The sequence below is a fragment of the Oncorhynchus clarkii genome, chromosome 17 (genome assembly GCF_045791955.1).
Source record: "Oncorhynchus clarkii lewisi isolate Uvic-CL-2024 chromosome 17, UVic_Ocla_1.0, whole genome shotgun sequence".
Taxonomy (NCBI): domain Eukaryota; kingdom Metazoa; phylum Chordata; class Actinopteri; order Salmoniformes; family Salmonidae; genus Oncorhynchus; species Oncorhynchus clarkii.
This window is the reverse complement of record NC_092163.1, coordinates 22,533,908-22,605,531: the sequence shown is the minus strand read 5'-3', so window position 1 is coordinate 22,605,531 and position 71,624 is coordinate 22,533,908. Positions and strand designations below refer to the sequence as shown.

The window sequence follows — 71,624 nt, the reverse complement described above, 5'->3', positions numbered from 1 at the left end:
CAGTTCATATCTCATGCACTGGGATGACACACATGTCAGATCAAATCAAATTGTATTTGTCACATGCGCCAAACACAACAGGTGTTGATCTTACCGTGAAATGCTTACTTACATGCCCTTAACCAACAATGCAGTGCAAGAAAGAGTTAAGAAAATATTTACTAAATAAACTACAGTAAAAAATAATACAAACTAACACAATAAAATAACAATAACAAGGCTATATACCGGGTGTACCGGTACCGAGTCAATGTGTGTTTGGACCATGATAGTTCGTTGGTGATGTGGACACCAAGGACCTTGAAACTCGACTTACTCAGCTAAATCTTTATTTTCCTTGAAAATGTGTACACTAAAACCTACCTGACTGTTTTTGCAGAGAGATATACACTACCGTTCAAAAGTTTGGGGTCACTTAGAAATGTCCTTGTTTTTGAAAGAAAAGCACATTTTTTGTCCATTAAAATAACATCAATTTGATCAGAAATACAGTGTAGACATTGTTGATGTTGTTAATGACAATTTATTTATTTTACCTTTATTTAACTAGGCAAGTCAGTTAAGAACGAATTCTTATTTTCAATGACGGCCTAGGAACAGTGGGTTAACTGCCTGTTCAGGGGCAGAACGACAGATTTGTACCTTGTCAGCTCGGGGTTTGAACTTGCAACCTTCCGGTTACTAGTCCGGTTACTAGTCCAACACTCTAACCACTAGGCTACCCTGTCGCCCCTATTGTAGCTGGAAACGGATTTCTTTTATGGAATATCTAGAGAGGCCCATTATCAGTAACCATCACTCCTGTGTTCCAATGGCACATTGTGTTAGGTAATTGATCATTAGAAAACCCTTTTACAATTATGTTAGCACAGTGTCGTGGAGAATCGTTTCAAAATATAACACTTACAAGAACTTGTGAGTTCAATATAGGCTTTTAATACAAACATATCAGAAGCCTAGATGGTCCGCGGAACACACACTTTCCCAGAGCACTGGCTCTGTATTTATACACACACAGCATATGAGTCAATTCCACACGTTAATGAAGTTACTTCCCTCAGGTCATCTGCCACCATTATCTTTCAATCCAGGCTTCCTGCTTGTTCATGCCCAATAATGCCTGTATCCGCTCTTGATTAGATTACAATGGTGGCAGGACCCTTTCATGTCCTAAGAATGATACAGTGGGGCAAAAAAGGACGCATGGTGTGAAATCTCTTCAGATTACCTCAACAAATTGACAACTAGAATGCCACAATTATTATTTCAATTAAAAATCATTATTTATAACCTTGTCAATCTCTTGACTATATTTCATATTCATTTTGCTACTCATTTCATGTATGTTTTCATGGAAACAAGGACATTTCTAAGTGACCCCAAACTTTGGAACGGTAGTGTACGTGTTTTTGCCATTGTATTTACACAATTGAACATCCAAATCATGAAATAATCTCTTGGATTCATTGCATATTTTGTTATTGAAGTCTTTATCATACCAGACAGTTATGTTAGGGTGAGTCAGACATGCAAATGACCATTTCCTCTTTTACTGGCCAGCTCGGTGTAGTAGGCATATTATTGCACATCAGATAATGAGGGTTGGGAATAGGGTTGCACATTTTGGGGAATATTCAGAGGTGGAAACATTCTGTGGGAATTAATGGGAATATGTGGGAATTAATGGAACTATTTGCAAATGAATATTAATACCATTTAAATGTAGATGTTTTTTGCATTGGATATACTGTATATATTTTTAAAATTAAACATGTATAGAAACAGGTGAATTAACACTCCTCAGTTAGCAGGCTCAAGCAAGCAAAAAACCCACATGGTAGTAAAAACTAACCAGCAGAAATTTTAACAAGTTAGAAATGATTTAAACCCACTTTGCTGTATGCTATTATTTGCTAGTTAACAAAAAATAATGTATGTCATATAAAATATATTCACCCCACCCAGTATTGTAATCAAATCTTACCAGAAAGCATGTAGTCCTTGGCTCAGACAGTGTAATAGTGTGGGCTCAATAGCATCTCATTAGTGTGTAAGATCTTGAGAGTCAGCTGTGCATGTGATGGAAGAATGCACTGTGCATGCAGAGGGTTGCAATTCCATTAAATTGGGGATAGTTTAACCAAAATATGCCACAAGACCTAGAAATTATTTGTGTATCCCACCAAAAAAAAGGTTTACTGTTATAAGCTAACATTTTTGATGAATGTAAGCAAAATTCTCCAAATTCCCAGTCTTAACTTCCCATGGAAAATGTCTGACCCTTTGCAACCCTAGTTGGGAATGCTTTCCCTGGAACTTGACAGTGAATCTGACCTTTTAGCCGGTATGCCATTTAATCAAGAAGATGCAGCAGACAGGTAAGTCAGCACTTGCCCGAAGATGCTGTGGAGTTGGGAGAGCAGTTAGAGAGGAAACTGATTGGTCTGCAGCATAAACTGAGGAGGCAGGTGCTGTCTAACCAATGAAGTAATCCACTAAATTGTTCCACATTTCTTAACTGTTTTGAATGATTTAATGTTTCAAAGACATACAGTGCCTAAAGAAAGTCTCTTGAACTTTTACATTTTGTGTCAGTGCCCCAGAGTTTCATTCATCCCCCCACACGTATCTACACACCACACTCCACACTTTTAAGGAGAATTTGTTTTTATTCTGAAAAAAAAATGATATATAAAAAATACAAAACTGAAGTATCATAATTGGATAAGTCTCCACCCCCCTGAGTTAATACTTGGTCTGTTGGGATGGGTCTCTACCAACTTTTCACACCTGGAGTTGGCGATATTCATCCATTCTTCTTCACAAAACTGTTCAAGCTCTGTCAAGTTCCTTGGGGAGTGTTGATTGGATTTAAGTCGGGACTCTGACTGGGACATTTGCCTTTTTATTCCTTAGCCACACCACTGTAGCTTTGGCTGTGTGCTTCAGGTCATTGTCATGCTGATAGGTGAACTTCCATCCCAGTATCAGTTTTCTTGCAGAGGGCAGCAGGTTTTCCTCGAAGGCTTTTCTGTGCATTGCTCCATTTATTTTCCCTTCTATCCTGGGGTCTTATTTATAAATGTTGTGTCCATTTTAAAGTAATTAAATATCACTTTCTTTAAAGACTGCACTCACAAAAACATTGATTTATAAACTCGACGCACATCATACATACGCACGTTTCAGACCTGTCGTAACACAGTGCGCGCATGAATGAACATTATGACTCCGCCTGAATAATGACCACCATTCACCTTTTATGGTGAAAATAACGCCCTTATTTGCTGTATACTTTGGAAGTATTGTAATTAGGCCAACACGGGATCTAAAGTAAATAGCAATTGCGAACTTGATCGAATGTCTTTCGAGGTTGTAATGATGTGCGCTGAGAGTCGGGAAGCAAGTTCAGGGAGTGAGTGTTTTAATAAATAAACGGAACATAATACAAAACAAGAAACTCGAACAGCACACAGACATGAAACTGAAAAGATAACGCCTGGGGAAGGAACAAAAGGGAGTGACATATATGGAAGGTAACGTAAGTGATGGAGTCCAGGTGAGTCTGATAACGCGCATAACGATGGTGACAGGTGTGCACCATAACGAGCAGCCTGGTGACCTAGAGGCCGGAGAGGGAGCACAGGTGACAGAGGTGCTGAAACAATATTTTCTATTGCAGTGACATTTGCTGTATCTGAAAGACAAACACGATTGCAAATTGTTGTGGACCTGTAAACCTATCGTTTGAATTCAATATTTTTTTGCATTAACTTTTTCCCGAAACTAAATATGCTGCAATACCCTCAAATTCTGAAACATTGTCTGCTAATTTTTTTTCTTCTTCTATACATTAGGCCTACTTACAGTGGTAGCCTGTGCACTTCCATGCAAAATATCAACTGTCTGTTCACCTGGTAAATTATACTGTATGTTATAAGGCTACTTTTGCCTTCCTGCAATGCTATACTACACTAGAAACTGTGTAGCCTACATCAAGTTCAGTTTTTATTAATGCCAACTTTTGCGTGAACTGGTGCACACGTTTTAGGGCATATTTTGTGCTTACACAACATTTATGAATGAGGCCCCTGATGAGTGCCACAGTCCTTGACGGTGAGAAACATGGTGGCTGCCACCACCATGCTTCCCAGTAGGGACCGTATTGTTTGGGTGATGTGCCATGTTGGATTTGGGCCAAAATTACGCGTTGCATTTAGGCCAAAAAGTTTAGTTGGGATATAATGAGGTAATGGCTTCTTTCTTGCCACCCTATCATACATGCCAGATTTGTGGAGCAGAGGAGGCTGGTCGGAGGAGCTATAGGAGGACATGCTCATTGTAATGTCTGGAATGGAATAAATGGAAACTGAGTCAAACATGTTTGATACCGTTACATGTATTCCTTTCCAGGCATTACAATGAGCCTGTCCTCCTATATCTCCCCCCACCAGCCTCCACTATTGTGGAGTGCTTGGGATATTGTTGTCACATGCACACTTTGACCAGTCTTGGCGATAAAAGCCTGTAGCTCTTTCAAAGTTGTCATTGGACTCTTGGTAGCCTCTGATCAGTCTCCTACTTGCTCGGTCTTACAGTATTGAGGGATGGCCTGATCTGGGGAATTAACCTAAAGGGAGTGCCGGATAAAGCGGGAGGTAATGAGTGAGGTAATGGAGTCCAGGTGTGCCTCATGATGCGCAGGTGCGCGTAACAATAGTTGCCAGGTCCGGCAAGGTCGAACACCAGAGGGGAAGAGCGGGAATAGGCGTGACAGTAAACCCCCACCCCCGACGCACGGCTCCAGCCGCAGGAAAACGTCTGCCAGAGGGACGGCCCCAAGGACAGAGAGCGGGCCTGTCCGGGTAGCGAAGATGGATATCACGGATGATGTTGGGATCCAGAATGTCCCCCACCGGAACCCAACACCGCGCCTCTTGGCCATACTGGAGCCGACCCCCACAACGTTGGGTGTCTAGTGGGGATCTGATGACATAGGGGACGGAGGGGTGTCATGGGACAGCATCAGTCAGGGGACCAGGAACCACCAGCCTGAGAATAGAGACATGAAAAGAAGGTGAGATACGGTAGTCACTGGGAAGCTGTAACCTATACGTCACCTCGTTGACCCTCCGGAGAAGCTTGAACAGCCCCACAAATCGGGGGCTTGACTTCTTGCAGGGCAGGCGAAGTTGGAGGTTCCTGGTAGAGAGCCAGACACAATCCCCAGGATGGAACACGGGAGTCTGCTGTGGCAGTCTGCCTGCTACTTCTGACAGTGGACGGTGCGCTGAAGTCTCACTTGAGCGTTGCTCCACACTTCTTCTGCGCGCCTGAACCACTCATCCACCGCAGGAGCTTCGGTCTGTCCCGGGGTCCATGGAGCCAAGGCTGTCTGAAAACCAAAATCACACTGGAAGGGAGTCAGCCCAGTGGAAGAGTGACATAACGAATTATGGGCGTACTCCACCCATGGAAGAATTCGGGCCCACTCTCCCTGCTGGCACTGGCGGTGACTCCTCAGTAACCTCCCCAGCTCCTGGTTCATCCTCTCCACCTGCCCGTTAGACTGAGGCCTATACCCGGAAGTGAGGCTGACCATAACCCCGAGCTTCTCCATAAAGGCCCTCCATACCTGTGAGGTGAATTGGAGGCCATCGTCGGAGACGATGTCCTCCGGAAGGCCATAATACCGGAAGACCTGCTGGAATAGTGCCTCAGTGACCTGGAGAGAAGTAGGGAGATCAGAGAGAGGGATGAAACAACAGGATTTGGAAATTCTATCCACAACCACTAAAATGGTGGTGAAACCGTCAGAGGATGGGAGATCAGTGACAAAGTCAATGGATAGATGAGACCAAGAATTCTGAGGCACGTGTTGGGGAACAATCAGAATTAGTTAGGTAACATTCATAAATAAGATGTTTTATTTACATAATAATGCTTATGTGAGATATGTCATTAGGATGTCTTCTTTTGGATAATACTGTTGGCAGTTTGCAGTTATCCCTTCTCTGCTAGGGCTTAGTCACTAGGGGCCCAGAGAGGGGAGAGGTCAGGCTTGTCTTCATATGGGAATGTGTCTGTACCTATTGTATGTCCTCTCTGAGGTTGCCCTTATCTTGATTTAGTATATGACCTAAGAGGCTCACTGTCTTAGTGAACTTGTCCAGGAGGGGGTGTATTTGAGATGGGAGTATCTAGAATTGACAATTGATATATGCCATTGGATGAGGTAATGTTTTGGTCCTAAGTGGTACCAAGAACGAGATAAGAACTTCGTTTAGGAGACCAAACTGAACAATAATTTATAGCTAATGCTATCTAGCTATGGGATACTCCTCTTTCATGTAAAAAAATATTTGTGTAATGTTCCTAAGATCTGTTATTTGTCATGTGAGTTGAGATGGGTGTGTCTTGGCTATAAATGAACTGTTTTGTAAGCACTCTCAGAGAATTCATTTATAGACACTGAATTGATCTGAGAGTCACAGGGCTATGGTGAAGCTCATATAATTAAATATGGACTTTATAATATAACTGACTTGTGTGTGGTTTGTTCTCTCATGATTTGGTAATACAGGAAATTTCCACAACACACGGAAAGGAGTTTCCCTGCTGGAGCGTGCCGGGGGGATTCGGTTTGATCACATATTGTACAAGAGTTGACGTATCGAATAACGTCCTGCGCCAAGGTAGGCCACCAATAGTTCTCGGAGATAGATTGAGTAGTATGAGAAATAACTGCATGTCCAACGACGACAGCTGTGTGTGCCCAGGTCAGCAGCCGATCCATTATGCCCGTAGGAACATAGATGTGCTCAGGAGGACAGGTAGTTGATGCAGGCTTCCTCTCCAGAGCCTGGCAAACGTCCACATCTACATCCCAGACCACAGGGGCTACAACTCGAGAGGAAGGGGGCATTCATTACAGGACCCTCTCCCGAATCATGGAGATGGGACAGGGCATCGGTTTTGTTGTTCTTTGAACCTGGGCGATAGGTCAGTGTGAAGTCAAATCTTGTAAATAAAAGGGCCCACATTGCTTGGTGTGGATTCAGCTTCCTCGCTGTTTGTATGTACTCCAGGTTCCGATGGTCAATGAGGATAACGAATGGGTCCTTGGCGCCCTCCAGCCAGTCTCCACTCCTCTAATGCAAACTTCACAGCCAGGAGCTCTCAATCACCGATGTCGTAATTCCTCTCTGCAGGGGACAGTTTCTTAGAGTAATACGCACAAGGATACAATTTTTGTGGATTACCTTGTCGTTGAGACAGAACTGCCCCCACGCCCACCTCTGAAGCATCCCCCTCCACCACAAGGGTATCGTGGGATCTGGATGTTTGAGCAATGGGGCGGAGGTGAAACATCCCTTCAGTAGGTGGAAGGCCTCGTCAGCTGCTGGTCTCCACACCAACCTATGGGGACTACCCTTGAGGGGAGAGGAGTGGCGATGGTGCTAAAGTTCCTGATGAAACAGCCTCCTCGCGCAGTCCTCTTCTGAATAGCGTACGGGTATGTTAAAGACGTTGAACACTGCGAAGAACCTCTTCCATAGCCATCCCCAGTTGCGCCAGCTGGTCATGGTGTTGACGAAGTAGGTATCCCTGTTCACTGACAGTTGCCAGGACCGGTGGTTAGTAAACTGCCGATGTTGAACGCCGGAGGGGAGGAGAGGGAGTAGACGTGACACCTTGGTTCTCATGGTTGAGTGTTTGCTTTGCAATTCACTACACAGGAACTGCTGAATTGATCCTGAAATCATGTGAAATCACTGCAATTTAACACAGGTGGAGGCCAATTAACTTGGTGTGTGATTTTGAAGGTGACTGGTTACACCTGAGCTAATTTAGGATTGCTATTACAAAGGGGTGGACACTTATCCAACCAAGCTATTTCAGTTAGAATTTTTTTTTATTTCCTTCAGTTGGAAGTTGTGGGGTAGGATGTGTAGATCAGTGGAGGCTCCTCAGAGGAGTTAGGGGAGTACCATCCTCAGTGAATTTCATAAAAAATAGTGAAACATTAAGTTATTATTTTTAGATAAAACTAAATATATTCACATCACTAAATAAATAATAGATGAAAACACACTGTTTTGCAATGAAGGTCTACAGAAGCTTCAACAGCATTCTCTGGAGTAGCACCATGGTGTAGCTGGAGGACAGCTAGTTTCCATCCTCCTCTGGGTACATTGCAATGTTCCCTACATTTTTCAGCACTGAGCAAATTTCAGGTCTGCTGAGCACAACAAATTCTGTGCAACTTTGAGCGTGCGTTTACTGTGAACACTTAGGCTGTACCCACTTTAAGTTACAGTTTCAGACAGTGGTTAAGTAGGCTACTGTGGCTATTTGATCATAATGTAGACCTACCAGAGCGGCGTCTCAATAAAAAAATATGTTTTAAGATGGAAACAGCTGTTCTATCCTTCAGCCTACAGTAGCAGCCAATGTGTGATGTTCAATGTAGGCCTATATTCTATGAAACTTTAAAAAAAAAACATGCAGGTCTTGACATTAACCTGTGTATCAATTTTTTCTTCAGACAAGGAGGTGACTGAGAATGTTGTTGTTTGATGCAAGAAAGCACTTTACTAAATAAACTGCATTATTATACCCATGCCATTATTACAGAGAATCAGACAAATTATGGATATGAACAAATGTGCACATGGCTACATGCAGCTCTCACTTTGATCTGAAAACAAGCTAATCTACTCACGACCACTCATGCTGTAAACACAGTCCAGTTCAAAGTGAATGGCACAGATCCATATATGGCAATGGTCTATTTATATATAGGCCCAATGCAGCTCTGATTGGTAATGCCGCACCAGTTTGTAGAGTATGGGCTGAGTCATGTGTGTCAATAGAATCCTACTCCGATGCATTCTGCCTACAAGAAAATATCTTTCAAAGTTAGTTTTGCATACAAAGTCTTGAATAGTTTGTTGTGTTTCGGTATGTTGCATTGAAAGTAGCTAATATTACGTTGATTCAATCACAATTCCCACAGTAACGGGAAACGTTGATAGAAAGTTGAGTGAACTTGTGCTTAACTGCGCATGGATGATATTTGGTATATTGACTTCAATACAAAACCCAGGAGGCTCATGGTTCTCACCCGCTTCCATATACTTAAAAAGTAATTATGACAACTTACGGAGGACGTCCTCCAACATATCAGAGCTCTTGTTGTCCACCCAATCAAATAATTCATCTAGTACTGAAAGCATAAGCTACAGATAGCTAGCACTGCAGTGTATAAATGTGGTGAGTAGTTGACACAAAGAGAAAGACAATAGTTAAATTAATGTTTTTAATGAAGGAGAAGCAAGAGAGAGAGCTTGCTATATATGTTTTACTTTCACTTATTTAGCCAACAAATGCAGCTAGCTAAACTCCGCAAAAAAAGAAACGTCCCTTTTTCAGTACCCTGTCTTTCAAAGATAATTCGTAAAATTCAAAATAACTTCACAGATCTTCATTGTAAAGGGTTTAAACACTGTTTCCCATGCTTGTTCAATGACCCATAAACAATTAATGAACATGCGCCTGTGGAACAGTCGTTAAGACACTAACAGCTTACAGACGGTAGGCAATTAAGTTCACAGTTATGAAAACGTAATACATTAAAGAGGCCTTTCTACCGATTCTGAAAACCACCAAAAGAAAGATGCCCAGGGTCCCTGCTCATCTGCGTGAACGTGCCTTAGGCATGCTGCAAAGAGGCTTGAGGACTGCAGATGGGGCCAGGGCAATGAATTGCAATGTCTGTACTGTGAGACGCCTAAGACAGCGCTACAGGACGGACAGCTGATCGTCCTCGCAGTGGCAGACCACATGTAAAAACACCTGCACAGGATCGGTACATCCGAACATCACACCTGCGGGACAGGTACAGGATGGCAACAACAACTGCACGAGTTACACCAGGAATGCACAATCCCTCCATCAGTGCAATGGGCTGAGAGAGGCTGGACTGAGGGCTTGTAGACCTGTAGTAAGGCAGGTCCTCACCAGACTTCTTCTGTAACTTCTAAAATGCTTGCTGTACACTGTACTGCATTATTGCAGCTAGCTGGTTTACTAATGCGTTAGTTCTAGTAGCTATGTTGACTATGACATTAGCTGAAATGGTGAAAACTATGTGGGCTGTGTGTAGCAGTTAGCGGTTATGGTATGAAGGTTTGGAACGTTTTTTTTGCTTTGTCACAGACAGCTTTTGTGTTGTGCACTTAAGTCCACAAGCGAAGGGAGAAGGTGAGAGGAGGATAGCGCGTAAATGTGAGAAGGAATTATACAACAAGCAAAGTGATCATGCTGTTTGTATGGGGCTGCTATGAAAGTGAACTGTGTTTGCAGGTGATCGGGTGTATTCATTCCACCGATTCTGTTGATAAATGTTTCTTAAATGGAAGCGAACGAAATGGGGATAAACTTACCTGAATTTGTCCAATAGAAACTTTTGTTTGCAACTGTTTGGACTAGTGAGGCGAGCCTATTAGACGAGCTAAATGCCCTTTTATGCTCGCTTTCAAGGCAAGCAACACTGAAGCACGCATGAGAGCACCAACCGTTCCGGATGACTGTGGGATCACGCTCTCGGTAGCCATGTGAGCAAGACCTTTAAACAGGTCAACATTCACAATTAATCAAATGGCCACCTGGATTTTTTTAATTGACACGCCCCTCCTTTTGTTTTTACACTTCTGCTACTCGCTGTTCATTATCAATGCATAGTCACTCTACCCCTATCTACACGTACAAAATAACTCAACTAACCTCTACCCCCTGTATACTTGTATAGCCTCATTTTTGTGGTACTTTGTCCTTCTTGAACTGCATTGTTGGTTAAGGGTTTGTGAGTAAGCATTTCACAGTAAGATCTACACCGGTTGTATTCAGAACATGTGACAAATACCATTTGATTTGATGATTACACCCGAGTTCAGCTAGATGAAGCCAAGAGTGTGCAATGCGATATTGATTGTGTCACGGTCACCTTGATTACTAAAACATTTCATTCGTAGGCTAGGTTGTAGCAACCTCATGATGGGCATAGGGAAAATAAGAATTTAGTATTTCATTAGCAGTGGTGGGAAAAGTACACAATTGTCATACTTGAGTAAAAGTAAAGATACCTTTTGTTATGAACACAATGGGAGACAGAGAGCTGGTTTCAAGCCCAAGCAGGTGTTTATTTGTAAAGGACCACAGGAGGAGGCAGGTAGCTGGGTCCAGGGGCAGGCAGAAGGTCGTACACAGGGGGTCCAACAAGGCAACAGTACAGGCAGGGAAAAAGCTACTAACGTTGTCCGGGAGATCAGGCAATAAGTGGATAACAGGAAATCCTATAGGCTAAAGTACAGGCAGGAAAATAGGCGTCGTTAGTGAGGCAGGCAAAAACTATCATACACGGGAGGATTAAATTACAGGAAACCCACCGCTCCAACTAGAAGTGAGTCACAAAACAAACAATACCTCACAATAATGGGGTGCAAGGAACTGACCTAAATAATGTGTGAACAAGTGATCAGAATTCAGGTGATTGGAATCTGGAGCGTTAGCTGCGTTCAGGGGATCTATGTGTTTGAGAGTGTGAGCTGGAAAGTGGGCTGGAAAGTGATAACGAAAGACACAATACAGAACATTCATAGACAATATCAGCTCAAGGTCAGAACTACATAAATACAGGCATGTCTGGTGGGGTAAAGCTTGTGTGTCAGTGCTGTGTTGACTATGTAAACAAATTTGAATTTTCAGCACATTAATGTTTCTTATAAAAATAAGAGTTGCAGTCAGTCTCTCCTCAACTCTTAGCCGAGAGAGACTGGCGTGCATAGTATTTATACTAGCCCTCCGGTTACAGTAAAAAGCCAGACGTGCCTCTGTTCTGGGCCAGCTGCGGCTTAACTATGTATTTCTTTGCAGCATTTGAGCGTGCAGGAATTGCTTTTTTTTTTAAAGTGTGGTGTCATAAAAGCAGAGCGTCTCTTTACTATGGACAGACCTCTCCCCATCTTTACAACCATTGAATCTACATGTTTTGACCATGACAGTTTACAATCTAAGGTAAAAACACCAAGTCATTGAATCTTCTCAACTTGTTCAACAGCTACATTTTTAATGCAGGCTTTAAGGCAACAAAACATTTGAAAGGTTGTGTAGAATTTCTATAGACACTGTAAGATGAGTGGCTTGTATTTGCAAGTTTCATAAACATATTTTTTATATATATTTTTACTTTTAACGTTCTTATATATTTTTTGTATTTTTACAAAGCAAACGTATTTGAAGTCACAAGTTGTCTAGTGACGTTGCAGAAGCACGGATCACGTGGTCCACCGGGCATCAGCTGATGACTTCCTTGTTGCCGTTCTGCTTGTCGTCAGAGAAGAGCAATTGCAGAAGTGCTCCCTTTCTTCCAAGAACGGACGCGGTGTTGTCCTTGGTCTTGTTTATGTCAAATTGTGGATTAAGAAGGTACTTTGACACGTTTAATAACTCACTTTAATATAGAACGTACAGATGTTTTATTATACTAATGCTCTTGCTAGCTAGCCAGCAAGCTAACTTTCAGTGATCTAACTACCAGACTGTCGTGCCATTGCGGTAAACCTCCTTTTAGCTAGCTACAGTAACGTTAGAGTATCCTGAAATGATGTAACGTTATGTAGTTTTAGGCTACGTTTTTCGATATCAACGTACTCGATAATCCAGTCAGTCCCTGCGGAACTATAATGATTGGGCGTCAGTAAAGTTGCAGTTTCTATTTTTTGGGGGGGGGGGGGGGGGGTCAAATAACATCGCAAATTAATTTTGTCTGGATTAATTTGTAAAATTTTGCAGCTGTGTCCCACTACTCTGCCGTCGCTAACATTCCATCCATGAGTACCTCGGACAGTGAAGAGGACTCCTACAATGAGAGGACAGCTCTGGTTGCATCCGAGATACCTTCTGTGCCATCTTACCAACAAGACCCTGACCAACCCCAGCCTGCAGACATGGAGCCCAGGGTAGGTGTCCTCTGCACTGTTGGGCAAGTGCCCTTCCCAGAGCAGGGACACCTTAGAGCCATTGAATTGATTCATCTTAATTGGTCTTTGTGATTCCTTGTATCCCATCTCCACACCTCATTTGCAAATGTATTGGAGGAGATGGTCCAAGGTCCCTCCCTGTACCCTCCCCAACGCATTTTGAGAAGTCGGCAAGGGGAGAGGATGCAAGGAATTTAGGATGACTTGAGAATGAGCCTTTGAATCAAATGTCCGCAAATCTTAGATAGTGGTGATTGTGATGAATATATATACTGTGGGTATCACAGCCGCTACATGCTATTTTCTGTTGAAACCTTCATAGTGCAATAATAACACTATTATTCATACCATGTACTATTTCTATGTAATAAGCAATGCTAGAAAGTGCTCCATTACCTTGCAGCGCCGCACAGTGGCCCCAGAGCCTGCAGCTGAACCCCCCAGCCTGGACAGGAGTGCCGTGGAGCGGGAGCCCGTAGACCTGGAGGAAGAGGAGGAGCTCCCCCTCAAGTACGGCGCCAAGCATGTCATCATGCTGTTCGTCCCCGTCACCCTTTGCATGGTGGTCGTCGTAGCCACCATCAAGTCGGTCAGCTTCTACACTGAGAAGAACGGACAGCAGCTGTAAGTGTTTTGTTCCCCCTTCCGTTTAGTAGCCTAGCTTAGGTTATGTTCTGAGGTATAAAACGGACGGAAGCGGGGAGGGGCTGCTACCTGGACCTGTCCAATAAGAATTGCACATTTTTGTGTTCCATTTCAAAGCGTTTTCTGTTGTGTGCGCTAATGAACACGACCCAGTGTAATATGAGAAGAGATGCTTCTTTGCGTGATAATATGAGATGAGCTGCTTCTTTGCGTGATAATATGAGATGAGCTGCTTCTTTGTGTGATAATATGAGATGAGCTGCTTCTTTGCGTGATAATATGACATGAGCTGCTTCTTTGCGTGATAATATGACATGAGCTGCTTTCTATGCAGGACATTATGAGAAGAGGTGGTTCTCGCATATCTTTGACAGAACCTTAAGGGAACCTTTCCTGTGATTTGAGACTGACATGCTTAGAACTTAGTAGACACTAAAGTCTTTATAGCTTGAGTATGTTACATGACAGGTTTTCCCACACTGTAGTAGAAGCTAAATCTATATCTATCTATCTCGCTGGAACTAAGGCTAAATTAGGGTTGGCCAACCCTCCCTCTGGTCATGGGGAGCTACTGGGTGTGCAGGCTTTTGCTCCAGCCCTACTATAACAGCCTGAAATACAGAACCTGATTTTGTAGAATATGGTGTGTTCGAGTATGGCTGCAGCAAAATCCTGCAGGAGGGTAGCTAGCCAGTGATCTGAGAAGGAGGGTTGGCCACTCATGAGATAAATATTAGGTGTAGATAATATTAGGTTTAGAGTGAATTTGCTCCTAGATGCTGATCCAAGGTCAGTTCTGCATTTCTCCCACTAAAAGTTAAGGTTAGGATTGGGGGAGGGGAAGCTAATCGTAGATCTGTACCTAGGGGGAAACTACACCATGGAAGATAGCATTTGCGTCAGGCCGATTTTCATGATTGTTGATTTGACTCTGGCCCTGTTAGGATCTATACGCCGTTCACAGAGGACACAGACACAGTGGGCGAGCGGCTGCTCAACTCAGTGCTCAACACCATCATCATGATCAGCGTCATCGTGGTCATGACCATCTTCTTGGTTGTGCTCTACAAGTACCGCTGCTACAAGGTGAGACAGACCAAGAGTGTATTCAGTAATGTGAAACATTCTGAACATTGCAGATAGAATACCAGGGAATTGTGTCCGCTCTATTCATTCTGTCTGACAGGTAATCATATCTGTTGTTTTACAACCTACATTTCTATCTAAACGTTCTGTAATGTTACATCCTCCTGAACAGGCCTCAAGCTTGGAGTGCTATAATCTAATGCTCTGTGTCGTCCTAGTTCATTCACGGATGGCTCATCCTGTCCTCGCTGATGATGCTCTTCTGGTTCAGCTTCATGTACCTGGGGTGAGTGTACATCCCTGGAAATGTTTGTAGTCAGCCGCATGGTATCATGTTGCCTGGCTGTTGTGGTTGTTTCAAGGAGAGAGCGGGACAGGAAGGCTGTCTCATAATATATAGGCTCTTTATATGGGCTTAGTTCATGGCTCTGGTCAAAGGTAGTGCACTATATAGGGAATAGGCTGTCACTTGTTTTACACCCCAACGCACCATATGCATTTGGGACAGTAGACTGGAAGTGCTTCTCTGCACTATGGTTATTCTGGGCTAGTTAAATTGTGTGTGTGTGTGTGTGTGGCCACACAATGCTTGCGTTATCCGGGTGTTATTGATACACACAGAAAGGGGAACTGATACTGCTGCTTCGTTGGAAGCAGAACTTGTTAATTAGAACCTAACAATACATATTTTCAGAGTTAAAAACTTGACGGACACTATGAAAGCTCAAACCAAGTATATTCTTCCCAGAGGGCCAATACAGCTGCATCGGACAAAGACATGTTTAGAATAATTGTGATATATGAACCCCACTTTGGGTGGAGTCTCCTCCTTTTCGCTAAACTTAGTTTCCTGTCTAGCAATAAAGATACAAAGTGATACTGGTAATAAACTTTTCTTTCTCCCTTAATGTGACCTGATCTGACCCCGACCCCCTTCATCACTAATCCAGGGCTCTCTCCCCTTGTCAATTCTGCCACGTGATCGTTTTTCCTGCACTCAGCACATTCCAAGCTTAATTGCACACACATATACCTTCCTCCTACAGATAACCATTCACTTCTGGTGTTGACCCTCTAAATCTAAGCACTCAATTTCAATAGAATACCTGATAATTAACCCTATCCCAAGTTTATGAGATAGTACCCAGAATCCATCAGTATTTTGATGCTACTTTTCTCTGTGATTATTGACAATTTTCCAAAAAATATTGCCTTAAAGCAATTTCTACCACGCTAGTGTATTAAGTACCTTTGTTGGCTCTAACTTCTCCCCCCTCAGCTTTTGTTATTTAAAGAACTGTCCGACTGATCTGAAAGATCACCTTAGTCCCTGGGCCAGAGATTTAACTTAAACAGAATGCCACTGTCTTCACTTATAGTACCAGTCAAAAGTTTGGAAACACCTACTCATTCCAGGGTTTTTCTTTATTTGTACTATTTCTACATTTTGAATAATAGTGAAAACATCAAAACTATGATATAACACACATACAGTCATGTAGTAACCAAAAAAGTGTTACAAAAATCAAATATGTTATATTTCAGATTCTTCAAAGTAGCCACCCTTTGCCTTGACAACAGCTTTGCACACTCTTGGCATTCTCTCAACCTGTAATGCATTTAAATTAGGTGTGCTTTGTTAAGTTCATTTGTGGATTTTTTCCCCCTTCTTGATGCATTTGAGCCATTTAGATGTGTTGTGACAAGATAAGGGTGGCATACAGAAGATAGCCCTATTTGGTAAAATACCAAGTCTATATTATGGCAAGAACAGCTCAAATAAGCAAAGAGACAGTCCATCATTACTTTAAGACATGAAGGTCAGTCAAGCCGGAAAATGTCAAGAACTTTGAACGTTTCTTCAAGTGCAGTCGCAAAAACCAGCTAGCGCTATGATAAAACTGGCTCTCATGAGGGCCACCACAGGTAAGGAAGACCCAGAGTTACCTCTGCTGAAGATGATAAGTTCATTAGAGTTACCAGCATCAAATTGCAGCCCAAATAAATGCTTCAGAGTTCAAGTAACACACATCTCAACATCAACTGTTCAGAGGAGATTTCTTGAATCAGGCCTTCATGGTCAAATTGCTTCAAAGAAACCACTACTAAAGGACACCACTAATAAGAAGAAGACTTGCTTGAGCCAAGAAACATGAGCAATGGACATTAGACCGGTGGAAATCTGTCCAGATTTGATATTTTTGGTTCCAACTGCTGTGTGTCTTTGTGAGAAGCAGAGTAGGTGAACGGATGATCTCCGCATGTGTATTTCCCACGTAAAGCATGGAGAAGGAAGTGCTATGGTGTGGGGGTGCTTTGCTGGTGACACTGTCTGTGATTTATTTAGAATGCAAGGCACACTTAACCAGCATGGCTACCACAGCATTCTGCAGTGATACGCCATCCCATCTGGTTTGGGCTTAGTGGGACTATCATTCATTTTTCAACAGGACAATGACCCAACACACCTCCAGGCTGTGTAAGGGCTATTTGACCAAGAAGGAGAGTGATGTATCAGATGACATGGCCTCCACAATCACCCAACCTCAACCCAATTGAGATGGTTTGGGATGAGTTGGACCGCAGAGTGATGGAAAAGCAGCCAACAAGTGCTCTACATATGTGGGAACTCCTTCAAGACTGTTGGAAAAGCATTCCTCATGAAGTTGGTTGAGAGAATGCCAAAAGTGTGCAAAGGGTGGATACTAAGAATCTAAAACACAAAGGATATATTTTTATTTGTGTAACACTTTTTTTTGGTTACTACTTGATTCCATATGTGTTATATCATAGTTTTGTCTTCACAATGTAGAAGATAGTAAAAAATTAAGATAAAACTTTGAGTAGGTGTGTTCTAAACTTTGGACTGGTACTTTACATCCAAAGCAGCATTCTAATTACTCAGTTCACACTCTGGATCTCATCATCTCAACAGTTTAATGTGAATTCCTCATCCTAAAAGATAGGACAGATGAAAGGAAGGGTATTCATCTGTCCTACTCGGATCACTATGGATGAAGGATATGAGGTGAGGAAAGGAAGGAAAGGAAGCCACTACTGATCATTAAGATACATCCCTTGTCTGTAAAGCGGTTTGAGGTTTGAATGCACTTTAAAATAAGTTTGATTTGACAGGTCTCTCTCCTCCTATCCAGGGAGGTATTTAAAACCTACAACTTGGCCATGGATTACCCAACAGTAGCCATGATCATCTGGAACTTTGGGGTGGTAGGAATGATCTGTATACACTGGAAGGGGCCTCTGCAGCTGCAGCAGGCCTACCTCATCGCCATCTCGGCCCTCATGGCCCTGGTGTTCATCAAGTACCTGCCCGAGTGGTCCGCCTGGGTCATCCTGGGAGCCATCTCCGTCTACGGTGAGTAGGAGGGCTCAGAGTACATATTGCTGTTGGTTTATACTGTCTGGCATCGTCCGGAAACAACCCCTAGCAATTTAGTCTCTAGTCTAGACACTGAGGTGATTTGAAACGATTGGATAGATATAAGGGCCTTGAATAGATAATAATTTCCACTTAGCATTTCCCTAGACAAGGTGGAGGTTCCAACTTTTGTCTAGAAATGTAGAAGATTTGAAAGTATTGGTGGTGCAAGGTCCTTGGATGGGTATACATTCCAACTAGCCTATCCCAGTGTAAGGTGAATGTACTATCCTATTCCGTATACCTATCTAATCCTTTCAGATATTTGTGAATAGCCAAGAGGGGTAGAGACTACAGGTTGTTTCTGGATGGGCCCTTTGATTTAATGGTATAGGTGTTAAATTGACGCTTCTTTTTAACTGTGATGGTAGACCTTTTATCATGCTGCTGTACAGACCTCGACTATTAGCTGAGCACCATCTATCAAAAGGCGTGCAATTTCATCATGTATAAATGTTGCAATCGTTCTTCTAGTAGTTCAGTGTTTTTTTTTTTTTTGCTCATTCAGAAATTCCTGTGTCATGCTACTGTCCTTTGTTTGCAGATTTGGTTGCGGTCTTGTGCCCTAAAGGTCCTCTCAGGATGCTTGTAGAGACCGCACAGGAGCGTAACGAGCCCATCTTCCCTGCTCTCATATATTCATGTAAGTACAAGGTTTTGTACACTGGGGCACACCGTAGCAAACTGTTTTGCAACAGAAAGTGTATCTTGTTAAACAAGTTCAGGGTGTGTATTCTCTTCAAACGGAACAAAGAGACCAACCTGATTTGTCCAATAAATTCATTTCATTTTTTGTTGCAAACCTGTTTTGCTACCATAAGAGCGTTTTCTTCATTTTTACAATTCTATTACATTTTTTTAATGTTGGTCGCTTATATTTGTCCTATTATTTTTTGTTGTTGTATTTTTTGAATCACTCTATTCCCCCTGAGACACCCTCGAGAGTGTGGTCACGGCCATTATCATTTGGAGTAATTTAGGGTTACGCGCTTTGCTTAAGGGCACACGACCCAACTCTGAAGGAATAGGCATCATGCAAAGCAGTGGCTCCTTGTCTTGGTGCACGGGGGGCCCTTTATGTGTATTTGTTTTAGTTCAATTCAGATTTGACCAAAATGTCTGATCGGTTTCTTTGAGTTGGTTCTCGAGCCTTTGGTATGGTTCGTAATTTCCTTCCATAAGGATGCCTTTCGACCAAAATGATGAGTCTTGCAGAATTGCTCAAGTTTACTAATAGGACTTTAATTTATGTTTAGCTGCCATGATATGGATGGTTGGGATGGCCAACCCAGCAAGACATGCAGAGCCCACAAATCAAGATACAGGTACGTTTTGTCTAATTTCTGCTTATAACCCTTTGGCTTTAACAATGCTCAGTTTGTTCCTAGTCTCAACTATATATATACAGTGCCTTGCAAAGTATTCACCCCCCTTGGTGTTTTTCCTATTTTGTTTCATTTACAACATGTAATTTAATTTTTTATTTGGATTTCATGTAATGGACATACACAAAATAGTCCAAATTGGTGAAGTGAAATGAAAAAAAAAAACCTTGGACGAAGGCTGAATGTCATGCGTCCTCCAATACACAACCCAACCAGCCGTACTGCTTCTTAACACAGCGCGCATCCAACCCGGAAGCCAGCCACACCAATGTGTCGGAGGCTACACCGTGCACCTGGCAACCTTGGCTAGCGCGCACTGCGCCCGGCCCGCCACAGGAGTCGCTGGTGCGCGATGAGACAAGGAGATCCCTACCGACCAAACATCTCCAATCCAAAGTTAAATCTAGAATTGGCTTCCTATTTCGCAACAAAGCATCCTTCACTAATGCTGCCAAACATACCCTTGTAAAACTGACCATCCTACCAATCCTCGACTTTGGCGATGTCATTTACAAAATAGCCTCCAATACCCTACTCAACAAATTGGATGCAGTCTATCACAGTGCAATCCATTTTGTCACCAAAGCCCCATATACTACCCACCATTGCGACCTGTACGCTCTCGTTGGCTGGCCCTCGCTTCATACTCGTCGCCAAACCCACTGGCTCCATGTCATCTACAAGACCCGGCTAGGTAAAGTCCCCCCTTATCTCAGCTCGCTGGTCACCATTGCATCTCCCACCTGTAGCACACGCTCCAGCAGGTATATCTCTCTAGTCACCCCCAAAACCAATTCTTTCTTTGGCCGCCTCTCCTTCCAGTTCTCTGCTGCCAATGACTGGAACGAACTACAAAAATCTCTGAAACTGGAAACACTTATCTCCCTCACTAGCTTTAAGCACCAACTGTCAGAGCAGCTCACAGATTACTGCACCTGTACATAGCCCACCTATAATTTAGCCCAAACAACTACCTCTTTCCCTACTGTATTTAATTAATTAATTTATTTTGCTCCTTTGCACCCCCATTATTTTTATTTCTACTTTGCACATTCTCCCATTGCAAATCTACCATTCCAGTGTTTTACTTGCTATATTGTATCTACTTTGCCACCATGGCCTTTTTGCCTTTACCTCCCTTATCTCACCTCATTTGCTCACATCGTATATAGACTTGTTTATACTGTATTATTGACTGTATGTTTGTTTTACTCCATGTGTAACTCTGTGTCGTTGTATGTGTCGAACTGCTTTGCTTTATCTTGGCCAGGTCGCAATTGTAAATGAGAACTTGTTCTCAACTTGCCTACCTGGTTAAATAAAGGTGAAATAAAATAAATAAAAAAAATACCACTGAGGAAGGAGATGTGTTCTGTCTCCTAGAGATGAATGTACTTTGGTGCGAAAAGTGCAAATCAATCCCAGAACAACAGCAAAGGACCTTGTGAAGATGCTGGAGGAAACGGGTACAAAAGTATCTATATCCACTGTAAAACGAGTCCTATATCGACATAACCTGAAAGGCCGCTCAGCAAGGAAGAAGCCACTGCTCCAAAACCACCATTTAAAATAAGTCAGACTACGGTTTGCAACTGCACATGGGGACGAAGGTTGTACTTTTTGGAGACATGTCCTCTGGTCTGATGAAACAAAAATAAAACTTTTTGGTCATAATGTCTATCATTATGTTTGGAGGAAAAAGGGGGAGGCTTGCAAGCCGAAGAACACCATCCCAATCGTGAAGCACTGGTGTGGCAGCATGTTGTGGGGGTGCTTTGCTGCAGGAGGGACTGGTGCACTTCACAAAATAGATGGCATCATAAGGGGGGGAAATGATGTGGATATATTGAAGCAACATCTTAAGACAGTCAGGAAGTTAAAGCTTGGTCGCAAATGGGTCTTCCAAATGGGCGATGACCCCAAGCATACTTCCAAAGGACAACAAAGTCGAGGTATTGGAGTGGCCATCACAAAGCCCTGACCTCAATCCTATAGAACATTTGTGGGCAGAACTGAAAGAGCGTTTGTGAGAAAGGAGGCCTACAAACCTGACTCAGTTACACCAGTTCTGTCAGGAGGAATGGGCCAAATTTCACCCAACTTATTGTGGGAAGCTTGTGGCAGGCTACCGGGAACATTTGACCCAAGTAAAAGCTGAAATAAATCATTCTCTCTACTATTATTCTGACATTTCACATTCTTAAATTAAAGTGGTGATCCTAACTGACCTAAGACAGGACACCCTCATGATGGCAAAGACACGGAGAAATGCATATGATGCAGCTTTCAAGTTGAAGGCGATCGATCTGGCTGTTGGAAAAGGAAATAGAGCTGCTGCACGGGAGCTTGGCCTTAATGAGTCGATGATAAGACGTTGGAAACAGCAGCGTGAGGAACTGACTGTGCAAAAAGACAACAAAAGCTTTTAGAGGGAAGAAAAGCAGATGGCCCAAAGTATTTGCAGCCACTCGACATCAGTGTAAATCGTGCATTTAAGGTGGCGCTCCGTGTTCAGTGGGAGGCTTGGATGACAAGTGGGGAGAAATCCTTCACTAAAACGGGCCACATGCGAAGAGCAACTTATGCTCAAGTCTGCCAGTGGGTCCTGACAGCGTGGAGCATTGTCAAAAAATCCACTATCATCAACGGGTTTCGAAAGGCTGGACTGCTGTGTGTTGAAGGGGCAGCATGAGCTCAGCCGGATGAAAGTGACGAGAGCGACAATGAAAACGATCCAACATCGGATTAAGCAATTCTGAGGCTATTCAACTCCGACACCGAAGGAGATGACTTCAGTGGTTTCAGTGCACAGGAGGAGGAAGATAATGACTTTCTTGGTAGGCTACTGTTTAATTTTTGTTACAAGCCATGTTTCGTTAAAGCCTATTTATTTTTGTTACAAGCCGTGTTTTGTTTAAAGGCTGTGTAAAGTTCATTTGTTTCAGTGTACCGGTAGGCACCTGCGGCTTATTTATGTACAAAATACATCTTTTTTTTTTATAATTCAGTGGGTGCGGTTTATATTCAGGTGCGCTTAATAGTCCAGAAATTACTGTATGTATGTATGTATGTATGTATGTATGTATGTATGTACAGTTGAAGTCAGAAGTTTACATACACCTTAGCTAAATACATTTAAACTAAGTTTTTCACAATTCCTGATTTTCTTTTGATTTTCCCATGATGTCAAGCAAAGAGGCGCTGAGTTTGAAGGTAGGCCTTGAAATACATCTACATGTACACCTCCAATTGACTCAAATTATGTCAATTAGCCTATCAGAAGCTTCTAAAGCCAATTACATAATTTTCTGGAATTTTCCAAGCTGTTTAAAGGCACAGTTAACTTAGTGTATGTAAACTTCTGACCCACTAGATACAGTGAAATAATCTGTCTGAACAATTGAACAATTGTTGGAAAAATTCCTTGTGTCATGCACAAAGTAGATGTCCTAACCGACTTGCCAAAACTATAGTTGAATTAACAAGAAATTTGGGGAGTGGTTGAAAAACAAGTTTTAATGACTCCAACCTAAGTGTATGTAAACTTCCGACTTCAACTGTGTGTGTGTGTGTGTGTGTGTGGTTTCAACAGTTTCACATTCATGTTTTTTGGAGGAGTGCACTTATAGATTTGAATGCAGAACAGATTTGAATGATTGACTTAAAATAAATAAACTTTTGCCATTTAAGGTTCCTCAGATGAGGAGGCACATCGGAGTGAGGGCAGCGCCCTGGCGAGGGACTGGGTGGAGCCAGAGACTCAAGTGTCCTCAGGGATGAACAGGTCCTACTCAACCGAGGACGACCTAGACGAGGAAGACCGTGAGTACTTTCTGAATCCTAAATCAACCACTAGCCCCTACCCCTTAGGCACAGGATCTGAAAGGATCGGATAGGTGTAAGCAATGATGGTGAACATTACACCAAACCTATCAAAATGCAGCCATTTGCCATTTCTAGCCAATCCTTTCAGATCTCCACAAATGTATAGGGGCTATGGTTCTAGGTGTTGATTGGGGATTGGACAAACATCTCCCATGGCAAAAAAAAAAATGTCCTCAATTATTTTTAGAATTTTGTAATAAATGTGGTTTCTTATGGACATGCTGTCTTGTGGTATAATCTGCAGGAGGAGTCAAGCTGGGACTGGGGGACTTCATCTTCTACAGTGTGCTGGTGGGGAAGGCTGCCGCCACCGGAGGAGACTGGAACACCACGCTGGCCTGCTTTGTGGCCATTCTCATAGTGAGTGTTGCAGTCAGAAAAACAAAGTGTTGGAAAAGAAAGTAAAAGAGCTTTTTTTACATGGCACATAATGCAAACGTTTAAGTTCCTTGCTCAGAACATATGAAAGCTGGTAGTTCCTTTTAACATGAGTCTTCAATATTCCCAGGTAAGAAGTTGTAGGTTGTAGTTATTATAGGACTATTTCTCTCTATACCATTTGTATTTCATATACCTTTGACTACTGGATGTTCTTATAGGCACTTTAGTATTGCCTGTGTTACAGTATAGCTTCCGTCCCTCTCCTCGCCCCTACCTGGGCTCGAACCAAGAACACATCGACAACAGCCACCCTCGAAGCATTGTTACCCATCACTCCACAAAAGGGGAACAACTACTTCAAAGTCTCAGAGCGAGTGACGTCACCGATTGAAATGCTATTCGTGCACACCCCGCTAACTAGCTAGCCATTTCACATCAGTTACGCTAGCCTAATCTCGGGAGTTGATAGGCTTGAAGTCATAAACAGCTCAATGCTTGAAGCACAGCGAAGAGCTGCTGGCAAACGCACAAAGGTGCTGTTTGAATGAATGCTTACGAGCCTGTTGCTGCCTACCACCGCTCAGTCAGACTGCTCTATCAAATCATAGACTTAATTATAACATAATAACACACAGAATTACGAGCCTTAGGTCATTAATATGGTCAAATCCGGAAACTATCATTTCGAAAACAAAAGGTTTATTCTTTCAGTGAAATACGGAACCTTTCTGTTTTTTATCTAACGGGTGGCATCCCTAAGTCAAAATATTGCTGTTACATTGTACAACCTTCAATGTTATGTCATAATTATGTACAATTCTGGCAAATTAATTACGGTCTTTGTTAGGAATAAATGGTCTTCACACAGTTCGCAACGAGCCAGGCGGCCCAAACTGCTGCATATACCCTGACTGCTTGCATGGAACGCAAGAGAAGTGACACAATTTCCCTAATTAAAATAAATTCATGTTAGCAGGCAATATTAACTAAATATGCAGGTTTAAAAATATATACTTGTGTTTTGATTTTAAAGAAAGGCATTAATGTTTATGGTTAGGTGCACATTGGTGCAACAACAGGGCTTTTTTCGCGAATGCGCTTGTTAAATCATCACCAGTTTGGCGAAGTTGGCTGTGATTCGATGAGAAATTAACAGGCACCGCATCAATTATATGCAACGCAGGACACGCTAGATAAACTAATAATATCATCAACCATGTGTAGTTAACTAGTAATTGTTGCCTCCCGGGTGGCGCTGTACTGCAGCGCCAGCTGTGCCATCAGAGTCCTGGGTTCGCGCCCAGGCTCTGTCGTAACCGGCCGCGACCGGGAGGTCCGTGGGGCGACGCACAATTGGCCTAGCGTCGCCCGGGTTAGGGAGGGCTTGGTCGGTAGGGGTGTCCTTGTCGTGGAGTGCAATGTAAGGCAGGTGGTTAGAGCGTTGGACTAGTAACCGGAAGGTTGCTATAAATCGAATCCCCGAGCTGATAGATTTTTAACTTGTCGTTCTGCCTCTGAACAAGGCAGTTAACCCACTAGGCCGTCATTGAAAATAAGAATGTGTTCTTAACTGACTTGCCTAGTTAAATTTAGGGTTAGGGTTCAATTTAAATAAATCGGCCACAATCGGTGTCCAAAAATGCCGATTACCGATTGTTATGAAAACTTGAAATCGGCCCTAATTAATCGGTCGACCTCTAGGGTGTACTGTATTATTATGCATACTGGATGGATTGGTTACCTTATATTATTCTACACTCCAAGCGTTCTATCCCATGAGTCTGGGAGTGAACGTATAGGCCTAGGTGATGCTGTTGGTTCATTGATTGTGCAGGGTGGCTTAAAGAGTTAGTCTACAATTATAGTGAATAACTTTTATAAATGTTTTCCAATTGTATTTATGTATGTTTAACTGTTCAGTTGCATGTCTGAACGAATGTTCATGATAAGCAGACTCATAGTAAACTAGAAAGATAGTTCCAGCAGAAACTTTGGAATGGGTGTTGATTGCTAGCCTATTTAGTGTGGTGGCTAAGCTGAGATAGCCCAGAAAATTGCATGAAGTGGCCCATTTATGGATTTGAAATGTTCTTTAATGAGTCCCTGTGTCTTACAGGGACTCTGCCTCACTCTTCTGCTGCTGGCCATATTCAAGAAGGCCCTCCCAGCTCTCCCTATCTCCATCACCTTCGGCCTGGTCTTCTACTTCTCTACAGACAACCTGGTCCGCCCCTTTATGGACAACCTCGCTGCTCACCAGTTCTACATCTGACTTCCCATCTGGGGGTCAATGGAACGCACAACAATTTTTTCCCCACGCCTGTTCTCGTGTTTTCCACCAATGGTAGTCTGTAAGCAAGGATTTGATTGGGGGGGGACTATAATGCTTTTTAATCAGATTGTGTATATTTTGCTAACAGGTCACCACAAATGAGGGTAAAATACATCTAGGATTGTTTCATGTGGTAGATGTACAGTAATACATTGATACCACACGGGTGTATCGGTCTGTCTCAGTTCTTATTTTACAGATATAGGATGGCGTCAAGTTGTTTCTTCTCATTAGATAGGTCAATGTCGATAAAATGCAGGTCAGAAACAGGACATTGTGAATTATCAGGAGAAATCACGTGTTATTACGCACTATGGATCAATTTGAATTAGGCATTTATGTTCCACTCAACCAACTTTGGGTTATTTTGAGGATAACTTGGCACTCCAACTTCAATAGAGCACAAGTGAAGTGGTAACTTGAACAGTCAAAACATACTGCAGTGATCCATTCATATCAATTCCCCCTCAAACATCTGCACAAGGCTACTGGTTTTTAAAGGGGCAGTGCAGTCTGAAACTTGATTTTCCATTTTTTTATTATATTTTCATTTTGAGTTAAAAATAACACTCATTGTGAAAATGATAATGCTGCCTTTCTTAGTGTAAGAGTTAAAAAATATATATTAAAAAAAGATTAAAATGTACACCTGGAATTTCAGCCTGTTCAGGTGGGATGGAGTTTTTGGCCCACAGCATGACATCACAATCTAATCTGATTATTCTGACCAATGACCCCGTTCACAAAAATGGTTCGTTCCTACAGACAGTGAATCCTGTGGCTTGCTATATAAAGCAGGCAGACAGGCATTGAGGTCACTGAGGGTATTTGGTGTTATTTTCATTAAATAAACAGTCATTTATTAGACACAGTGATTTTAAAATTACATTAAGACTGCATGGGAGCTTTAGTGTCTTGAGAAAGCAGAAACCCAAAAAGTCAAATATATTTTAGGGCTTCACTTCGAGTGTAGTTTTTACTTGATAAATTAAATGAGGTATCAAGATTGCCCTTCTGTAAATAAGTGAATTAAATAAATAGAACAAGCTTAGATTAAAATGAGTTTTGTTTGAGGCACTCTGTTTTTCAACAATTGATTCAATCTTGTATGACTCATAGGAAATTATTTAACTTGACATTTTTTATTTTCTAATAGTTAAAAAAAAAATCCAAATGGAAGTCAAAGCGTACTCCAGTTTGCTAATTGCTGCTGAGTTGCCATGTATTGTGAAGAAGGGTGCCAAATGGTGTAGGGTGATGTTGCCCATAGATGCTGATCTTGGATCAGTTTTGCATTTCCCCACTAATGATTAAGTTTAGGATTGGGGAGAGAGGATGATGCTAGATCTGTACTTAGGGGAAACATTATCCCGGAGTGCTCAAACAAACATGAAGCATGCTGGTCCTAATTAGCCTGAAATCCAAACTGATGTTTTCTGTTTATCAGTTTGTATTGCAGTCTAGGTTCTAACTGCTCACTGAAGACAAACTTTGGTGGTAGTGTGGAAAAAGTAAAATACTGGTCTGCTGTTTGGAGTGCATTTACATGCAATGAGTGTGTAGTCTTTATATTGAAAATATATATTTTATAGAATGTAATAATGGTGTAACATTTTATTTATCTTAATACACTTAAATGATGTTCTGAATGGATTTTCTTTTTTTGTTGTACTTTTTTTCATTGTGGTGTGCAATAAAGTGGTACATCTGCTAAATTAATTCCAAGAGCAGAAATCTAACAATGGATGAAAGGGTGATTCTAAAATTACAGTTCAGGGTTATTTAGCACCAACTTCCCTGACATTTGTCCTAAAAGAGTACCATATTTCCCTGCAACACCATCTTTATTCTGGTTTAAAAAAAACTGCAAACATGACAGAAACAACCATTTCCTTGATTTTAAATAGATGGGCTCAAAGTGCACATTTCCATCCGTCTGGAGCTTAATTTCGATCTTCAAACTGTGATTTGTTCTTGAGAAGGAAGGCTGCTAAGAATTCAATAGGATTTGCAGGTCTGAAAGAGAAGACAAAATGGACAAAAGCATATTTTCAACAAAGTCTGGTCGCTTGAAAGTTACTTGAAACCCAAATGTGCTTCCCTTTTCATAGTACTGCCTGTTCTATACATTTTTTCCAAATAAATTTCCAAGCATGTCAAGCAGAAATGTGGAAAAAAAAATCAGAGCCCCTGCACAGACATTTTCAACATACCTTTCCTTGGCCAGCACAGATAAGCCTTGAAGAAGAATGGGCACCACTGTCTGATCCAAATATGCCCTCGTGGGGAGCGACTGCAGATCCACCTTCTGTTTGGAGACCTTCTCTGTGTTGGCTTTCTCGTTTTCCACTATTCTCTACATAATGAGGTGGTGAAAGAGGAAGCAGAGATACAGAAATATCAACAGTTACCGCTACTCACGCCACTATCCATGCATGTAAGCGTCTTTAAAAAAGTGTACTCGGAATTGCAATCTCATGCAATGTAGCCTAAACAATTTGTACCAAAATGTATAGGCTTCACACATTAGTGCATGCTATGTTCGAGAGCTATGCATACATTGCTTATTCAGTAGACAATCAAGGTTACCATAACTAACATAATGCAGTGTGATGTTTGAGTCTTTGAAATGGACCCCGTTTCATGGACATGCTTTTCTGAAAAGCACAATAATCGTATAGATTGTCATACCTGGATGTTGTCCGTCAGTCCATATTCAGAATGGGGGTTTTCAGCTGTCTAAAAAGGAGCAGAAATATGTATTTATTTAAAATGTGTCTATCAAACACGCCATTTCAATGAAGAGAACCGCTTAAAATCCCTAACTACATCTGTATTAAGACTTACTGGAGTGTGCACCTCCATAGATTGGTCTGCGTCCGTGTGATCTGAGAGAAACATACATTAACGTCAGCTACCTACATTCTAGGCAATAGGAAGAGGAGTCAGTTAACGTAAAAGTCTTCAGAATCATTCAGAGACAGATCAGCAACAATATCAAAATTTCAACAACCGCAAGGACGGTGGTCCTGTCATCGTTTAACTAGAACGTAAAATAAACACACTTACTCCAGATTAAATTCAGGTAGATAACGACATAGGAGTACCATCCATTCCTACAAGCCAAAGAAGGTACCCTACAGGCAGGCTAGCTACAGTAATATCGAATGAATATATGAATTCTAGTGGCGGGTAAACTAACGTTACTTTAGCTCGTTGGCTAGTTAACGTTATGTTAGCAACGACCTTCCACCGTGAACCAAGGACTGTTACCGACAGAACAGACTGGATTAAACAAATTGTTGGGGTATACGAAAATATTTCAAGCTAAATGTATCGCTGCAACTGTAATAGAACGTACAAAAGTGCCGATAAACGAACAACATTTCACTTACCGTCCGCCATGTTTGTTGTTAGTATTTACGCAATGTGCGTGGTTTCTACGTAAAATCTTGTTTGCAGTTACGTACTGTCTATGATAGGACAAGACTGAGCGTGCCCCTCCTCTCTTACCCTTTTGTTCGTTTGGTAACCGCCCCGTCCAATTTTATCAACATTTGGACCACCATGTCGGAGAATATGTGGCAACTGTAGACGCTGCAAAGGTTGAGAGGCAACCCAAGCAAAAGGCAAGACCGTTATGTTATGGATACGATAGCGAGCCATCGGGTGAATGAGTTCTCCGGGAGGAAGAGGCAGCAGAAAGAAGCGAGGCCCTGCAGGGTCCCCGCCCGACGGAGGGGCCACCTGCGACCAGGTGTCACTACATAAACGAAATTTGTATTACTTCTCATACCCACTGCTGGCGTTGTTTGCAGTGCTCCGTGTCCTCGTATTGCATTTTGGCGAACTCTTCGCCTGGCTGTGCGAGCGGATGTCTCGTGCTATGGCTGCGAGACCCAAACAACGGGCAGCAGACGAGCATGCGAACAAGGTGTGCGAGCAGGACATCGGCGAGCAGATCCGAAACCACCACAAACAAGCATTCGAATACATCTCAGTGGCTCTGAGAATTGACGAGGATGACAAAGGTATGTTTTCAGTGTAGTGTGACTGCTATTTGCAGCAGCACCACTGACTGTTGTGTAGCTGGGTTTAACAGCAGTTGTCAAGTTAACAACTGTTATAAACCCATGTGTGGATAATGCAAACAAAGATACTACTGTCAATACAAATTGAAACAAAACCGGTTACATTTAACTAGGCCTATTGATTCAAACTCAGGCTCTGTACCCAAACAGCAACGCAATGGAGCATGTAAAAATATTGCTGTATTCTAAATGCTAACGAGGAAGTAAAGAAAGAGAGAGGTCAGTTGACTTACTGGTTCAAGTTGTGATTTTCTGCATGATAAAAGGTGTGGTGCAGAAGTGTTGATCCTATGATATCTTGTGTATTTATGGGCCTTTCCGTAGAAACCGCCACATAGTTTTTATGTCATCATGCAGACAGAGAGAACAGTTGTTCTGTCAATGACATTGTCTGCAATCACATAGCGATATTAGCTTATTGGACTACAGATACATATCTGTCCATTATACCACCACACTATTACTACAATAGCTTACTGTTGAGGCGGTTGACGTATGCAGACTGTTCAATATGGCTTGGAGAATATGCCTGCCTACTCAACCTAGGTCTCAGACTGGCATGCCATGTGGCAGGCCCAGGGGCGAAAGGGGGCAATATATTAGCGGCTGAATATATGGGTGTTTTCTGTTAAGAGAATGTGTTTCTTGTTAAAAGGCTGAATAGCACTAAAGGGAATAAGCAAACGCGCTATGTGTAATCCTGGGATTAAGTGTATTTGTTGGTATAATTCTATAATGGTCTATAGTTATCTGTACTTAATCCTATAATGGCCATTAGTAATATTATAGTCCGATAATGGCATGTAGCAATCTTATAATTGCCTATAATAATCTGTATTTATTATTTTTTGGTAAATAATGTATAGGCTCCGCCACCAATAAAATTGATCCAAGGAAGGGGAAACCCCGCATAGAGGAAATAACAGATTTTGAAACAATGGTGGAGTAAAGCCGAGGTGATATGGTTATTAGCATAAAGTGGGGGGACTATGAAACTTGTATAAGCATGAAACTGTATAAAAAGAGTGGACTGAGACTGAGTCCGGCAGTTGCTCCATGGACCAACTCGGCTTGTTACTTTGTAATAAAGTCTATTTGAATTCACAAGTTCCAGTATCTGAGCGATATTGTTGAACCAATATTTCCACGACAAGTGCGAGGGACACCCACCAGTAGACACAGCCCACTATTCGCTGCTTTATTTTTTGATCGTGGTGATCTAGTCTAACTCTGCATAATTTAAGGTGCCAATGAATGTTTTACCGTTTGTTAAAAAAAGGAAAATAACAAAGATGGGCTAGCCTGCATAAATTAAGGTGCCAATGAATGTGGATATGCTAAAACCAGCAAATAAATAGGCTTGGTCCTCCTTTGTGCCACCATCTTTTGGAAATCAGGATGGTTTATATTCCCAATATACTGTCACACACACACACACACACACACACACACACACACACACAGTAGGATATACAGTACAGCATGAGGTCTACTGCATATCTGCATGTGCCTTGCTCCAATCTGTGTGATCCCAGGGGATCAATAGACATGTGCTGGGATGATGTGAGCTGACATTAATTGTTATCGTCAGCAGGGTGGAAAATGCCATCCGATTCTCTCGCCTCTCCCGAGTTGGCCATGTCATCATGCATGGGCGAACTGAATGAATTGAGTTCCTCCTTGACTGTTTACAATGTTCCGATGTACTGTAACTGGGGTGCAATCCTTAGTCCAAACAGTTGGAAAAGGGAAGGTTTTGCAACTAAAGCAAAAGTTTCTATTGGACAAATTCAGGTAGGTCCCTCCCCGTTTCATTCTGCTTGCTTGCGTTTAAGAAACGCTTCCACTCAATACACAGGCGCCGGAGCACATAGGGGAACAGGCTACAGTCAGTGGGGCCTCTTGCTATGTTTTGAAAGTCCTAGGCTATACATTCATCAAGTTGGTGAATTTGGTTAGTTAGACCCGTGATTTCAATGCACACACCCAAAATGTATTGATTATGTTTCTCCCAGACTCCTAGGTCTGTTATAAGCTAACCTCGTCCCCAAGCTATTTTGCACAGCAGCGTCTTGAGTAGATAGGTAAGCCAAACGCTTACTTTGCTGAAGGCAGACATCTGATCATCTGTTTTAGCATAGTAGTTGGAGTAAAGCAGAGATGCTTGACACCAGACTAATCTTCCAGCTTCATCCACATCTTCACTGCCAATGTTCAATTTACCTACTGAACTGGCTGGAGGGATGTGCCAAGGGGCTTACTGTACTCTACCACTGTACTGTACCTGCTCAGGTTTAGCCTAGTGCACACAGTCACACCAGTCCCAAACCATTTCATACATTCAAGGGTTGACTGTATATTGTATATTTCTACCACTCAGTGTTTTTTCGAGTAGGCATATATTGTAGTGTAGGAAGCCTCTTGTGCTCTTTTTCAACCAGGCTCCTCCCATATCAGACATCCAGTTTCTCTGTGGAGCACCATTGTGATGGCATGGGGAGAGAAAATGGTTTTGGCCTCACGGAACAAAGGGCCTGATTCAACGAGGGCCTTGGACTCTTTTGTGAGGCTTTTGTACGCTTAGCTCTCCCTCTGGGAGTGTGGAGAATGCCATCACTTTGAACATGAGTCCCCCAGTATGCCGCACTGTTGGCCCACATCTTTTGAAACAAACAACTGTGTTATTGAAATCTGGGTTTGTTGGGTTGTCTCACTGAAAGATGGGGCATTCCCAGTCCCTCCTGTCTAGGTCTAAATGCCCTACTTTTAATTTTTTTTTTAATCATGGCTGGACATTCGCTTATATATGGAAATAGATCTGGATTTTTTTTCATATCTTATCATAAGACCTTTTCAATGAAGGCCAAGCCAATATCACATCTGTCTATTTATTTGCAATTAAAGGCTCTGGCCTATGTCATGCCCCTAAATAACATAAACCTGTAGAGATGAGTGGTGGTTTGAATAGAAAGTGAAGTCCATCTTATTTATTTATATGTTGAAATGGAGGGCCGGAGTGGCAGCTATCATTGTCTTGTAAATGGCTAGAGAGGATACAGTGACAGTTTTCATATTGATAAGATCCTAATAGAAGTAACGCATATGCCACAGCAGGGTCTTGTTCCTCAGGGCATGCAACGGAAAAACTGAACTGAAATCAGTGATTCTTATTCGACAATTCCTCCCTGTTTTTCAGTTTAGTGCCAAATGACCACAACTCGGCTGAACCCAATAGAATTTTAGGGCCTGTCTGCCTGCCTTTGGGACTAGGGAGCCCCGGTCTCAATAATACTCATAATCACTCATAAGGAGAGGATATGCTGTATATTCCCACCACTATGAAAATCAGTCTTATGACTTGACACTGCTCCACGCCAGAGGGGTTTAAGAGTCTGGGTCAGTCATGTGAAATGATACATTATAGTTCACGTCATTATGGTTTGATCCATGAGTCTCTGTACTTTTTGTTTGAGGTCATGATTAACTGTCTGTCATGCCATGCCAAATGTTTGTTTTTGCTATTCTTCCAATGCCTCTTGAGATGCTATACCTTTAGGCAACACAAAGCGTGTACAATATGTAGGCTAAAACATGTAGGCTTAATGCATGTAAAATATGTAGGCTAAAACATGTAGGCCTAATGCATGTAAAATATGTAGGCCTAATGCATGTAAAATATGTAGGCTAAAACATGTAGGCCTAAAGCATGTAAAATATGTATTGTAGACTAAAGGATGCTTACCCTACTGCAAAATTATTAAATATCTCATCCTTTTACATCAGCTCTTATTTGACTGTGAGCAATGATTTTGTATGTACTCTAACCTCAAAATGCTTTTTTTTCTGTGCCTGTCTGACTGTCCCGACCTTGTGGTTTGTGTGTTACTAGTGCACAAGGAACAGGCAGTCCAGTGGTACAAACGCGGAATCGCAGAGCTCGAGAGGGGCATCGCGATCGAGGTAGCTGAAAACGGTGAGTTGACTGTGCATACTTTGCTGTATTTAGTATTTCCAAGGGCCTATAGTCGTGGCCAACAGTTTTGAGAATGACACAAATATTAATTTTCACAAAGTTTGCAGCCTCAGTTTGTATGATGGCAATTTGCATATACTGCAGAATGTTATGAAGAGTGATCAGATGAATTGCAATTAATTGTAAAGTCCCTCTTTGCCATGCAAATGAACTTAATCCCCCCCCAAGAAATGTCCACTGCATTTCAGCCCTGCCACAAAAGGACCAGTTGACGCCATGTCAGTGATTCTCTCGTTAACACAGGTGTGAGTGTTGACAAGGACAAGGCTGGAGATCACTCTGTCATGCTGATTGAGTTTGAATAACAGGCTGGAAGCTTCAAAATGAGGGTGGTGCTTGGAATCATTGTTCTTCCTCTGTCAACCATGGTTACCTGCAAGGAAGCATGTGCCGTCATCATTGCTTTGCACAAAAAGGGCTTCACAGGCAAGGATATTGCTGCCAGTAAGATTGCACCTAAATCAACCATTTATCGGATCATCAAGAACTTCAAGGAGAGCGGTTCAATTGTTGGAAGAAGGCTTCAGGGCGCCCAAGAAAGTCCAGCAAGCGCCAGAACCGTCTCCTAACGTTGATTCAGATGCGGGATCGGGGTACCACCAGCACAGAGCTTGCTCAGAAATGGCAGCAGGCAGGTGTGAGTGCATCTGCATGCACAGTGAGGTGAAGACTTTTGGAGGATGGTCTGGTGTCAAGGAGGGTAGCAAAGAAGCCACTTCTCGCCAGGAAAAACATCAGGGACAGACTGATATTCTGCAAAAGGTACAGGGATTGGACTACTGAGGACTGGGGTAAAGCCATTTTCTCTGATGAATACCGTTTCCGATTATTTGGGGCATCTGGAAAAAAGCTTGACCGGAGAAGACAAAGTGAGCGCTATCATCAGTCCTGTGTCATGCCAACAGTAAAGCATCCTGAGACCATTCATGTGTGGGGTTGCTTCTCAGCCAAGAGAGTGGGCTCACTCACAATTTTGCCTAAGAACACAGCCATGAATAAATAATGGTACCACCACATCCTCCGAGAGCAACTTCTCCCAACCATCCAGGAACAGTTTGGTGACGAACAATGCCTTTTCCAGCATGATGGAGCACCTTGCCATAAGGCAAAAGTGATAACTAAGTGGCTCGGGGAACAAAACATCGATATTTTGGGTCCATGGCCAGGAAACTCCCCAGATCTTAATCCCATTGAGAACTTGTGGTCAATCCTCAAGAGGCGGGTGGACAAACAAAAACCCACAAATTCTGACAAACTCCAAGCATTGATTATGCAATAATGGGCTGCTCAGAAGTTAATTGACAGCATGCCAGGGCGGATTGCAGAGGTCTTTAAAAAAAAGTGCATCTGCAAATATTGACTCTTTGCATCAACTTCATGTAATTGTCAATAAAAGCCTTTGACACTTATAAAATGCTTGTAATTATACTTCAGTATTCCATAGTAACATCTGACCAAAATATCTAAAGACACTGAAGCAGGAAATTAATATTTGTGGAAATTAATATTTGTGTCATTCTCAAAACTTTTGGCCACGACTGTATAGTGCAGATTTCCTTACCATCTCTGGTCCCGGAGAGCTAGTGATATGCAGGGTTTTAATTTAGCCTATCGTTAACACACATGGTTCAGCTAACCGTGGTCCTGATTGAGGACTATGCTCAGCTGATTATTGTAATCACCTAGTGTGTAGCTGCTGGCCTGGAACAAAAACCTGCATACCCAGTAGCTCTAAGCAGAGTTGGAGAACTCTGCTATAGCAAAAAAAACATATACAGGAGTGTAAAACGGCTATTTTACTAATAGATTTGTTTTTATTCTCTCTTCTCTTCCAGGCGAGAAATATGAACGTGATAAACGTCTACAGGCCAAGATGATCACCAATCTGATCATGGCAAAGGATCGCCTGGAGCTTTTAGGTGAGAATCAAACATTTGGACACATTTTTTAAATATCTTGCCTTCCTTGTGCACCTTGATACCGCATGGCAGCTTCTGAACGGCTGCATTCATATTGAATGCGTGGCAGGACAATGTTTGATTGTGTGACATTTGTTGCTTTTCATGCTAGCTTAGATACAGTATAGCTTTATATGGAGTTAGCTTTATATGGACTGATTTCAGTGCCAACAGATTGTATTTGAATTCCATGATTTTGAATTTGTATAACGATATTGAATTTGAATGTAATATTTATAAATTTGTAATGCACAAATTAAATAATTTAATTCATAAATTGAACTTGTATTTTCAGGATTTGAAACTGAAATAAATGAATAGTGCATTCAGTTTTAAAATGTCAATTTAATTGAATATTCAAATTCAATATTGAAATCAAATCAAATTTTAATTGTCACTTGCTTTGTAAACAGGTGTGGACTAACATTGAAATGCTTACTTACAGGCCCTTCCCAACAATGCAGAATACAGAATACAAAAAAATGAAAATAGTACAATGGGGAATAAATACGCAATGATAGTTTGGCTATATCCACGGGATACCAGTTCCAAGTGGATGTGCAGGGGTACGAGGAAATTGAAGTAGATACTGCATGTACATATAGGTAGGGGTAAAGTGATTAGGCAACAGGATAGATAAGACTGTAGCGTGTGTGTGTGCGTGTGTGTGTGTACGTGTTATGTGTGTGTGTTGTCGTGTAAGTAGTGTGGTTAGAGTCCAGTGTGTGTGCATAGAGTGAAAAATAGTTAGTGCAAAAAGGATCAATGAAGATATTCTGGGTAGCTATTTGCTTAACTATTTAGCAGTCTTATGGCATTGGGGTGTAGAAGCTGTTCAGGAGCCTTTTGGTCCCAGATTTAGCGTTCTGGTACCACTTGTTGTGCGGTAGCAGAGAGAACAGTCTATGACTTGGGTGGCTGGAGTCTTTGACAATTTTTAGGGCCTTCATTTGACACCGCCTGGTATAGAGGTCCTGGGTGGCAGGGAGTTTGACCCCAGTGAAGTACTGGGCTGTACGTACTACCCTCTCTGCGCCTTGCCGTCGGATGCCGATGCAGCCAATCAAGATGCCCTCTATTTGAGGATCTGAGGGTCCATGACAAATCTTTTCAGCCTCCTGATGGGGAAGAGGTGTTGTCGTGCCCTTTTCACAACTGTGTTGGTGTGTTTGGACCATGATAGGTCCTTAGCGATGTGTACACTGAGAAACTTGCAGCTCACGACCCGCTCCGCTACAGCCTCGTCGATGTGAATGGTGGCGTGTTTGACCCTCTGTTTTCTGTAGTCCACGATAAACGTCTTTGTTTTGCCCACATTGAGGGAGAGGTTGTTGTCCTAGCACCACACTGCCAGGTCTCTGACCTCCTCCCTAAAAGCTGTCTCGTTGTTGGTGATCAGGCCCACCACCGTTGTCACATCACACTTCTACATTAATAAGGATGCTACCATGATTACAGATAATCCTGAATGAATCATGAATATTGATGAGTGAGAAAGTTAGAGGCACAAATATCATACCCCTAAGGCATGATAACCTCTCACCATTACAATAACATGTGAGGTTAGCATTATTGGGGGCGGTACGATATTTATGCCTCTAACTTTCTCGCTCATCATTATTCACGGGAGCATCCACATTAATATAGATATGTTTAGAAACATATTCTATTATTATTTACAATTCAATTGACTCCAAAATGACATCCAGAAGAAAATATCTTACAGCCCAAAAGCTAGAGCAAAATTCATAGGAAGAAAATAAACATTTATTTGACCTTTTATTTAACTAGGCAAGTCAGTTAAGAACAAATTCTTATTTACAATGACAGTTACAATTACTCCGTCCAAACCCTGGACAACGCTGGGCCAATTGTGCGCCGCTCTATGGGACTCCCAATCACTGCCTGATGTGATGCAGCCTGGATTCGAACCAGGGAAAACAGTGACGACTCTTGCAGTGAGATGCAGTGCCTTAGACCACTGCGCCACTCAGGAGCCTAACATGCCACATTGGCTTTAGAAACCACCAGAAGCTTCTATTTACCACAGAGAGTGTTTGATTCTGTCTGTTCTCCTGTACCATTCCTGGCTGGCAAAGTACCATGATGCTGTCCCTGGTTTTGAATCAGAATTTAGAGGGCTAAATATTATTTTTGAATCTGAATGCATCTGAGACGTTGAATATATGAAACTTTGATCAACTTGAAATTATAGTTTAACTCTGTACACAAGACAATGAATGCAATATTTACCACATTGAAACTGAATGCATAAATATTGAATATTCAATTAAATTGAAATATAATTTTAAAGCCAAATGAAATTATTCATTCAATTTGTTGATTACAAATTCAAAATGATTTAAGTGAAATTAAATATCCAAATACAAAAAAAAAATTATGGAATTCAAATACAATTGCTGTTGGCATTGAAATCGCTCCATAGCTTTGTATCTCTTGGAGAAAAAACATGTAAAGCCTGTATACACTGAGTGTACAAAACATTTCCATGACATAGACTGACCAGGGGAATCCAGTGAATGCTATGATCCCCTATTGATGTCATCTCTTAAATCTACTTCAGTCAATTTAGATGAAGGGAGAAGACAGGTTAAAGAAGGATTCTTTTCAGAGAAACATGGATTGTCTATGTGTGCCCTTCAGAGGGTGAAAGGGCAAGACAAAATATTTAAGTGTCTTTGAACACGGTATGGTAATAGGGGCCAGGCGCACTGGTGTAAGTGTGTCAAGAACTGCCACGCTGCAGTGTTTTCCACGCTCAACAGTTTCCCGTGTGCATTGAGAATGGTCCACCAGGGCCTCCCGAGTGGCGCAGTGGTCTAAGGCTGTGCCTCGGGCTCTGTCGCAGCCGGCCACAACCAGGAGACCCATGGGGCGGCGAAACAATTGGCTCAGCGTCGTCCGGGTTAGGGGAGGGTTTGGCCGGCAGGGATGTGCTTGTCCCATCGCGCACTAGCGACTCCTGTGGCGGGCCAGATGCAGTGCACGCTGACACAGTTGCCAGGTGTACAGTGTTTCCTCCGATACATTGGTGCGGCTGGCTTCCGGGTTCAGTGGGCATTGTGTCAAGAATTAGTGCGGCTTGGTTGGGTTGTGTTTCGGAGGATGCACGGCTCTCGACCTTCGCCTCTCCCGAGTCCGTACGGGAGTTGTGGTAATGAGACAAGACTGTAACTACCAATTGGATGCCACAAAATTGGGGAGAAAAAGGGGGCGAAAAGAATTGTCCACCAACCAGGGGACATCCAACCAACTTGACACAGCTGTGGGAAGCATTGGAGTCAACATGGGCCAGAATCCCTGCGGTATGCTTTTTACACCTTGTAGTCCATGCCCTGACGAGTTCAGGCTGTTCTGAGGGCAAAAGGGGATGCAACTCAATATTAAGAAGGTGTTCCTAATGTTTTGTACACAGTGTAAATTCACATACATACATACTTTTTGTATTGACATCACATGACTTCCAAACTCCAATGTACTTTATGCACCAAAAGGGATTAGGCCCTAAATACTCCAGTGCCTTTTTATTAAACCTGTAATGGACACCCCAAAACATGTTTTAATTCTTTAAGTTATAGAATTTGTAAACTATGGTAAAAATCCACTCAGCGGTCCCCCAAAGCTGTTTCAGAAGCTTCTCGTCATTCCACAGCTGGCTACAACATTATCCTGAATCATGTTCATTCGGCACAAAACCTAACATAACAAACCTAGACTTGTCCAATAAGAAATGCTAATTTTCCTTTTGCGTTGCAGAACATTTAAAACATTTTCCTAATGAACACGACCATACTCTTGTTGTTTGATTCGTCCTGGTTGGAAATGGCTGTTATGTTTGGCTTTGCTGCCTCGACACTGAAATGTTGACAATCCTCTCAGCCCTACCCCATATGCCTCATTCTTGGATGTGGCATGACAACTTAACTTAGGCACCATCCCAAAACATTGCTGTTCGTCCCCCATTCAAAGAATCTTGGCGTATTTTATTTGTTTATTTCAAATATAATTTCCTTTTCTTCTCCCTTTCCCTCCCTTCTCCGATTCTCCTATTCCCTTTCCCAATTTCATTTGGTTTTTGTTATTGTCATTCCTGTTGTGTAGAAAAGCTGCGTTCAGGGCCAGCTCAGAGAGACATCTATGCAGAGAGCTCAAACCAGTCATACCATAACGGTTATCTACACTCAGGTGGGTGCTACCGGGAATCTGCTTTCAGGTGTCATGACTGGTTTTTTATGAGTGTTTTCAAGGGTGTCATTGTTCCTGATTATTCAGGATTTCCAGTTTTTCTGCCTTTATTCTCTTCATGAACTCAGCAAAAAAAGAGATGGCCCTTTTTCAAGACCCTGTCTTTCAAAGATAATCCATAAAAATCTAAATATCTTCATTGTAAAGGGTTTAAACACTTTCCCATGCTTTTTCATTGAACCATAAACAACTAATGAACACGCACCTGTGGAATGGTCATTAAGACACTAATAGCTTACAGACGGTAGGCAATTAAGGACACAGTTATGAAAACTTAGGACACTAAAGAGGCCTTTCTACAGACTTTGGAAAAGCACCAAAAGAAAGATGCCCAGGGTCCCAGCTCTTCTGCGTGAACGTGCCTTAGGCATGCTGCAAGGAGGCATGAGGACTGCAGATGTGGCCTGGGCAATAAATTGCAATGTCCATACTGTGAGACGCCTAAGACAGCGCTACAGGGAGACAGGACGGACAGCTGATCGTCCTCGCAGTGGCAGACCATGTGTATCAACACCTGCACAGGATCGGTACATCCGAACATCACACCTGCGGGACAGGTACAAGATGGCAAAAACAACTGCCTGAGTTACACCAGGAACACACAATCCATCCATCAGTGCTCAGACTGTCCGCAATAGGCTGAGAGAGGCAGGTCCTCACCAGACATCACCGGCAATAACGTTGCCTATGGGCACAAACCCGCTGGACCAGACAGGACTGGCAAAAAGTGCTCTTCACTGACGAGTCTCACCAGGGGTGATGGTCGGATTTGCGTTTATCGTCGAAGGAATGAGCATCACACCCAGGCCTGTACTCTGGAGCGGGATCGATTTGGTCCTTCATGGTCTGGGGCGGTGTGTCACAGCATCATCGGACTGAGCTTGTTGTCATTGCAGGCAATCTCAACGCTGTGCGTTACAGGGAAGACATCCTCCTCCCTCATGTGGTACCCTTCCTGCAGGCTCATCCTGTCATGACCCTCCAGCATGACAATGCCACCAGCCGTACTGCTCGTTCTGTGCGTGATTTCCTGCAAGACAGGAATGTCAGTGTTCTGCCATGGCAAACGAAGAGCCCGGATCTTAATCCCATTGAGAACGTCTGGGACCTGTTGGATCGGAGGGTGAGGGCTAGGGCCATTCCCCCCCAGAAATGTCTGGGAACTTGCAGGTGCCTTGGTGGAAGAGTTGGGTAACATCTCACAGCACAAACTGGCAAATCTGGTTCAGTCCATGAGGAGGAGATGCACTGCAGTTCTTAATGCAGATGGTAGCCACACCAGATACTGACTGTTACTTTTGATTTTGATCCCCCCTTTGTTCAGGGACACATTATTCCATTTCTGTTAGTCACATGTCTGTGCAACTTGTTCAATTTATGTCTCAGTTGTTGAATCTTATGTTAATACAAATATTTACACATGTTAAGATTGCTGAAAATAAACGCAGTTGACCGTGAGAGGACATTTCTTTTTATGCTGAGTTTACATCATTGAAATTGATCTACCTCCAAACCAATATCCTACTTTTCCTGACTTTTCCTGTTTTTTCTTATTTCTTCTTATTTCGTCTTTCACGCAGTCTTAGACTAAATCAGGCCTCCATTGATGGGACATTAGCTCACGCATAGCTTAATTAAATGTCCTAACCTACCATACTGATAAATAAATCGCTAATATATCTTGATGGTTCTAACAGTCTCCTTGCTCTTGGCAGTAAGTGGAGCCGTACCCAAAAAGAGGGACTCCCTGACTACTCACTCCAGTCACTCCCTCCCACGACCAAAGCATACGCCAAAAAAAACCTTGCCGACAGGCCACGGGGGCCTCCAGCGCTCCCCCAGCTTCATTGGGCCCTCCAGCAGTCACACACAGCACAGACTGGTCCCCCAGTCCAACAGAAACAAGGTGATACCCAGATCGTCTTTCCTCAACTAACTCCACATCGAGTAGGAATGCTGATCTAGGATCAGTTCCTCCCTCTCCATGTAATCTTATTCATTATGATCTAAATTGAATAACTGATTCTAGACTAGCACTATAGCCATGGACTATAAAGAAGAACATGATACTAAAAGAACATCTCCAGTTTATATCCATTTTTATTGAAAGGAAGACAAAATTGACAAACCTAAGAAAAGAGGAGAATTTCCAATCATCATCACAAGAGATTAGCTTGTTGAAAATCGTAACCAAATCTGAAGTTATGGTTATTTTTGTTATAGAGTAAAACGGGCAACCGGCAAAACTGTAAACCCACCACCACTCCCACGTCCATGTCCCCACTGAAGAAGAGGGATATGAAGAACTTGAAGAATGTGGACAGCAAGCTTGCCAACCTCATCCTCAGCGAGATCATAGACAGGTGAGAGACAATGATTTGGAGTGTCTTGTGTATTATTGACTGGACATAAAGCATGTGCTTTGCAAGGTGCCTCAGTTTGGAACGCAATAGACGTTGACTGCTTGATGTGGGTGATGTTCAGTAGGGCGCAAAGATGTAACACTTTTTTAGAATGTTTTGATCCAGCCTGCCTGTTTCAGTTTGTCTTTGCTGTTGAATTAACACAACCCAAGCAGAGTTGAGTATGTCTATATTTCTGTATGGGAATCAGCATTCAGACCAGTCTCGTGTGTGTGTGTGTGTGTTCCAGTGGCTCATCTGTGAGGTTTGAGGACGTTGCTGGCCAGGAGCTGGCTAAGCAGGCCCTACAGGAAATAGTCATCCTGCCTGCACTAAGACCAGAGGTGAGATTAGAGAGGAACAGCAACTCACTGGACCATGGAGTGTACAGTCATGGCCAAAAGTTTTGAGAATGACACATATTCATTTCCACAAGGTTTGCTGCTTCAGTGTGTTTAGATATTTTTGTCAGATGTTACTATGGAATACTGAAGTATAATTACAAGCATTTCATAAGTGTCAAAGGCCTTTATTGACAATTACATGAAGTTCATGCAAAGAGTCAATATTAGCATTGTTGACCCTTCTTTTTCAAGACCTCTGCAATCTGCCCTGGCATGCTGTCAATTAACCTCTGGGCCACATCCTGACTGATGGCAGCCCATTCTTGCATAATCATTGCTTTGAGTTTGTCAGAATTTGTGGGTTTTTGTTTGTCCACCCGAATTGACCACAATTTCTCAATGGGATTAAGGTCTGGGGAGTTTTCTGGCCATGGACCCAAAATATCAATGTTTTGTTCCCCAAGCCACTTAGTTATCACCTATGCCTTATGGCAAGGTGCTCCATCATGCTGGAAAAGGCATTGTTTGTCACCAAACTGTTCCTGGATGGTTGGGAGAAGTTGCTCTCAGATGATGTATTGGTACCATCTTTATTCATGGCTGTGTTCTTAGGTTCTTTTGGCTGAGAAGCAACCCCACACATGAATGGTCTCAGGATGCTTTACTGTTGGCATGACACAGGACTGATGATAGTGCTCAAATTGTCTTCTCCGGACAAGCTTTTTTCCAGATGCCCCAAACAATCGGAAAGGGGATTCATCAGAGAAAGTGACTTTACCCCAGTCCTCATCAGTCCAATCCCTGTACATTTAGCAGAATATCAGTTTGTCCCTGATGTTTTTCCTGGAGAGAAGTGGCTTCTTTGCTGCCCTTCTTGACACCAGGCCATCCTCCAAAAGTCTTCGCCTCACTGTGCGTGCAGATGCACTCACACCTGCCTGCTGTCATTCCTGAGCAAGCTCTGTACTGGTGGTGCCGCGATCCTACAGCTGAATCAATTTTAGGAGACGGTCGCTTGCTGGACTTTCTTGGGCACCCTGAAGCCTTCTTCACAACAATTGCACCGCTCTTCTTGAAGTTCTTGATGATCCGATAAATGATTGATTTAGGTGCAACCTTACTGGCAGCAATATCCTTGCCTGTGACGCAATGATGATGACACATGTTTCCTTGCAGGTAACCATGGTTGACAGAGGAAGAACAATGATTCCAAGCACCACCCTCCTTTTTGAAGCTTCCAGTCTGTTATTCGAACTCAATCAGCATGACAGAGTGATCTCCAGCCTTGTCCTCGTCAACACGAAGCGTCTCAGAGTATGAGTGCTGATCTAGGATCGGTTTCGCCTTTTCAATCATAATGAATAAGGGGGAGGGGGCGTGGATACGAGTAAATGTGTTCAAGCTTTATAGGAGAGCCTATTTTGCTGTTCAACTGGGATTTTCTTTATTTTGGCGCACCGGTGCACCTAAAAAAATAATCAGGCAGCTAATAATTGTTGTAATGGTTAGGCTTCGCTGTACCACTGTTTCCATGTGCCATTGAGAAAAAAGCTTTTGGTTGCACCATTACTACAAACGTTGTGATCATATTACTGGTGCTACGTTTTTTCATCTATTGCACATTGGCGCTGCAGCTGGATGCACCTCCTTTGGCGAGGCCGTATTTTACATTCATAGACCATGTCGCGAGCCATTCTTAAACGATTCGCGGGCGATTAACACCATGTTCAGTCATGTTACGACAACAGTGGTATGCCTGATCACCAACAACGATGAGGTGAGAGCCCTGGCAGAGTGGTGCCAGGAAATATTGATGGGGTCGCAGTGGAAAGAGTCAGTATGCAGCATCACTGACAACCTGAAATGGTCCCTTCACACAGACGGCGTGGTGAAGAATGCGCAACAGCGCTAATTCTTCTTGGCCCCTAGGGTCCTCACAAACTTCTAGAGATGGACCATTGAGAGCATCTTGTCGGGCTGTATCACTGCCTGGTACGGCAATTGCACTATCCACTGGGCTCTCCAGAGGGTGGTGCGATGAGCCCAATGCATCACCGGGGCCCTGCTGCCTGGCCTCCAGGACATCTACAGCACCTGGTGTCACAGAAAGGCCAAAAAGATCAAGGACCTCAGCCACCCGAGCCACAGCCTGTTTACCTCACTACCATCTAGAAAGCCGGAGACCGTACAGGTGTATCAAAGCTGGGGCAGAGAGACTGAAAAACAGCTTCTATCTCCAGGCCATCAGACTGTTAAACAGTCACCACTAGCTGGCTTCTGCCCAGTACCCTGCTCTGAACCTTAGCCACTGTTCTAGCCGGCTAGTACTCGGCTAGTTCTACCACCTAGTACTCTGCTCTGCTCCTTAGTGACTGCTGTCCTACTGTATGTACATAGTCATTGAACACTGGTCATTTTAGTAATGTTTACGTACTGTTTTACCCACTTTACACTGTATGTATTTCTCTGTAAACAAATTAACAACAGACTTTCAGCATGCTTATAGAGAAGGGCACTCAACATGTACTGCACTGACACAAATGACGATTGGTTGAAAGAAATTGAGAATAAGAAGATTGTGGGAGCTGTACTGTTAGATTTCAGTGCAGCCTTTGATATTATTGGTCATAACCTGTTGAAAAAACGTATGTGTTATGGCTTTTCAACCTCTGCCATATCGTAGATTCAGAGCTATATACAGCTCTGGAAAAAATTAAGAGACCACTGCAAAATTGACTATTTATGTGTTTGGGTAAATTAAATGTTTTGTTTTATTCTATAAACTACTGACAACATTTCTCCCAAATTCCAAATAAAAATATTGTAATTTAGAGCATTTATTTGCAGAAAATTACAACTGGTCAAAATAACAAAAAAGATGCAGTGTTGACAGACCTTGAATAATGCAAAGAAAATAAGTTAATATTCATTTTTAAACAACACAATACTATAGTTTTAAGTCCACCAATATTTGGTGGAATAACCCTGATTTCCAATCACAGCTTTCATGCGTCTTGGCATTAAACACAGCATGTGTGCGGCACCTTCTGCTCTTCATTGTAATCAGAGGGCTGATATAAATACCATACATGCCAGTCTCTCTTGGCTAAGAGTTGAGGAGAGACTGACTGCATCACTTCTTCTTTTTATAAGAAACATTTAATGTGTTGAAAATCCCAAATATTTTCCATAGTCAATGTACACACAGCTCTGACACACACATTTATGCCACCAGGGGTCTTTTCCCCAAATCCAGAACAAATTCAAGAACGTGTACAGTATTATATAGAGCCCTTTATTGCATGGAACTTCCATCATTTATTGGTCAAATAAACAGCAAATCTGGTTTCAAAATGTATGTAGTTCTCTCCTTGAGCTGTTTTGTCTATTGATGTTCTGTATTATGTCATTCTGTATTATGTTTCATGTTTGTGTGGACCCCAGGAAGAGTAGCTTCTGCTTTTGCAACAGCTATTGGGGATCCTAATAAAATACCAAATATAGTAAATGTTAAATCAGTAATTTATTGATTCCGATAGGCTATGTATTGCTCTGTAATTTTGAACTTCAGAATTATGAAACAAGTGCTGAGTAGATGTTGCTTTTTCAAGTTGTTTACAGGCTTGAGGGCTCCAGCACGAGGCCTTCTGCTCTTCGGTCCTCCTGGCAACGGAAAGACGATGCTGGTGAGTGTGGTGCAGTAACATTTGGTATTGGCAAGAGACCCAATGAGAAATGATTAGTAGAGTGGGTCTTGGTTGGGCTCACAAAGACCACGAGTGACCATGAAATAGCTTAACCATTGTCATAGAAAACGCACAAAATGATACATTTGCAAAATCTTTATAATACAAGACTAATATAATACTTAGAATATAGACAGTGGATCGAGTCCTTTCACTGGGTTAGCTGGTTTTGAAATCCTCTAACTGCAAGATGCTTTGTCCAAGAGTAGAATTGGCCTAAATGTGTAAGTACCTATTTATTTATTTTACATGGTGGTACTTTGACAGTGACTATTGAGTACTATGACTGATAGGCAAAATCCCAGGGAATTGATATTGTGTTTTTCTTTCATACAAAATTGCCTTATCCATCATGAATGTAGTTTTAGCATCTCCCAAAATGTGTCTGACCTGCATTAAAACAAAAGGTGATTCTATACAGCAGGAATATGGATACGCTGTTATCAAATTTAAAACAAAGTGAACCGACGAAAACAAATGAATTTAAGGATTATAGAGCATATATTTCCAAATATTTAAAAATAAGTATAATGTTCTGCATTTTACATTTTAGCTCGTTTTTTTAAACTGATAGGCTAAAGCAGTGGCCATGGAGTCCAACGCCACATTCTTCAACATAAGTGCAGCCAGCTTGACCTCGAAATATGTGAGTACATTATTAGCGTAAAGATCTCTTTACACTTTAATTTGTTACATTTTACATGTCTTTGCACGTTAGTTACTTCGCAGATGCTCTTATCCAATTCAACTTAGTCAGTGCATTCAACTGAGTTTTTTTAGTAGGAAAAAAAAACAACATATCAGTCATTTCAAGTAGACCCTTGTAGAAAAAGAGTAAACTCACTATTCAGAGTTCACTCGCTATTCTTTTGGTCTTTCCCTGTAGGTGGGGGAGGGAGAGAAGCTGGTGCGAGCTCTGTTTGCCGTCGCCAGAGAACTGCAACCCTCGATCATCTTCATAGGTAACGTTTGACTTAGTTAGATAGAAGAATACATAACTGCAATGAACTGCTCAAGAAAGCACGTAATGATAATGATGTTTCATTACCAGGAATCTAATAATAAGCACAGATATTGGCAAGACTTTGCTATTTAATAACTGATGGTAACGGAGAGTACGACTATGCATAGAATACTGGGGCGGCAGGGTAGCCTAGTGGTTAGAGCGTTGGAAGGTTGCAAGTTCAAACCCCCGAGCTGACAAGGTACAAATCTGTCGTTCTGCCCCTGAACAGGCAGTTAACCCACTGTTCCTAGGCTGTCATTGAAAATACGAATTTGTTCTTAACTGACTTGCCTAGTTAAATAAAGGTAAAAAAAATATATATATATATATATATATATATATATATATATATATATATAAAAACGAGGATAATGGAACCCTTCCGTTCAGATTGTGACTACTGTTACTTACCCCCACACAGATGAGATCGACAGTCTACTCTGTGAAAGGAGAGAGGGAGAGCATGATGCCAGCAGACGACTGAAGACAGAGTTCTTGATTGAATTTGATGGGGTAAGGAGGTGTCCCGTGTGTGTGTTTCTGCGCATGCACGCGTCCATGTTCCAGTGTTCATTTTTGTCACTTGTTTTTAGCTTTGTTTATGAGCGTGTGTGCAATGTTTGTCCCTGGAGGATTTCTGTCTGTTATGGCCACATCCTGCATCCGGTCATGTCTGTTTAAGCATTTCGCTGCACTCGCTATAACATCTGCTAAACTGTGTATGCGCCCAATGAACTTAGATTTTTTTTTGTCTTGTCCATATCCTGCATAAATATGGCCTCTTCCACATTAAATCTGTCCAAGAGATGCCGTGTCTTCGGAAAGTATTCAGACCCCTTGACTTTTTCCACATTTTGTTACGTTTCAGCCTTAAACCATTTTAGAATAAATAAAACACATTCCTCAGCAATCTACACACAATACCTTATTTACAGAGGTATTCGAACCCTTTGCTATGAGACTCGAAATTGAGCTCAGGTGCATCCTGTTTTCCTTGATCATCCTTGAGATGTTTCTATAACTTGATAAAGGGAAAGGGGGAAACCTAGTCAGTTAGAGTCCACCTGTGGTAAATTCAATTGATTGGACATGATTTGGAAAGGCACACAACTGTCTATATAAGGTCCCACAGTTGTTAGTGCATGTCAGAGAAAAAAAGCAGGCCATGAGGTCAAAGGAATTGTTTGTTAATGCTCCGAGACAGGATTGTGTTGAGGCACAGCTCTGGGGAAGGGTACCAAAACATTTCTGCAGCATTGAAGGTCCCCACGAACACAGTGGCCTCCATCATTCTTAAATGGAAGAAGTTTGGAACCACCGGGCGGCCAGCTCTTCCTAGAGCTGGCCGCCCCGGCCAAACTGAGAATTTGGGGGAGAAGGGCCTTGGTCAGAGAGGTCACTAGAGAGGTCTAGAGTTCCTCTGGGGAGATGGGAGAACAATCAGAAGGACAGCCATCTCTGCAGCACTCCACCAATCAGGCCTTTATGGTAGTGTGGCCAGACAGAAGCCACTCCTCTGTAAAATGCACATGACAGCCCGCTTGGCGTTTGCCAAAAGGCACCTAAAGACTCTGAGACCATGAGGAACAAGATGCTTTAGTCTGATGAAACCAATATTGAACTCTTTGGCCTGAATGTCTGGAGGAAACATGGCACCATCCCTACGGTGAAGCATGGGGGTGGCAGCATCCGGCTGTGGGGATGTTTTTCAGCGGCAGGTACCGGGAGACTAGTCAGGATCGAGGCAAAGATGAATGGAGCAAAGTACAGAGAGATCCTTGATGAAATCCTGCTCCAGAGCACTCAGGACCTGGGGCGAAGGTTCACCTTCTAACAGGACAATGACCATAGGCACACAGCCTAGACAACGCAGGAGTGACTTTAGGACAAGTCTCTGAATGTCCTTGAGTGCCCCAGCCAGAGCCATGAACCCAATCGAACATCTCTGGATAGACCAGAAAATAGCTGTGCAGAGACGCTCCCCATCCATCCTGACAGAGCTTGAGAGGATCTGCAGAGAAGAATGGGAGAAACTCCCCAAGTACAGGTGTGCTAAGCTTGTAGCATCATACCCACGAAGACTTGATGCTGAAATCGCTGCCAAAGGTGCTTCAACAAAGTACTGAGTATATGGTCTGAATACTTGATAGTGATATTTCATTTTATTTCATTTTTTGTTGTTGTTGTCATTCTGGGGTATTGGGGATAAAACTATTTAATCCATTTTAGAATAAGGCTGTAACGTAACAAAATGTGGATAAAGTCAAGAGGTCTGAATACTTTCCATAGGCAACTGTGTAGCTGCCAATAATATTTATTTGGGTGTGTGTTTAGGTGCAATCTGGTGGGGATGAACGGGTGTTGGTGATGGGAGCCACCAACAGGCCTCAGGAGCTGGACGAGGCTGTTCTTAGGTACTGTAGGCCAGTGTGGCTGGGGATGTCCAGTTTGTTTTAATAAGCCAGGGTTGTATTCAGTAGGACACAGGCTATTGCAATGGAAGACATGCAAATTGTTTAGGTAGTACCTCCCTACCTGTTTCATAAGTTTTTGTATGCCTAATGAACACAACCCAGGTTTACTTTTGAGTGAGGCCTCTCTGCCACAAGGTAGCACTGTTAAAGGGCAACTTCGCCACATTTAACATTTGGTTTGTTATTATGAAGTATTTAGTGATGTCATACACACAGTTTTAGTGTACTTTTATGATTTCATGGCTATTGACTGTTTAGTGATGAGCAAAACTGGAAATTGCTTCTCTGATGTTTTCTAGCAGGATCCTTCAGATGACTAATAAAATAAATGATGAACAGTTATTTTCAGCTATCTATATAACATGTCTGTAGTTTCCTGGTCTTATTGGAACTCCCTGCTATATGTTGCTCTGGTTATCTTTGTCTAATACAGAAATGGGCAACTGGCGGCCAATACATTTTTATATAGTATATATTTTTAGGAACTCACTCTGGATCTCAACTTACTGTCATACTGTCATGTTGTTCTAACAGGCCTGTTGGTTGGACATTTGTTTAAGACGGTTGCTAAGATTAAACTTGACTGTTATTGTTGGAATCACTATTTACGATGTTGAAGTTGGGTTAGCTAGTATGCTAGCTAACCATCAGATACGGTAACTTATGGTTAGCATTCGTTAGCATCTAAATGTGAATAATTTTTGAGTGTAATGCAGTTGATTGGTGACAATGACATTAACCTATATTCAGGATGATATTCATGCGAGCCAAAAGGCTTATGACATAAGCTTCATCTAGGATTGCTAGCCAGCTAAGCTAACAGCAGACTGGGAAGAGCATTGCATCATGGGAGGTGAAATGCACCTTGGGAATTGTTTACCTTCATACCTTTTCATATTTTCTTACTTTTGAAAAAAATCTGCATTGTTGGTTTAGGGCTTGGCTTGTAAGTAAGCATTTCACGGTTAGGTTTACACCTGTTGATTTCGGTACATTTGACAAATAAAATGTGATTTGAGTATACTGTAGACGAGAGCAATGCAGAAGCTTAAAAAATGACCAACTAGGAATCGTGCAGTATGACTAACAAAATCTATAAAGCGACATTGTGTATCAAATTGTACAGTAGTTCATATACACTGAGTGTACAAAACATCCTTTGGTCTAAGTTACACACCCTTTTGCCCTCAGAACAGCCTGAATTCATCGGGGCATGGACTCTACAAGGTGTTGAAAGCGTTCCACAGGGATGCTGGCCCATGTTGACTCCAATGCGTCCCACAGTTGTGTCAAGTTGACTTAATGTCCTTTGGATGGTGGACCATTCTTAATACACACAGGAAACTGTTGAGTGTGAAAAACTCAGCAGTGTTGCAGTTCTTGACACAGTCAAACCACTTACTAACATACTCCATTCAAAGGCACTTACATATTTTGTCTTCCCCATTCATCCTCTGAATGGCACACATACACAATCCATGTCTCAATTGTCTCGAGGCTTAAAAATCCTCCTTTAATCTGTCTCCTCCCCTTCATCTACACTGATTTACGTGGATTTAACAAGTGACATCAATAAGGGATCAAAGCTTTCACCTGGGCAGTCTATGTCATGGAAAGAGCAGATGTTCCTAATGTTTTGTACACTCAGTGTATCCTAGCAGCATAATAACTGGTTATAAAGTGGTGGAATTGTCCTTCAAGGCTTACCCAATGGTATCACATTCTCAAACTGTTTCTATTCACAGGCGATTTGCAAAACGGGTGTACGTGGCTTTACCAACAGAAGACGTATGTTAAGAAACCTATTATTTCCATTTACAGTTGTAGCCATACAGTAAACAAATCATATTCCTCATGCAATTTCCCTGCAAAAATGTATACAATTGTGTGTTGTGTATAGACCCGGCTAAAACTGGTCAAGAACCTTTTAGGGAAGCACGGGAATCCTCTCACACAGAAAGAACTGTCCCAGCTTTCCAGGTAAACTGACTTGGAAACATACCTAATATGTTATGTACTTTTAGATATCCTTTACCATGGTTTGAATTAACTTTGTACAATAGGTAGTTGATAGAGCTAAAGATATAGCAATAGATCATGATATCCATCTATCTTTATAATATAGAATGTTTTGTTCTCTGTAATCCTTTCAAAATGATGGATAAATAAAGAGATACCAATAGATATATAAAGAAGAAGAGACATAATGGTATATTTTAAATGTTTGCTATCTCTTTATGCTTTCAGAATCACATACAGATAAAGAGATCGTGATAGGCATTGAGATATATATACAGTCACGTCTAAAATGATTGGAAACCTTGATGAAGATGAGCAAAACTATATTCTTGTATATAATTGCGCAGAGAAAGAGAGTTTGTTTAACAAGTAATCTAAAAACGATAGGTGTCAATTATTGGCACCTCTGTTTTCAGTACTCTGGCACCCTCCCCTTGCAAGGATAATTGTACTGAGCCTTTTTCTCAAATGTTTTACGAGATTGGAGAACACATACAGAATCTTTCCAGATCCTTGATATCCTTTGGTCTGCGCTTATGGACTGTCCCCTTCAATTCAAACCACAGGTTTTCAATGGGGTTCTCAGTTCGGAGACTGAGATGGCCATTGCAAAATGTATTTTTCTGGTCAATTAACCATTTCATTGTGGATTCTGATGTGTGCTTGAGGTTATTGCTTGGGGTTATAGTCTTGGTGGAATATCCACTTATAGTGAAGTTTCAGCCTCCTGGCATTGGCAACCAGATTTTAAAAAATGTCCTGGTAGTTGCTACAGTTCATGATGCCGTTGACCTTAACAAGGAACCCAGGACCAGTGGAAGTACAACAGGCCCATAACATCCCAAGATCCCCCACCATATTTTACCATAGGTATTATTGATGGGGGGGGTTGATAGTTACTTATCAGGATATTCTTTTTGACAATATCGCAACATGTTTGTGCTAGTTGGCTGTAACTGCACCAAAAGTCCAGTATTTTTCCTTCACAGCTTGTTCTCCATCTTCTTTTTAAATAGGGAGCCAATTTGTTTTCATCACTTATTTCTATGACTGATCAAAATGTGTTTTCTCATGCCACTCTCATGTCACTCTGCAGCAGACATGTTGTGAGCAATATGTTTGGACCTTGGAATCGCAATAAAGTCACAGTATTGAATCGCAATACATGTAGAATAGTGACAATCGCAATGCATATTGCCGGCACCATAGCAACTGTTTCCAATCCCAGTGCCAATGCCCTTTAGCAAACTCCAGGAGTTTATATTATTTGGTTGCTCTCAATAAAGGCTATTCTTTCTGGCAACCCTTCCAAAGAGCCTATTGGCATGGAGGTGGCGTCTAATTGTAGATTTAGAGACTTGGTGACCCTAAGATGTGACTAAGTTCTGTAATTTTCCAACTTTGGCCCTTGAATATTCTTTGCCTCCCGAACTATCTTCCTTACTGTGTGTGGGGACAAGATACACTTTTGTCCAATACCAGGCAAGTTTACTGCTGTTCCAGTGGTTTGAAACGTCTTAATTGATACCCTAAACGTTTTTTTTTTTTGCTATTCTTTTGTACCCATTGCCTGATTTTATGATGTTCAACTACCATTTGTCGCTTTTTTGTTTGAATTTTCCCATGGTGATGGATGACAAATTTTACATGCGTGTTACCTCCTTGTTATACCCCAGTGAAACAGGAACCCAGAATATAGTTCCTTCAAATGTGATTAATTTAAAAAAGTAGAATGTAAATGCAGATTAGAATTAATAGTTAGGGTTGCCAATCATTTTGATACCGGTCTTAAATAATATATGTGAATATTACTTGTTACACAAAATCTATTTATCTAAGCAATTGTATTAGTATAAAATAATATAAATAAATAACAACTGGAGCCTACAATATAGCTCAGTATGTGTATTAATTTTAGTTGTTTTTGCTCATCTTTATCAATGATGACAATAATTTTGGAACTGTCTGTATAGAGATCTAAGAGATGTAGATAAAGATATTGTGGTATAATGGAAATACTTGGTGTATGTGTAATCCTTGCAGAATGACAGAAGGCTACTCTGGCAGTGACCTGACCTCGCTGGCCAAAGATGCGTCCCTCGGTCCCATCCGAGGTAAGCAGCCCAATTCATTCAAACCTTTGAATCGATACAGCAATTGGTCTCTTTAAAAACGTGTCTAATTGTCTCCTAATGCAATCTCTTTCAATTCTCAGAGTTGCGTCCAGAACAAGTCAGGAACATGGCCGCAAACGAGGTACGTTTACACTATTCACTGTATACATCACACTAAGGCTGAATAAATAAAAAAAAACACTTCGACCAATCAACCACTTGTATCCAAACTGCCATCAATATTCCAAAATTCAAAACCCATTTGCGAGCATTGTCTCCTTCTGCGACCTGTTTTGTAGCATGATACGCTATGAAACACGGGCAGGCAGACGCACACTTGTAAAAACAAAACGGCATCTCTCTACTCCAGCACAAAGAGTCCCACTTGTTGTTGATTCTTCACAAAAAAATACAGTTTTATATCTTTATTTTTGAAGCCTGAAATGTGGCAAAAGGTCGCAAAGTTCAAGGGGGCCGAATACTTTCGCAAGGCACTGTAAATGGCTAAATAATTGATCAATGCACCAGGGGTACTTACGATTGTGATTCCTGAAATGCAGAGCCTGTTGGACTAGTTTTCGAATCTGAAATTATACTTTTGTTCCATTGTTTGCTAGCTGGTTCGCTAGCTGTGCTTGCCACCATTGAAAACACTGCTAACAGTAGTTAGTTAGCTAGCTAGCTAGCTAGCCAGTTAATTATAACTTGTTTTCTATAAATGTATGTTAGCTTGCTAAGTTAGCTATATTTTGAATATAACTCATCTGCTGTCAACATCAGGATACAATTTGAACTGGAGACAGCGTCTAAGATGGCCGACCGTTGTTTTAAACGTAACTGCTAACGGTTCGCATATGCCGTTTCGTGGTTGCTGTTATCTGTTTTACAGAGCCGATAACACCTGCGCATTAGCACTCAGTGCGCACTCAATGGTGAAAAAAGTACCCGGTTGTCATACTTGAGTAAAAGTAAAGATAACATAATAGAAAATGACTCAAGTGAAAGTCACCCAGTAAAATACTACTTTAATTACATTTTTAAACTTTTCGGATTTAAATAAACAGCACTTACGTATCAAACATAAATGTAATTTCTAAAATATACTGAAGTATCATAAGGAGAAGTGTAAATATTTTTTTTTAAACAGATAGCCAGGGGAACACTCAGATATCGTGTTAGGCTATAAAAACGGATAGCCAGGGGAACACTCAGACATCGTGCTAGGCTATAAAAACGGATTTTATCAAACAAAAGATCATTCATTGCAATTCCAATGCTCATTGTTACACAAACAGATGAAGATCGTCAAAGGTAAACAATTTATTTTAATGCAGTTTGTGATTATGTTACGCCTGTGCTGGTTTAAATAGTTGGTTTTTATGGGGCTCTATGCTCAGATAATCGCATCGTATTATTTCACAGTAAATCCTTTTTTAAATCTGACAATGCAGTTGGATTAGCAAGATTCTAGGCTTTCGATACATGTGAGACACTTGTATTTTCATGAATGTTTAATATGACTTTTATGTAGCGATCACCGTATGTTGTGGAATTTCAGCCCGCTACCGGGTTCCGTGCCCAGAGAGGTTAACTGACTTGCCTAGTTAAATAAAAAATATAAATAAAATTGATATACTTGTAGGGCACTATGGTGTTGAAGCTGAGCTGTACTCCATGAACTGCATTCTTATATACAATTCATTCACATTTTATGTTACAGCCTTATTCTAAAATGGATTCTATCGTTTTTTCCCCTCAATCTACGCACAATGCCTCATAATGACAAAGCAAAAAAACTTTTTTTTTAGACATTTGTAGCAAATGCAGGACCTCTTGGTTCCATTGCAACAGGCAAGCTCAATTATTTTTTAGCATTCACAACATGCAGCATTCACAAAGTTAAAATATATACATTTAATAAACCCTGCCAGTTTTTATAAATCGTCCCAACCTAGTATCTTCCATTTGTGTTGTCCATCTTACTGGGGTTTTTTTTATCCCCGCCCCCTCCCCCACAGGAGGCCTTTTGCCTCTTGCCAGGCCATCATTGTAAATAAGAGTTTGTTCTTAATTGACAGCCTGGTAAAATAAAGGTGATTTTTTTTTTTTTTTTTCTTAATGGTTGCAAAACTTTTTTCTACAGAAAACGAACGCTTCTCATTGGACAGGTGTTCCCTCACAGTTTGTCTGTTTTCCTCTGTTTGCTGTGAATGAATGAACCACCCTGCTGTTGTTGCCCTCTTCGTCACTGTATTGTTCTGTGCCTTTGTGCAGGTGAGGAATATCAGGTTCTCTGATTTTGTGGAGTCACTGAAGAAGATCAAAAAGAGTGTCGGACCACAGACGCTGGACCTGTATGTGCGCTGGAACAAGGACTATGGGGACACCACGGGTGCATGAGACAAGAGGGGACACACATGTAGCCTCTGTCCTAACCCTGAACCTTCATTGAGGCAGTGGATTGAAAAGTGTTTTAAACAGAGATTCTTTTTTTCATTATTGTTTTTAACTCTAAGGTCATAGGACTGTTCGAATAAACTATTTATTGTGTGTTATGATACGGCTGTTGTCTTCCAAACTATTATAGTCAGTGATTTTATAAATAAATACATATAAATGTCCTTCAATTTGAAATGATTCATAAAAACGGTACCTTGAGATAAGGCACATATACAATGCATTCGGAAAGTATTCAGACCCCTTGACTTTTTCCACCTTTTGTTGCGTTACAGCTTTTTAATTTTATTGTTCCCTCGTCAATCTAAACACAATACCCCATGATGATAAAGTAAAACATGTTTTTAGAAATGTTTGCTAATTTATAAAAAATAAAGTAAAAATATAACATTTACATAAGTATTCAGACCCTTTGTTGAAGCACCTTTGGCAGCGATTACAGCCTCGTGTCTTCTTTGGTATGACGCTACAAGCTTGGCACACCTGTATTTGGGTTAGTTTCTCCAATTCTTCTCTGCAGATCCTCTCAAGCTCTGTCATGTTGGATGGGGAGCGTCACTGCACAGCTATTTTCAGGTCTCCAGAGATGTTCGATCGGGTTCAAGTCCAGGCTCTGACTGGGCCACTCGAGGACATTCAGAGACATGTCCCGAAGCCACTCCTGCGTTGTCTTGGCTGTGTTCTTAGGGTCTTTGTCCTGTTGGAAGGTGAACCTTCACTCCAGTCTGGTGCCAGGTTTCCTCCAGACATGATGCTTGGCAATCAGGCTAAATGGTTCAATCTAAGTTTCATCAGACCAGAAAATCTTTTGGCAATCTCCAAGCAGGCAGTCATGTGCCTTTTACTGAGAAGTGGCTTCAGTGCTATAGAGATGGTTTTCCTTCTGGAAGGTTCTCCCATCTCCACAGAGGAGCTCTGTCAGAGTGACCATCGGTTTCTTGGTCACCTCCCTGACCAAGGCCCTTCTCCCCCGTTTGCTCAGTTTGGCCAGGCAGCCAGCTCTATGAAGAGTCATGGTGGTTCCAAACTTGATGGAGGCCACTGTGTTCTTGCTGTTCTTGCTTCAATGCTTTTTGGTACCCTTCCCCAGATCTGTGTCTCGACACAATTCTGTCTCGGAGCTCTATGAACAATTCATTTGACCTCATGGCTTGGTTTTTGCTCTGAGATACAATGTCAACTGTGGGACCTTATATACAGTAGACAGGTAGGTGTGAGCCTTGCCAAATCATAATTTCCAATCAATTGAATTTAACACAGATGGACTCCAATCTAGTTGTAGAAACATCAAGGACGATCAATGGAAACAGGATGCATCTGAGCTCAATTTCGAGTCTAATAGCAAAGGGTCTGAATACTTATGTAAATAAGGTATCTTTTTTTATTTGGAATACATTTTCACAAAAAAATATATATTTAATTTTGTCATTATGGGTTATTGTGCGTAGATTGACGAAAAATTTGTATTTGATCAATTTTAGCATAAGGATGTAATTTTAACAAAATGTGGGAAAAGTCAAGAGCTCTGAATACTTTTGAATGCACTGTACATAATGTTTGTGTGTAACGTCCCTCCAACAAGAGAGGCCTTAGTCGTGTGCATGGTAGCATGGATCTGTGCCTTTTGTTTTTTGTTTTTCAAAACAAAATGGTGCTTCTTCCCTTTTCTCTGGCCATTCACCTTAGTGACAGCAGAACTTACAAAAAAATATTGAAGTTTTGAAATTGCAGTAAAAGTGCAGTAACTGCAATCGCCAGGTATTTTTGACGGAGTAATTGCTGAATGCAGTTATTCTGCACTCTAACTGCAGTTCCACTGCAAAATTACTGCAGTAAAAAAAAGTGTTATTTTGGATGCAGTATTTGCAGCATACTGCAGTTATACTGCAAATGTTTTTCTTAAGGGAGGGTTTTTAAAATGAACACTGCCTTTTTACTGAGACGCATTGGAATACTGTGCCAACCTACTTGCAATCAAGACTCCAATTCAATCAATGACAAATCTGGACACCACAATGTGGCTTCTCTCAGAATGTTAACAGTGTTATAGGTGTGGTTTGGCATCAATATAGAACAATGTCTGTGAAAACCGCTCATTGGGGTGTTGATTTAAACTTGATTCACACTTCCGATATAGAAAAAAAAAATCTGAATTAAACCCCAATGCAGTTTAACGTTATCTGCAACTGATTTAAAAGGGGTCTTGTGTTTCCTTTGGGTAAACCAGCTTAAACTGTTTTGAGTAGCATCCCACGGGGCCACACTGGTTGAATCAACATTGTTTCCACGTCAGTTCAACGAAATTACGTTGAACCAGAGTGGAATAGACATTGAATTGATGTCTGTGACCAGTGGGCTACTTTTACGATGTCAAACATAAATCAGGGCTTTTGTAATGCATTTGTGTAAAATATGACAGGATACTCCCTCCCACTTTACAAAGTATGTGTTTCTGTCTGTAGAAGGATTTGCTATGAATGATTCTAGCTTTATAGTATCTTGTGTAAGATATGTTGCAACCAGTTGCTTGGTTAACTTTTTTTACAATTCATGTTCCGCTTGATAGTTAGAGACAGCGCACCACTGCATTATTTGTTGCTTGTTTACACAAATATTTCATTGCTACATTTGGACTTCATGGTTTCAAGTGAATCGCCTATTCCCCTCAGACACCCCTGGACCTCGAAACCAGTTCCACTGCTTTTTTTCATTGTTGCCCTCTAATCAGGGACTGATTTTAGACCTGCGAAACCAGGTGTGTGCAATTAATTATCAAGTAGAACAGAGAACCAGCAGGCTCTGGATCTTGTAGGATAAGAGTTGAATACCCCTGCCCTACTCTTTGAACGTAATGCTGTTGTCCCACTCCAAACCAAGAGGGGGCAGCAAAAGTTAGATGGTGTGTACATTAGACTATTTGAGACATCGGAATTGTGAATGCTTATTTATTCAAGGCAACATTTTGCAGACATTTGTCCTGTACATGCTCTGGTTGTACAACTGATGTAGCTTACAACAAATTTGACATGATTGTGTGAAACCTGAGTGTGCAGACAAACTCTTTAAAAAATTAACAAACCTTGTGTCAAATGTGTTGTACAACATGAGTGTTTACAGGGCCATTGTGACTTCGAGTGATTTGGGTTTCCATGCTCTCAAAGTCTTAAAAAAATAAAATGAATAAGGACCTCATATTCAGAAATGCTTCATTCACAGCAATGCGTTACACATCGCTGAACGATATTACTATTTAAGTTATGTGTCAACTATAAATGAATGTTTCTTCAATAGCAGTTTGGAAATGTAAAGCTGGAGTCTCTGTAGAACTTGTTGCCTCTGTTTTTTTTAAAGGAATTATTTATTGAAGTGACGTGAAAGAATTGATTTGTATGTGTGGGAGTGCGTGTGGGAGTTTAGTACATTTATTTCTATATTTTTTTTGTTCGTTTGTGTTTTGTTGTTTGCCCTGCCTTTTCAGCATATTTACCACTTAACACCCCCCTCACTTTTATTTTGAAGGTGAGCTGCAAATTCCACTATAATGGTTAATCCTTATTGTGGCTAGTTTCACACAGGTGTTCTCTTGATAACAAAGACAACAAAAACAGACTGGATCAAATGTGAGAAATCTTGTGCCTGTTGCGTTAACTGTTTCAAGGCAAGTTCCTTAAAAACAGGGCAGCCCTGTCAAAATGAGGATGGGACTATTTAATGTTAGATCACTCAAATAAATCTTATTTCAGAGCACAATCTAAAACTGTATGTTTCTAACTGAAACTTGTCTTATTGAAGCTTCTCCCCCAAACTATAGTTTTTGTCATTCCTTGAGACAATGAATAAAAGATGGAGGGACAGTCACTATTTTTTGAATGCTCTAAATGGCAGGGACATCTCTGTCGGTCACCTCAGTTCATTTAAACATCATGCTTTATTGTTAAAATGTCAACCATCTGTGCTTGTTGAAACCCTCTATAGACCACGAAAACCATGTCCCACTTGTTCAGCTGATTTCTCCGAATTTCTGTTCGTCATTCATACAAAATGTAGCAAAATTAGGAACTCAGGTGATTTGAATTTACATATACAGTGCCTTCAGAAAGTATTCACACCCCTTCACTTTTTCCACATTTTGTTGTTACAGCCTGAGTTTAAAATGGATTAAATTAGTTTTTTCTCCACTGATCTACACACAATACCCCATAATGCCAAAGTGGAATTGTTTATTTTTTTATTTTTTACAAATTAATTTTAAAAAATGAAAAGCTGAAATGTGTTGAGTCACTAAGTATTCAACCCATTTGTTATGACAAGCCTAAATCAATTCAGGATAAACAAGTCACATAATAAGTTGCATGGACTCACTCTGTATGCAATAATAGTGTTTAACATGATTTTTGAATGAATACCTCATATCTGTACCCCACGCATACATTTATGCATACATCCTCTGATCCCTCAGGCACTATTGCCATGGCAACTGAAAGCAGAGGAAAGTAAGAGGACAATTAATGCTATAGAAACTCTTACCAATGAGATATCTCTCGATCCTACTGAAATGAATGATACTTTTAAGAAATATTACGAAGACCTCTACACTTCCCAATCAAGCGATGATCTATCAGAGATTGACTCTTTTCTCTCCTCTCTCAACCTCCCATGCCTGTCAGAGGAAGACAGAGTGTGAACAGTTCTCAGGCCATTAAATCCTTACCTTCTAATAAATCTCGTGAGGAGGATGGTTTCCCTCCAGAGTTCTACAAATAATTTAAGGAGCTGTTAGTACCCTACCTTATGGAGGTACTTATAAAAGCCAAGGGAGGACAACTGCTTTACAGAGTCTTTCTCTCAAGCATTGATTACAGTAATTCACAAGAAAGGGAAAAACCTGTGACCTGTGTAAATGGAAGGACTTGCCTCTCACTCTACAGGGTCGAATTAATGTAATTAAAATGAATGTCCTGCCCAGATTTCTATTTTGTTTCAATCTCTCCCTATCCCTGTGCCCGCAGCATTCCTTTCCTCTCTTGACAAGCTGACCAGGAGGTTTATCTGGCACGGCAAAACCCCTAGGGTAAGCCTGGATAAACTGACCCTTGATTACGGTCAAGGGGGCTTAAACCTCTCTAATTTCAGAATGTACTACTGGGCTGCGCAGTCTAGATTTCTGGCTCAGAGGTTTGACAATGGTCCTTCTCCCTCATGGTTGAACATTGAAAAGTGTGAGGTAAATGATGACGCTGGGGCAGAAATGTTTTACAAATGGGACAGAAAATCTGTAAAAACCATCACAGACAACCCTTTAATCATACATTCTGTCCTGGCATGGTGCAAACTGCATGAGCTGTTCGGACGAGGGGGATTCTCTTCCCCTAAAACCGCTCTATGGAATGATAGATTGATTCACATGTTTTTCCAGAATAGTAACTTTAGACCATGGTCTGATAAGGGGAACACTCTTCTGGAACATTGTTATGAGGAGGGAATTCTTAAGTCTTTTGAACAGATGAAACAGAAATACCACTTGTCTAACAGGGACTTCTTTAGTTACCAATAACTATGAAATGTTATTAGGGTGACTCTCAAGGGACAATGGAACCTACCTAAGATGTCATCTATTGAACAACTCTGCCACGCAGACCAACCACTGTTCAAGACCATTTCCCGTGTATACGATGCTCTTATGTCAGGACTAACACGGCCTGAGCTAGATAAACCCCAATTTAGATGGGAATAAGATCTAGGTATTAATCTTGATGAGGGTCTATGGAGTGACCTATGCAGAGGGAAAAGGTAAGATAAGGAGAGTGCATAGAGGCTACAATGAATACAAAGTGGATGCTATGATCAGGGGTGTATTCATTCCGCCGATTCTGTTGATAAAAGTTTCTTCAACGGAAGCAAACAAACGGGGAAACGAGTGCCTGAATTTGTTCAATAGAAACTCTCGTTTGCAACTGTTGGACTAATGATGACACCCTAGATAAGCTAGATGCAGGCAAGAGTGTGCAAGGCGGTATTGAATGTGTCACTGTCTGTCCATGTGTCACTGTCTGTCATCTCAAATTTCTCTCTCGACCTCTTTGCACCTACATTGTTAACTTTCATTAATAGGCTAGGTTGTAGCAAACTCATGATGGGTATGAGGAAAATGTGAGTATCATGTAGTAGCCTAAACCCATCGATGTTATATTGAGCTGGGTGAATGGAATATGAATGACAGTCATCCATCATGCTGTAATAAAAATAAGGCCATGCTCATGAAAAAAAAAAATGGCCTCCCTCATCATAAACGGCACTGACGCCACTGTCCTCTTAGACAGACTACAGAATTGGGATGGCCTCTCAGGCTCAGTACTGAACTGGTTTAATTAAGACATATCTGACTGACAGATAACATTTTATTGCCCTGGGTGACCATGCCTCAAGAGAAATTGAGATCTCATGTGCTTTCCTTCGAGGATCGATTTTGGGCCGAATACTGTTCAGTTTATACATGTTATTCCTTGGCAGCATTATTGCACCCCCCCATACTTTAGCCTCAATTCATCAGAGGATGGACTCTACAAGGTGTCGAAAGCATTCCACAGGGATAATGGCCCATCTTGACTCTAATGCTTCCCACAGTTGTGTCAAGTTAGCTGGATGGTGCCTAAGTTAAGTTGTCTTGCCACATCCAAGAATGAGGCATATCGGGTAGGACTGAGAGGATTATCAACATTTCAGTGTCTGAGGCAACAAAGCCAAACATAGCAGCCATGTCCAACCAGGATGAATCAAATATTTGAAAACGTTCTGCAACGCAAAATGAAAATGAGCATTTCTTATTGGACAAGTCTAGGTTTGTTATCTTAGGTTTTGTGCCGAATGAACATGACTCAGGATAATGTTGTAGCCAGCTGTGGAATGACGAGAAGCTTCTGAAACAATTTTGGGGGACCGCTGAGTGGATTTTTACCATAATTGACTAATTCTGTCATTTAAAGTATTAAAACATGTTTTGGGGTGTCCATTACGGGTTTAATAAAAAGGCACTGGAGTATTTAGGGCCTAATCCCTTTTGGTGCATAAAGGACATTATAGTTTGGAAGTCATGTGATGTCAATACAAAAAGTATGTATGCGAATATACACTGAGTGAACAAAACATTAGGAACACCTTCCTAATATTGAGTTGCACCCCGTTTTGGACTCAGAACAGCCTGAATTTGTCAGGGTATGGACTCCACAAGGTGTCGAAAGCGTTCCACAAGGATGCTGGCCCATGTGGACTCTAATGCTTTCCACAATTGTGTCAAGTTGGCTGGATGTCCTTTAGGTGGTGGACTATTCTTGATACACATAGACAACTGTTGAGCGTGAAAAACCTAGCAGCGTTGCAGTTCTTGACACACATAAACCGATGCGCCTGGCACCAACTACCATACCCCATTCAAAGACACATCTTTTGTCTTGTCCATTCACCCTTAGAATGGCTCACATACACACTACCGGTCAAACGTTTTAGAACACAAGGGTTTTTCTTTTATTTTTGTTATTTTCTACAATGTAGAATAATAGTGAAGACATTAAAACTATGAAATAACACATATGGAATCATGTAGTAACTAAAAAAAGTGTTAAGCAAATCTAAATATATTTCAAATTTGAGATTCTTCAAATAGCCACCCTTTGCCTTGATGACAGCTTTGCACAATCTTGACATTTGCTCAACCAGCTTCATGAGGTAGTCACCTGGAATGCATTTCAATTAAAAGTTCATGTGTGGAAGTTCTTTCCTTGTTAATGCGTTTGAGCCAATCAGTTGTGTTGTGACAAGATAAGGGGGTACACAGAAGATAGCCCTATTTGGTAAAATACCTAGTCTAAATTGTGGCAAGAACTGCTCAAATAAGCAAAGAGAAACGACAGTCCGTCATTACTTTAAGACATGAAGTTCAGTCAATACAGACCATTTCAAGAACTTTGAACGCTTCTTCAAGTGCAGTTGCAAAACCATCAAGTGCTATGATGAAACTGTCTCTCATGAGGTCCGCCACAGGAATGGAAGACTCCGAGTTACTTCTGTTGCAGAGGATAAGTTCATTAGAATTACCAGCCTCATAAATTGCAACCCAAATAAATGCTTCACAGAGTTCAAGTAACAGGCCCATCTCAACATCAACTGTTTAGAGGGGTGCGTGTGAATCAGGCCTTCATGGTCGAATTGCTGCAAAGAAAGCACTACTAAAGGACTCCAATAAGAAGAAGAGACTTTCTTGGGCCAAGAAACACGAGTAATGGACATTAGACTGCTAGAAATGTGTCCTTTGGTCTGGAGTCCAAATTTGAGATTTTGGGTTCTAACCGCTTTGTCTTTGTGAGACACGGTGTGGATGATCTCCGCATGTGTATTTTCCACGTAAAGCATGGAGAAGGAAGTGCTATGGTGTGGGGGTGCTTTGCTGGTGACACGGTCTATGATTTATTTAGAATTCAAGGAACACTTAACCAGCATGGCTACCACAGCATTCTGCATTAATACGCCATCTCATCTGGTTTGGGCTTAGTAGGACTATTACTTGTTTTTCGGCAGGACAATGACCCAACACACCTCCAGGCTGTGTAAGGGCTATTTGACCAAGAAGGAGAGTGATGGAGTGCTGCATCAGATGACCTGGCCTCCACAATCACCCGACCTCAACCAAATTAAGATGGTTTGGGATGAGTCGAAAAAGCATCCAAGAAATGATCAGAATATGTGGGAACTCCTTCAAGACTGTTGGAAAAGCATTCCAGGTAAAGCTGGTTGAGAGAATGACAAGGGTGTGCAAAGCTGTCATCAAGGCAAACGGTGGCTACTTTGAAGAATCTCAAATATGACGTGTATTTTTATTTGTTTCAGGTGACATCAATAAGGGATCATAGCTTTTTTGTAGACTTTCACCTGTGCGCTGCGCCTCCAAAAATGAATCTATCAGCACTTCATTCAGTGTGCATAGCTCCCCAGCCAGGCTGTGTTACTGCGAGGTGGGACATAGGATTTCTATATATTTGTGCATTTACCAGCTATGAAACAAAACAGCAGAAATACTTTGAAAAGAGCTACTGCAGTATTTTCTTACCCTAACTCACACATCTGCTCATACTTGACTTTTGAATTTATATTCACCAATGTAATGCTTGCACAGTAGAGCTTTACAAGATGACCACCCGCCAACGTGGCTGCTGAAATATACATTTTTATCCCGCCAATACCTAGATCTACTCGCAGGTGGTGGGTGTTCATTTCATGCTCTGCTTGAGACTCAGAAGAATAATTTGCCTTTTGAGCTTCATGCCTTTTAGCAAACTGCTAACGGCACATAGTTGTCTAATGTGGCGTTTTCATATACAAATCTATTTCTGGTCAAAAACATTATGCAGCAGACCTAATAAGGTTAGGAAAAAAACATTCACCCATAGTCTCCTCCTCCTTCTAGCCCTGATCTGGATCATCTCACGCTACTCATCTGCTTTCATTACAAACTATACTGCCAAGAGGAAATCCCTTTAAAATGCAGCCTTGTTACAAGTGCTTCTGCTTCCTTCACATCTTGAACTAAGTAATCAGTGTGTATAAATAGATAACGTCTCCAGCTACCAATCCAACTTTGTCAGATCAGGCAGGGAGAAGGACAGAAGGAATGAACATTTAAGTATTTTAACATGAGTTGAATAGTTGTTGTTTTTTTACCCATCACTGTGGTAGGTAGTTGAACAAAAATCTGCCAGCAACTCAGATTTTTTACCAGCCAAATATTTTTTGTGACATACATACTGTAAAGACCCTGGGTTTATAAGCGCAGATATCGATTCTGCCGCATGAGCATGCTTTTGCGGCAGTCGATAGCGCGCCGGACCTCGGGCTCGAAGGTCGAGGGTATGAGACCTGCTCCCTGCTGTTTCATTACATTGGTGTCAGAAGTGATCGGACCTTGCATTCACGACAGCTCTTTGAAAGGAGGGAGTAGTGTAACGACCCTGGGTTTATAAGCGCGGATGTCGACCCTGCCACAGGAGTATGCTTTTGCGGCACAGTCGATTAGCGCGCCGGACCTCGGGCTAGAAGGTTGAGGGTTCGAGACCTGCTCCCAGCTGTTTCACTACAATACATAGAAAAAAACACACAAAAAACAGATGACCATGCTTTGTAATGTTTCTAAAACAATAAATGTTGCTCAATTTCATTTCATTTTTGTGGCATGAGTGAAATTTCAGAGACAAAATGTTCAGCTGCCCCTTTAAGGGTGATTGGTTACCATAGTAACGGGACCGCGGGGCCTGTCACCTGTGTCTCTGTTCATGTCTACACTTGATACTTACATGTGACTTCCGCTATCAGAATACGAAGATTGCATTGAAAAGACGGATCTGGATGCACAAAAGTGGATTTGTGGTCTGATTGTGTTTAGATCTGTCTGACCACTCCAGGAGGTGGTCAGGAATTCATTGTGTACATATTTCTCCTCAGTCTGGACGAAATCAGGCTAGCAAAAGTGCATACAGTGGGCAGCGTCATTGTTTTGGGACCAAGAGGCACCTTTTCAATATAACGTTGGAGGAAATAAGCCTCAGAAATACTAGTCAGCTAAAAAAATGATGCCAACCCGTATACAATCCCTTTAGCATTGCTTGCTGACTAGCTACAGAGGTTAGCTGGCTAGTTAGCTACTGCCATCAGTTGTTGCGTTATCATATTTAGCCTATTCCACCATTTGTAGTATGCATATTGTCGTTTGAATATAGGGAATCTGGACACGGTAGACACATTTAAGTTATTGATTGCTGATAATTTGTATAATTAATATTTGGGCCTGATATTTGTCATTTGGACTTGGAATAAAAATAAAAAGGAATGAATGCCGCGTTCAAACCAACTGGGAACTCGGAAGCTGAACTTGGAAATCTACGACTTCGGTGCCTTCAAGACAACTGGAAAATTGAACAAAAACGAGCTCCGACCTGAAAATTTTGTTTTGAACGGTCATCCAACTCAGAAGCTGTGACCCAGCCAGCCAGACATTCCGGGTGAAATATCTTGTCTTTGGAAACTAGGCCTGGATTTTTTACATTGCTGGAAATTCCACTTTTACATCAACATCTGTTTACAATTTGTATCAGAGTAATACGTCAAAAATACCTAATACAGTTCATTCTTGGGGTTGATAAAGTTGTTCAACATACTCTAATTCCTACATGTTTATATCACACAAGGACAAGTCATTTTACCATCCAGAAATAGAACGAATTGTGACTTAAACATTGTTGGAGAGCGACAACAAAGTAGAAAGAGAAGCCATGTCTCATTAAGTGAGTGTATGTCTATATGGGATGAGTGAAACAGAAACGTTAACCATTATTAGCTATAAAGACTCAAATATAATGCATTTACAAAACGTATATTTATTGATGAAAATAACATTTGAATGTAACTTCAACAGAATCATCGTGCATCTCTAAAACACTTAACTAAAGAGGTGCAAATAACATCTGGTACACAGTGCAGAGGGAAATTCTGTGGTGTGTGTGAGAAATGTATCAGGACACAATCCTAGAGAGGTGTGCAAACATCTGGAAAGATACCTTTGACAAAAGCAAAGACTGGAACTACACTACAAGTGTGAGATGTTGTAGATGAAGAAACCATAGATGATGAAGAGGAAGAGCAGCCCGAGGATGACCAGGGTCAGGGTCACAACATTAAAGCAGCGTGCAGTCTTCCCGTGTTTTCTTGCTCCCTCCAAGTCTCCAACCATCTTCCTATCCCTGGACTGGAAGACAAAATGTAGAATCATTTATATTATGGAATCATTCACATGTTGCTGATTGTGTTTATGTAGCTATGCATATTAGTTAACAACATGCACACGACATGACATGTCACACTAATGGGAGGATCTCAGTGATGTATTATCCTCTGTGGTTTAATACTCCTTAATCCACTTTCAGAGGTCAGGTTTATAGAGCCTGTAGATGAGGTATAGGCTACACATTTTTTTAGAACAGTGTGATAACAAGAAAACAAAACATACATTTAGAACATTGTTATACTGTGCTCCTCTTTCCATAGTTCAAAGTTGGTCGCCCATATAATAACATGCCCAACTTCAAAATCCAGACAATTACACGCCCTACAACAGACAATGTTATATGAAGTCACTTAATTCCAACTCACCTTTATGGAGAAATACACTGCTAACATTCCGAGACATAATGGGTTGCCGTACACGAGGCTGCAAAGCGACCAGATAATGTGATCCCTGGGCTGAGGTACAACGGGCTGGGGCAGTCCCAAGACGACGGTATGTTGGAACTTGGGCGCTCCGCGAGGGTCTTCAAGACTCGTGTATTTATTTCCGTTCATTGGGACAAACTCTGGCTGATAGGATGGTGGTTGATCCATGGCAAGCGAATACAGATTCTTATTTAGCTTAGTGTTAAAAAAAATACAAAGCTTCTCGGGCAAACGAAAAAGAGCGAGCCGAAGAAAAGTTTAATTTGTGAGGAAAGGTGAAGGCAAAACGTAGCCTATATAGCAGGAGCGGCGAAGGTTGCAGGCATAAGCACGGTTTCCAGTAAATTTGTAAATGTTGATTTCTCTAGAGACTCTCTTGCTCAATAGGGGAGGGGTTGTCTAACTTTTTGTTTTAGCTTTTGGGAGTGTAAACCAGTTAAACTGTATATCCTGCTCTCTACCTACCATTCCTAGTGGCAATAGTGGTAGGTGGATCGTTTGTCCAGTTCTGCAATAGGCTAACTAGCAATCATACCACACACAAAAAAATTATTCAAAGCTGCACCAATTTTATATATAAATCCGCAAGACCACATGCATATCTGGTAGGCAGCGGAGAAGCCACGTACGTCATTGCGCAAGACATGAGACATCTAGCTCAATAAGCTCCCCTATTGAACTTGTCTAGGGACGATAACATGGTCCTACCTAAACTAGCCTACAACACCACCATGCAATGAATAGTTTTTATATATCTTTATTTTATGTTTCATTCCATTTTGATTCGTTTTTGGTACTCGACAGTTTATAAGGTCTAAAAAGGCAGTGTCAGGTGAGTTTGGCTGTATTTCTTTTACTTCTGATACTGAAATGCGCTGTTGCGGATCATCATTCTCCAAAATCGTTTTATAATAACGTTGCAACATAGGTCTATGCTCCCAGCAGGCCCAGTCATTAAACAAAGCTTAAAGCACGCTCTGCCTGGTCTCCGATCCGAGCGGCTATTCTTTCTGCACATTCTTTCTGTTTCAATATAGCATACATATTTGTTTAACATTTTATGTGTCATAAACACAATTAGTCACAATGTTTTCATCTGATTAGGCTACTTCAAAGCTCTCCTGTATGCTACCAGCACACACGTTTGTCCACTCGAATATAATTCCAGCATCCAAACTGTGCCCTGGCCATTTGAGGAATGGAAAGAGACATCTGTTACAAAACACCAAAACGTTGAATGACATTCCCAGATTGTCAAAACAAGCCTTTGAAACTGGATAGGGAGTGATGCATTTCCTGTTGGTCGAGATTGACATACTATATTTGATAAAACAAAAAATCTTTATTTAATTAACTAACTAGACAAGTCAGTTAAGAGCAAATTCTTATTTACAATGACAGTCTACCAAGGAACACTGGGTTAAATGCTTTTTTCAGGGGCAGAATGACAGATGTTAATTTAGTCAGTTTAGGGATTCAATCCAGAATCCTTTCGATTGCTGGCCCAACGCTACCTGCCGCCCCAGTATGTAGTTATCAGTATGTAGTTGTGCTTTGCTTATTTGTGGTGTGGTTCATTGGCACAGAAACCTGTTGGTGGTAAATTCATTGCATATATTTTATACAATTATAAATATAGCATAACATGTTAAAAATCGTATTTCCCCCTAGCTGATCATTGTCTGCAGAAAAGCAAGGACTCAAGTTTTGCCCGTAATGGATGGCGAACTCTCAACATCGGCCCGTAGCCCTTCGTGGCATTGACTGTGCCACAAAAGCAAGCTGAAGTGGCATGGTTGATATTGTGTTTGAACACTGGATCGCTAGTTAGGAAAGCTTAAAGTACGCTCTGCCTGTTCTTCACAACTGATCTTGGAGACCAACTGGGTGACAAGGCTTTTATTCCAGCCCAGTAACACTCCTATCAACTAATCAAGGGCATGATATGTAGAATCAGGCTTAGTCCTGGGCAATAACAGCCGGCATACCCTGGAGTTAAGATTGGTGTAAAGAAGACCTGACACACCAAAACCACACATATCGCATTACCTTTTGATTTATTAGCATCTCATTTTGTGGTTAAAAGATGTTCACAATTTCTTGTTATTATAACAAATCACTTCATGGGCGATATGAGCGGGAATGCTACCTTACACAGAAACACTAACAGTGATGAGACGCAACATAGCAATCGAGTCTGGAGGCTTGTGAGAAGAGATAAGGACTATTTCCTTTACAGAAAACAGTGGTGCTTCTTAATTCCCCA

The 71,624-nt window shown here is 41.6% G+C and overlaps 5 protein-coding genes across 6 annotated transcripts in view; 2 read left to right on the top strand and 3 right to left on the bottom strand.

Moving 5' to 3' along the window:
• Positions 1-12,305: 12,305 nt before the first annotated feature.
• LOC139370543 (presenilin 2) lies at positions 12,306-27,915 on the top strand. Its single transcript, XM_071110104.1, has 11 exons — positions 12,306-12,489; positions 12,856-13,022; positions 13,447-13,667; positions 14,633-14,774; positions 14,993-15,060; positions 17,930-18,150; positions 18,758-18,856; positions 19,470-19,538; positions 23,289-23,420; positions 23,728-23,843; positions 25,981-27,915. Exons 2-11 carry the CDS (start codon positions 12,894-12,896, stop codon positions 26,134-26,136), a joined length of 1,353 nt encoding a protein of 450 aa, XP_070966205.1. The 5' UTR covers positions 12,306-12,489; positions 12,856-12,893; the 3' UTR covers positions 26,137-27,915.
• LOC139370544 (protein dpy-30 homolog) lies at positions 25,936-29,630 on the bottom strand. Its single transcript, XM_071110105.1, has 5 exons — positions 29,592-29,630; positions 29,044-29,084; positions 28,888-28,935; positions 28,410-28,552; positions 25,936-28,212 (listed from the first exon to the last, which is right to left on the bottom strand). Exons 1-5 carry the CDS (start codon positions 29,599-29,601, stop codon positions 28,140-28,142), a joined length of 315 nt encoding a protein of 104 aa, XP_070966206.1. The 5' UTR covers positions 29,602-29,630; the 3' UTR covers positions 25,936-28,139.
• A 77-nt stretch (positions 29,631-29,707) lies between these two features.
• LOC139370541 (spastin-like) lies at positions 29,708-57,500 on the top strand. Of its 2 annotated transcripts, XM_071110100.1 has the most exons (17): positions 29,708-30,227; positions 34,177-34,260; positions 36,156-36,239; positions 40,401-40,484; positions 42,260-42,450; positions 42,768-42,907; positions 43,197-43,290; positions 46,902-46,976; positions 47,611-47,682; positions 47,923-47,998; positions 48,464-48,555; positions 50,377-50,456; positions 52,262-52,304; positions 52,417-52,496; positions 54,579-54,649; positions 54,751-54,791; positions 56,924-57,500. In XM_071110100.1, exons 1-17 carry the CDS (start codon positions 29,870-29,872, stop codon positions 57,047-57,049), a joined length of 1,791 nt encoding a protein of 596 aa, XP_070966201.1. In that variant the 5' UTR covers positions 29,708-29,869; the 3' UTR covers positions 57,050-57,500. The 2 variants fall into 2 exon arrangements, with proteins under 2 accessions (XP_070966201.1, XP_070966203.1); XM_071110102.1 differs by lacking the exon at positions 40,401-40,484 and having other exon boundaries at positions 56,924-57,280.
• Positions 57,501-68,506: 11,006 nt separating this feature from the next.
• On the bottom strand, positions 68,507-69,720 carry LOC139369652 (dispanin subfamily A member 2b-like). Its single transcript, XM_071108919.1, has 2 exons — positions 69,299-69,720; positions 68,507-68,894 (listed from the first exon to the last, which is right to left on the bottom strand). Exons 1-2 carry the CDS (start codon positions 69,524-69,526, stop codon positions 68,736-68,738), a joined length of 387 nt encoding a protein of 128 aa, XP_070965020.1. The 5' UTR covers positions 69,527-69,720; the 3' UTR covers positions 68,507-68,735.
• Positions 69,721-71,398: 1,678 nt separating this feature from the next.
• The window catches only part of LOC139370545 (catalase-like), an 11,803-nt gene continuing 11,577 nt past the window's right edge, over positions 71,399-71,624 (bottom strand). Inside the window, exon 11 of the mRNA XM_071110106.1 lies at positions 71,399-71,624. This exon is cut by the window's right edge and continues 921 nt beyond it. The gene's annotated coding sequence lies outside the window, so the exon portion shown is untranslated.

Excerpts from the sequence above, each read along its gene's own strand:
- LOC139370541 (XM_071110100.1), top strand. The coding sequence starts at position 29,870 with ATGAGTTCTCCGGGAGGAAGAGGCAGCAGAAAGAAGCGAGGCCCTGCA. Across the intron at positions 50,457-52,261 it reads CTGGACGAGGCTGTTCTTAG|GCGATTTGCAAAACGGGTGT; the intron begins GTACTGTAGGCC and ends TTCTATTCACAG. Across the intron at positions 52,305-52,416 it reads TGGCTTTACCAACAGAAGAC|ACCCGGCTAAAACTGGTCAA; the intron begins GTATGTTAAGAA and ends TGTTGTGTATAG.
- LOC139369652 (XM_071108919.1), bottom strand. The coding sequence starts at position 69,526 with ATGGATCAACCACCATCCTATCAGCCAGAGTTTGTCCCAATGAACGGA. Across the intron at positions 68,895-69,298 it reads CAGTGTATTTCTCCATAAAG|TCCAGGGATAGGAAGATGGT; the intron begins GTGAGTTGGAAT and ends TTTGTCTTCCAG.
- LOC139370544 (XM_071110105.1), bottom strand. Across the intron at positions 28,553-28,887 it reads GACTGACGGACAACATCCAG|AGAATAGTGGAAAACGAGAA; the intron begins GTATGACAATCT and ends CTCATTATGTAG. Across the intron at positions 28,213-28,409 it reads TCTGTGCTGGCCAAGGAAAG|ACCTGCAAATCCTATTGAAT; the intron begins GTATGTTGAAAA and ends CTTCTCTTTCAG.
- LOC139370543 (XM_071110104.1), top strand. The coding sequence starts at position 12,894 with ATGAGTACCTCGGACAGTGAAGAGGACTCCTACAATGAGAGGACAGCT. Across the intron at positions 14,775-14,992 it reads ACAAGTACCGCTGCTACAAG|TTCATTCACGGATGGCTCAT; the intron begins GTGAGACAGACC and ends GTGTCGTCCTAG. Across the intron at positions 23,844-25,980 it reads GCTTTGTGGCCATTCTCATA|GGACTCTGCCTCACTCTTCT; the intron begins GTGAGTGTTGCA and ends TGTGTCTTACAG.